Source organism: Carex rostrata, chromosome 22 (genome assembly GCF_964058835.1).
Source record: "Carex rostrata chromosome 22, lpCarRost1.2, whole genome shotgun sequence".
Taxonomy (NCBI): Eukaryota; Viridiplantae; Streptophyta; class Magnoliopsida; order Poales; family Cyperaceae; genus Carex; species Carex rostrata.
This window is the reverse complement of record NC_135939.1, coordinates 7,101,083-7,173,171: the sequence shown is the minus strand read 5'-3', so window position 1 is coordinate 7,173,171 and position 72,089 is coordinate 7,101,083. Positions and strand designations below refer to the sequence as shown.

Here is a 72,089-nt window from a genome sequence, read left to right as displayed (position 1 = left end):
CAATTTTGAAGGTTCAATTGTATAAAATGTGGCGAGAATTTATTAAAACAATCAAGACACGCATCCAATGCTTTACATGCGTTCTACTGTATTTGTGTGTGATAAGTGATGTTCAATCCAGTGTTTTAAAATGCGGTTTTGTTCATGCATGCGGATGATCATTGCATACCGTATATGCGGTATGCAGACGCATATGCGGATTTTCATGCGGATTTTAAAATAAAAATTCAAGTATATATATATATATATACATATAGAGATAGGCTAACGTCAAAACGATTGTTCCTGACTCATGGAGCAATCAACTTTTTAGCCATTCGATTTTCTTTAAAACCCGCGCAGATCAGAAGATCAGATCCGAAAAAATTCGCCCAAATTTGTAACACGGTCCATCCAGTAATTGGACCACTCCAAGGGTATACCCTACCCTACCCGCCCGTGCCCGCCGCCCGGGGTACCCGTGCCCGAGCCCGGGTATGGGTCGGGTACTCGGGTACGCAGGTACGCGGGTACGGGCAAAAAAAGGACCGGACCGGTTTTTTTGGACAAATACCTGACCATACCCTACCCGACCATACCCGTACCCGACCTTACCTGTACCCGACCTTACCCGTACCCGACTTTACCCTACCCGGGTACCCGTCTACCCTTACCCGTACCCGTACCGTACCGTACCCGTACCGTACCCGTACCGTACCCGTACCCTTATACCCGACCCAATAATTCAAACCCCAAATTCAAATTCCCCCCCCAAATTCAATTTAATTTCTGTTTTTAAAATTCTGTTTTTTAATTTCTGTTTTTATTTCTTTTTTTTTAATTTCTGTTTTTTAATTTCTGTTTTTAAAATTTTGTTTTTATTTCTGTTTTTTAATTTCTATTTTTTAATTTCTGTGTTTTAATTTCTGTTTTTTAATTTCTGTTTTTAAAATTCTGTTTTTAAAATTCTGTTTTTATTTCTGTTTTTAAAATTTTGTTTTTAATTTCTGTTTTGTAATTTCTGTTTTTAAAATTCTGTTTTAATTTCTGTTTTTTAATTTTTTTTGTTTATTTATATTTATATTTTATTGTTTTAAAGTAAAAAAAAAAAATATAACAAAAAAAAATAATAATAACAGGAAATAAAACGGAAAAAAAAACGAAAACAAAAAAATCAGAAAAAACCAGAAAAAAAAAACCCGTACCCGGACCACCCTACCCGTCAAGGGTACACGGGTACGGGTATAGGACGGGTAGGGTATGATTTTTGAAAAAAATACCCGACACACTCGTACCCGTATACCCAAGTACCTGTCATACCCGTACCCGAGACGTACCCGTACCCGTGCCCGGGTATACCCGGGGTACCCGTACCCGCCCGACCATTAATACACTACCCTCCCAAACCCTCTGAGCTCTCTCCCTCCTCTCTCTCACGAATGCCCTCTCTCAGCCGAACCTAAATCGCGCCCTAGGCGATTTCTCTCCGACCGCTCCTCTTCTCTCTCGGCGCGCACCGCTGCACCACCAGTGAAACCCTAAACCCGCCTTCTCCCGCTCCTCTTCTCTGTCTCACGCGTTTTCTTCCCCAACGGAAGGCCTTACTCCACTCGCTCCTAACCTTAATTCACTACACCAGCCACCTCGCGTCCCATCTCCACTTCTCCAGATCTCCTCCGAATATTTGTAAAGGTACCCTTTTTTTGTAAGATTGTTGTTTTTTTCTAAGTTTCAATTCTTTTGATACCAGAGACTTTCTTATTCGGTATCTTGATTGAATTGCATAATACCTTTGATTATGTCTCCTGATTCATACTGTTGAAAATTGTACATTAATATGTTAATCAATAGACATGAGACAAGCAATTGATGCAATTTGTATTTTTAGAAATGGACAATGCTTGTGCAGGAGACATGATGTAGGTTAATTTTTTCCAATCAAATTTTTAATGATAGGGCTTGCTAGACCGATCCATCCCTTGATGCTGTGCTTTACCTGAGGATTTTTTTTTTTCCTTTTTGCAATAATTTGTTCTTGTATGTGGTTAACTTAATTGTCCAGTTTCAATTAAATTTTGATGCTTTAGACTCCTGATATACCACCAGGTAGGCTGCAGTGTGAATTCATATCTTTCATTTTAGTTCTCAAACCATCTAAACTCACTACCGGTATGAACTGACAAATGGACTGGTTCTATTAATTGTGGTATCATAATCTTTCTCTGAGTTGTTACAATTTGTTGATTTTTTTTATCTTTCTCTCTCTTGTATATCTAAATATAATCCTGGTAGGCTGCAGTGTGAACAGCTATATAATTGGCCTTAATTCATAGTACTCAGTCTTGGAATATCTACTTTAGTTGTGTGCTTTTTATATTCATTTATTCTATGGTAATTTTGCTGTTATTCCCTTTGCTCTTATGGTTTGGTGGTTGTTTGATTTGTAAGGCCACTTTTGTCTCTAGTTGCTCAACCTAATATTAGTGTTGAACTTTAATTTTTCTAATATTTTATACTAAATTGCAGAGATACTTCTCGTTTAGAAAGGAAAAGGAAGAAGAGCCACCGAGTGTGTCAGAGCTATTGCAAGCTGCTTTGAATGCTGCAAGAGGGAAAAAATGAAGCAGAGGGGGAGGCGACGACATCCGCATCATATTCATTTACAGATATAATTACAGATACGATGATTTTAAACTTATGTAAAAGAAGAAAAAATGAATGTGATGTTTTTTAAATAGCATGTAACTTTAGCTATGTAATTGTAATTGCTTATGATGTTAGGTTGTGTGTGGTTATGATTTTAGGCTGTGACTTTAGCTAGGCTATGTGTAACTTGAGAGGCTATGTGTTACTTTAGCTAGGCTGTGTATAATTTACAAAGTTCAATTAAGGCTATTATGTTGTAAATTCGATCTTATTTTTCTTCTTTTCCTGTTCAATTAAGGCTATTATGACACTTTTATTTAAATATGTGCTTATGATTGTTTGTTTGCAACATTAAAATATGCTTGAGTTCTCTAATTTGCACTATGCTTGATCTGCTTATTTTACTATACCACAATTTCCTTGTATTTCCTTTTATTTATTTAAATAATGGCCTGATTTGCACTAAGATGAATTGTAAATTTCTTTGATATATGCTCATTTATTTTTTAAGTTTTATTTTAGTGGTTTTACTAGTTTGAGCATGAATTTTGTAATTTTGTGATTTCACATGTAACAGTGTACCAATGATGTACTGTACCAGTGTTGAACAATGATGTACCAGTGTACCACTGATGTATCAGCCATGTACCAGTGTTGAACAATTAAGAAAAATAAGCAAAACCCCAAACAAGTCATGAATTTCATTTGCAATTCTGAGAGATAAATCAACCACTTCTCATACATTCTGAGAGATAAACCAACCACATCTCATACTTCTCATACAATTCTGAAAGATAAATCAACAAAATCCTACTTTAACTATTACATGAAAGCATAACAACATAAACATGCAAGAACAACACATAACAACTACTACACAAGATCATAATACCAGTCAAAACCAAAATACAGGTATTAGTTCCACAAAAACCACAAAATGCATATAGGTCTCTACATATTTCTTCTTAAGCAGATACTCTAATTCATCTTCAAACCCCTCTTGGCGCTGTCCACTTATTAGAGAAAGGACCTTTGCCTCCAGATCTTCCACCTCTGAATGCCTCTGTATATTCATTAATTTGAATCGGAATAGTTAATACATCATTAGATAAAATTAATGACAATTTTAATTTAAATCAACAAAAAAGTTAGCTAAAAATTATGGTCTAATCAGCAACATGAAAAGAAGGAAAATTCAACATCAGTAAAAATTTAACACTAGTCTAATATTACATTCAGGTAGTCAAGCATCCTAATTAAAGCGACTGTAGTAAACTCTCAGAATTGAACACTAGTATAATATTGCCCATTGTTCAAGTCGTCAAGCATCCCAATTTCGAATTCTTTTAACCCTAGTTTCAGTAAACTATATAATTGCTATAAACTTTAAGAAAATTAGAGAGAACAAGAGAAAGGAGAGAGAGCTTACAAACTTCACAAGAATCTAAAGGAAGTCGTGACCATAGTTTTATCCGAGAGAAGAGGACCAAGATGAGCTTCGCCGAGAGAGAGAGGAGAGAGAAGCGGTTGTCACTGGAGAAGTTGGCACCGAGAGAGAGTAGCATTTGTCGCTGAGAACTTGGCGCCGAGAGAGGAGAGGAGCGGCGGAGACATCGCCTGGTTCCGATCAGAGCCTGTGGCTGCTACACGTGAGAGAGAGAGAGGGAGAGAGAGAGAGAGAGAGAGAGAGAGGGGGTCGCTGGTTTGGGGGTTTAATGAAATGGACCGTCCAGTTACTGGATAGCGCTGAAACCTTTCTCCAGCGACAAATTTTGAATCAGATCAATCTAATCTGCACATTTATTAAAGCAGATCGGACGGTTCAAAACTTGATTGTTCCAAGGTCCAGGAACAATCGTTTTGATATTAGCCTATCTCTATACATATATTCATATTCATATATTTTAATTTATTTCCACATAATGACATAACCAACAATAGTTTTTTTTTATCTTTTTCCAATAAATTCTAATTAAAATACAATCAAATTATTAAATTAATCAAACACAAAAGCACAAACAAATACGTCAACTACAACCAGATTATGCATAAATTCAATTTAACACAAACGTCAAGTAAAATTTAAAGTCCATAACAAATTGACAACACTAATTAAACTTAAGAAATAAAATAAAGCAACAAACTAACAAGCAAACAGTACAAATACAAATAACATAAATGAATCATAAGTTTAAACTAAAGTACTAGATTACTCTTATTCCTCTACTGGTACACGTAAATCAGGTTCTTCTTCATCATTATCATCATTATCACAAACATCATCATCATCATCTATGTCATCAGTTGTAGAGGAAGATGCTAAACTTGAAGTTGAACGAATTTCCTCAGGCAAATCTAAGGATCGACCCCCTGTCCACTCCCTCACATGTTCATCTTGCTCTTCTTCTCTTGCACGTAATGGATCAGATTTTTTCAAAATCTTTCGATCATTTATGCGTGCATTGAATTGAACAAAAACTATCATTAAGACGTTGTACTTCCAATTTGCCCCTCTTCTTTGAATGGGTCTGTACAAGTCAAGGAAAATTAATTAATATGTCTACAAAGAACATAAAGTACCCTCTTCCAATTATGATATTAATGATCTATTCTAACTTTCTAAGTTTCTATAGAGAAAAAAAACAGTACACATTCAAATGTGCTATAGTTTCTTTCGCATCCAGAAGCACTACATGTCAAACTAAGTATTTTGATAGCCATAGCTTGTAAGTAAGGAGTTTCTTAACCATAGAGACTCCACCAATGAGCTGTCAATACAAAAAAAAACAATATGAAACCAATTACAAGAGCATAGTGTTATTCAACCTAGTTGAATATGAATAATCATAACAAAAACAACAAAACAATATAGAAAAAAAGAAAACCAAAATTGACAGAAATCAGGGTCTAAAATGTAAAAATTGTAAAATTGTTCTTGTCAGAGAATAAATATCCACTGGTTTGAGTTGCCGCCATCAGGTTTTATACCCGTTTTCTCCTTTCTTCTGAAAATATGAATGTCAACCATTGTTGCTTCTTTTTTCACGCATCTTGCTTCTCAGTTTTCATACCAGTGACCATATTGTCATACTGGTCTTGGTACCATGAACTGAATTTTTTTACCAGTAACCCTATTCTCGTACTAATGCTTCATAATTTTTTTGCATAATAATCAAATCTGGATTGAAGTGTACCTTATTATATAACTTTAGACAAATATTTATAAAGCCCTAAAAAGGTGAAAGAAAAATACAAACCTGGACTGAAGGCTTCATCATTGGTTTCTCTATGTCTCTTTGCCATCGGTTTTGCAAACTGTCCAATTGAGTTTTGAAAGTTGTGCATTTCAACGGTCATGACAATATCTTGAACCTTTGGATCCGGATAGAACCTTACAACACAATTCAAAATAGCATCCATAATTGAAGGGTCTGTTTTAATCTCTTCAAAATCCCTATAAAAATAATAGGGATTGAGGTAGTACGCAGACTATCGGTGGTTTTTGCAACTTGCCTTTGCAATAGTGGCATACGGTACTCATACACAGTTGGAGGTTTGTATCCTGGTCCATATTGACCCACCGTTTCGCAGAAACGAAGAAATGCCGAGTCAGTAAGTGAATTGAATGAATTCCCACGCTTGTAAACCCAGAAAGCTAGAAAGTCATTGACTTTATCCCGTAGGTCCTTACCATAGGTATCTTTAATGACTTGTTGCTTCCACAACCCTTTGTCTTTCACCAAATTCACTGAATTCACTGGCTTCTTGAGCCGCGATCGCTTACTCTCTGTCTCCAACTCTTCTGACTCAGAACCCTCACCAATTATATTGACATCTGCTGTTAAATCTTCTCTTGCCCTTTTTTTATCTTCTTGTTTCTTTTTTAATGTCTCCAAATACTCTCTTATTTCTCTTTGCACTTCTGGATCGGCTTTAGGGCATTTTCGTATGTTACCTCTGATCCCCGCAAGATGATTTTTCAACCTGTTTATTCCTCCCTTATTAGTTTGATTGCACAACAGACACTTGATTGTATTTGTGTCATTCTTATTCGTCAACCTCCCATACTTCCAACCGGGATCATTTGAGTTTAATGGCCTATACAACTTTGAATTAATAGAATCTGAGTTCGACATTGCATGAGAACCAGAACTGGACATGACCCTATTAAAAAAAAAAACAAGCATCAATCTAAGAAAACTTTAATTTCAATCTAAGAGAATAGTCTGATCCAACTTCAATATAAAAAAAATATAAAAAACAATAGAGAAGCTATTTACAACTTCAATCTAAAAAAACAAATTCGATTTTGTATTTGTTTAATTGAATAGTCAATAGTCTGATACTGAGAACTAGAGAAGCTGTTTACAACTTTAAATTGTAACATTATTAAGTTCCAACTAACTTGTCTAAATAATTTATGAATTTGCAAACACAATCTAAGAGAGGAAGAAAAATGAGACCTGGAGAGTGGAGGTGGTCGGTGGAGAGGCACTGGAGATAGGGCGATCAGTGGAGGAGGTGATCGGTGGAGGTGGTCGATGAAGAGACGGAGATAAGGCGATCAGTGGAGGAGGAGAAATGTGATCAGTGGAGACTGGAGATTTGAGAGGAGCTGCTGGAGAGAAATCCGATTGGTGCAGGCGGAGAGGCACCGGAGGAGAGAAGCGTGAGTGTTTGGAGGAGAGACAGAGATAGGGTTTGGAGGAGAAAAGAGACAGATTCGATCAAATTTGGGCTGGGACTAAGTGTTATCAGTCCGCATATGGGTTGGGACTAAGTGCATAATACATCTGCATTTTTAAACCGCATATGCGGCTGCATGATTAAAACCGCATGGGAGGACTGCATGACCATTCTGAGCACGGCCGCCGACTGCATACGCATATGCGGCCGCATTTTAAAACACTGGTTCAATCATATAAAATGTGGCGAGAATTTATTAAAACAATAAAGCGACGCATCCAATGCCTTACATGCTTCTACTGTATTACCGTGTGTAATAACTGATAAGTGATGTATAATTTGTATTTGTGCAGTAATTTTTTTTTCTTAAAAAGACAAGAGCCCATTTCATATATCGAAACTAGTAACTTATAAGGACTAATTAAGACATATTAATGTTTTATCCATCGTATCAGACATCATCCCTAATACATACTTAAAAGTATTGAAATAGTCTACCATATCATCACAGATGTTCGAACACACATAAGTGCACAGAGGCATAGAATGTGCATATAATAGCATGATATAACAAACTCCATAATACTAAGATGAGCAATGTCTAAATCTCGAAATACTGGTAATAACAAAACGAGTTTGGTAAAGAATTAGGACTTCACTCTTCATCATCAGCTCCAATGACCCAGTCCGGCATCTTGTATTTCTACTTTGATTGTACCTGTCCAGTAAGAAATCAAAGACAAGATCTGTAAGATAATGTTTCTGGCAGTATATATTATGGTATTATTAAAACACAAATCATTTCTATGTTTCCAAATATTCCAAATAACTACACAAATGACAATGAGAAATGCAAGTCTATAAGTTTTTGGTAGAGAGTAAGCAAATTAGATGACATTATCAATAGATGCCCAGGTCTGGTAATAGTTCTGACAAGCCCCCATCCACATCCACACCTATTGAGCATAAAAACATCTAAAGATAGATAATTAGAACTTTCATCACAATCACATAATTGACAAATAAGATCTCCAGACCAACTATTTTTTTGTAAGTTTTTTTGGGTCAGAATTTGATATCTCGCAAACTTATCTATTTTCCGACCCATATTTTGTATCAAAACCTGTGTTTATTACCAGTATGGTACTACTGCAAGTTTGTTCGTATTTTGGAGCTGTCCAGTATGGTACTACTGCAAGATGTGTTTATTACCAGTCCGGCATCTTGTATTTCTACTTTCATTGAATATCTATAGAATATGATACTACTGCAAGTTTGTTCCTATTTTGCAAGAATCGGGCGAAATCGAGGAGAAATCTGAATTTGGGAAATTTCTACACGGGCCCGTACAAGATGTTGTCCGGGCTGTACCAGCCTCGACCCGATCACTAGTCCGACCGCTGACTTGACCTCAAAAGAAACACATGCATACGGTACAGAATCCTGTCCGGGCCGTACTAGACAAATTTGGAAACAGATCCAGAATATGGAAACAAGGTCTAATGAAGGAAGGTCGGCCAAAAAAGCATATAAGTGAGATTTCTTGCACGAGAGAGCTTATTTTGGAGCAGAGAAGCAATTTCTAGGGTTTGAATTGGCGGTTATTGCTTGGAGGCGAAGTGGAGAAGCAAAAGACGCGAGTTTTGTTGTGGATCTTCTTCTTCTTTGGGTTTTATCATTATTTCTCATACTCTTATGTCTTATCTGTTTTAGAACTATGCTTGAGTAGATTTCTAGTTTCTAGGATTAAGATGTAATCAAATGTTTTGTTTTGCATATCAGTTATTGGATTTTTGTGTTGAAATTTGTGTTTGCTTGATTGTGTAGTATTTCAATTGCTTAGTGGAAGTTGTTTGATTTTTTTTGGTTTGCCACTAGATGAATGATCACATCTAAAGCGCATTTCAACTCTTACTATCTCTCAACTAAGCTAAGTACATGAGGTAGGATTAGTGATCCGAAAGGTGAAACCAAGTAGTAGCCGAAAGGTGAACATTTTCTCTTATCGATGGATAGGAGGTTACCTTTAGTATACCAAACAAGCAACTAGGTAATTCATACCAATATACGACAGTTGAGGTTTAGATCCCGACGAGGTCAGATATTGCAACTCCATACCAAGTTAACAAACCAAAATACGACGGTTGCGGTTTAGAAACATTAGGTCTGGTCAGTAAAACCCTACACAAAGGAGCAACACAGAAAAATAGTATTTGGTGCATTAACTCGAAGTCAACACGGACCGGACATGAAGATGTACGACCCATGTAACTTGACACGACCTGTGTAGGAAGCTACACAACCCGTGTCAAGGACTGAGAGGCTGAACTGAGATGAGCCTAAAATCCTAGAAACACCTTTTTTATCTGATTAAAACCAAACTTTACTTTCTGTCATTTAATTATTGCAATTGAACTTAGGAAACATAATTACCAAAACCAACTTTTCAAACTTCTAATTTTTAGCTACTTTAGGTAGAATCTGGTAAATACCTGAACCGTCCCTTGGATCGATACCTGAACCGTCATTTAATTATTGCAATTGTGCACTTGCAGTCTAAATCAAGAGTTAGTCAAGGTTAAAAGGTACAGCTTGCTGTACTGAAACTTTGTAGCATACTTTTGTGTGAACAAAATTCTATTTTTATTAACCAACCGCATAAAAGCTTTAAGTTATGGGGGAACTGGTAATTCCCACCAGATCAAAGGATGTTGAAGATGGATTCCTCTAAAGTTCAAAAAGAGAGTATGTAGACTTGGCAGTGAATAATCCACTAGCTTCCCAGCAACAAGAGATGTAGTCAAGTTCTTGTGTAAAAAAAAACAATGCTTAATATGTGTAGTAATTGTGTTCTTTCTAATAACATAATGCCTCATAGTGTTCTCCTAAACTTGATGTGTGTCTCTCAGGATATAATTGCCTCTTGTACTGTAACAGAGATACTACTAGAGTGCTTCAAACACCTTCAATTGGAGTGTTGTATTAGGATTGTCAAAGCCCTATTATCTTGCCATACAGAGACATTACTAGAGTGATCCAAACACCTTCATTTGGAGTGTTGTATTACGGTTGCAAATGCCTTATTATCTTGCTCTATAGAGTCACTACTAAAGTGCTCCAAACACCATCAATAGAAGTGTTGTATTAGGGTTGTAAATGCCCTATTATCTTGCTATATAGAGACACTACAAGAGTACACCAAACACTTTTAATTGGAGTGTTGTACTAGGGTTGTAAATGTCATATTATCTTGTAATCTGGAGAAAGTACTGGAGTGCTCCATATTATCTTGTATTAGAGTTGTAAATGCCCTATTATGTTGTCATATGGAGACACAACTAGAGTGCTCCAAACACTTTCAATTGGAGTGTTCTATTAGGGTTGTAAATGTCATATTATCTTGCAATATAGAGACACAACTAGAGTGCTCCAAACAACAATAACGCATTTACAACCCCAATACAACACTCCAATTGAAGGTGTTTGGAGCACTCGAGTAATGTCTCCATATGACAAGATAATAGGGCATTTACAACCATAATACAACACTCCAATTGAAGGTGTTTGGATCACTCTAGTAGTGTCTCTAGATGGAAAGATAATATGTCATTTACAACCCGAAGACAACACTCCAATTGAAAGTGTTTGGAGCACTATAATAGTGTCTCCATATGACAAGATAATAGGGCATTTACAAACCTAATACAACACTCCAATTGAAGGTGTTTGCAGCACTCTAGTAATGTCTTTAGATGTCACGAGAAGAGGGCACTTACAACACTAATACAACACTTTAATTAAAGGTTTTAGAGCACTCGAGTAGTGTGTCCAGATGGCAAGATGAAAGGACATTTACAACCCTCATAAAACACTCTAATTGAAGGTATATGGAGCACTCTTTAAAGCACTCCAATTAAAGTTGTTTTGAGCACTACAATAGTGTCTCCAGATGGGAACATAATATGTCATTTACAACCCTAATACAACAATCCAATTGAAGGTGTTTGGAGTACTCTAGTAGTGACTCTATATAGCAAGATAATAGGGCATTTGCAACCGTAATACAACACTCCAATTGAAGGTGTTTGGAGCACTCCGGTAGTGTCTCCAAATGGAAAGATAATATGGCATTTGCAACCCTAATACAACACTTCAATTGAAGGTGCTTGGAGGACTCTAGTAGTGTATCTAAATGACAAGATAATAGGGCATATACAACCCTACTCCAATTGAAGGTGTGTGGAGCACTCGAGTAGTGACTTCAGATATAAAGCTAATAGAGCATTTACAACCCTAATACAACACTCCAATTGAAGGTGTTCGGAGCACTCTAGTAGAGACTCTATATAGCAAGATAATAAGGCATTTGCAACCGTAATACAACACTCAAATTGAAGGTGTTTGGAGCACTCTAGTAGTGATTCTATATAGCAAGATAATTGGGCATTTACAACCCCAATACAAAACTCCAATTGAAGGTGTTTGGAGTACTCGAGTACTGTCTCCAGATGGCAAGATAATAGGAAATTTACAACCCTAATACAACACTCCAATTGAAGGTGTATGGAGTACTCGAGTAGTGTCTCAAGATGACAAGATAATAGGGCATTTACAACTCTAATACAACACTCCAATTGAAGGTGTTCAGAACACTCTAGTAGTGACACTATATAGGAAGATAATAGGGCATTTACAACCTTATTATAACACTCCAATTGAAGGTGTTCAGAGCACTCTAGTAGTGTCTCCAGATGGCAACATAATAAGGCATTTACAACCCTAATACAACACTCCAATTGAAGGATTTTAGAGGACTCTAGTACTGTGTTTGGAGCACTCAAGTAGTGAGTCTCTAAAGCAAGATAATAAGGCATTTGCAACCGTAATACAACACTCCAATTGAATGTGTTTTGATCATTCTAGTAATATCTCTATATGGAAAGATAATAGGGTATTTAGAAGCCTAATACAACACTCCAATTGAAGGTGTTTGAAGCACTCGAGTAGTGTGTCCAAATGGCAAGTTAATAGGGCAATTACATCCGTAATACAACACTCCAATTGAAGGTTTTTTGAGTACTGTAGTAATGTCTCTATAACCCTAATACAACACTCCAATTAATGGTGTTTAGGGCACTCGAGTAGTGTCTCTAAATAGCAAGATAATAGGGGATTTACAACCCTAATACAACACCCCAGTTGAAGGTGTTCAGAGCACTCGAGTAGTGTCTCCAAATGACAAGATAATTGGGCATTTATAACCCCAATACAAGACTCCAATTGAAGGTGTTCAGAGCTCTAGTAGTGTCTCCATATGGCAAGATAATAGGGCAATTGCAACCCCAATACAACACTCCAATTGAAGGTCTTTGGTGGACTCTAGTAGTGTCTCTATATGGCAAGATAGTGGGGCATTTACAACCCTAATACAACACTCCAATTAATGGTGTTTGGGGCACTCGAGTAGTGTATCGAAATAGTAAGATCATAGGGCATTTACAACCCTAATACAACACCTCAATTGAAGGTGTTCAGAGCACTCGAATAATGACTCCAAATGGTAAGATAGTAGGGCATTTACAACCCAAATACAACACTCCAATTGAAGGTGTTCGGAGCACTCGAGTAGTGTCTCCATATGACAAGATAATAGGGCATTTACAACCGTAATACAACACTCCAATTGAAGGTGTTTGGAGCACTCTAGTAATGTCTCTATATGGCAAGATAATAGGGCATTTACAACCCTAATACAACACTTCAATTGAAGGTGTTATAAGCACTCTAGTAGTGCATCTATATGACAAGATAATAGGGCATTTACACCCTAATACAACACTACAATTGATGGTGTTTGGAGCACTCGAGTAGTGTCTCCAAATGGCAAGATAATGAGACATTTACAACCCTAATACAACACTCCAATTCAAGGTGTTTGCAGAACTCTTGTAGTGACTCTATATTACAAGATAATAAGGCTTTTGCAACCGTAATACAACACTCCAATTGATGGTGTTTTGAGCACTCTAGTAATGTCTCTATATGGAAAGATAATAGGGCCTCTACAACCCAAATATAAGACTCCAATTGGTGTTCGGAGCACTTTAGTAGTGACTCATATACCAAGATAATAAAGCATCTACAACCGTAATACAACACTCCAATTGAAGGTGTTTGGAGCACTCTAGTGATGTCTCTATATGGCAAGATAATAGGGCATTTACAACCCTTATAAAACACTCCAGTTGAAGGTGTTATGAGCACTCTAGTAGTGTGTCTAATTGCCAAGATATTAGAGCATTTACACCCTCATACAACACTCCAAGTGATGGTGTTGGGAGCACTCGAGTAGTGTCTCCAAATGACAAGATAATTAGGCATTTATAACCCCAATACAACACTCCAATTGAAGGTGTTCAGAGCACTCGAGTTGTGTCTCCAAATGGAAAGATAATAGGGCAATTGAAACCCCAATACAATACTCCAATTGAAGGTGTTCGGATGACTCTAGTAGTGTCTCTATATTGCCAGAAAATGGGATATTTACAACCCTAATACAACACTCCAATTCAAGGTGTTTGCAGAACTCTGGTAGTGACTCTATGTTGCAAGATAATAAGGCATTTGCAACCGTTATACAACACTCCAATTGTTGGTTTTGAGCACTCTAGCAAATGTCTATATATGGAAAGATAATAGGGCATTTACAACCCAAATACAACACTCGAAGTTAAGGTGTTCGGAGCACTCTAGTAGTGTCTCTAGATGGCAAAATAATAGATCATTTACAACCCTAATACAACATTCCAATTGAAGCTATTTGGAACACTGTAGTAATGTCTCTATATATCAAGATAATGGGGAATTTACAACCCTAATACAACACTCCAATTGAAGGTGTTATGAGCACTCTAGTAGTGTAGAGATATGGCAACATAATAGGGCATTTACACCCTAATACAACAATCCAATTGATGGTGTTTGAAGCACTCGAGTAGTGTCTCCAAATGGCAAGATAATAGGGAATTTACAACCCTAATACAACACCCCAATTGAAGGTGCTTGGAGCACTCTAGTTGTGATTCTATTTAGCTAGATAATAAGGCATTTGGAATCATAATACAAAACTCCAATTGAAGGTGTTTGGAGCACTCTAGTAGTGATTCTATATAGCATGATAATTGGGCATTTACAATTGCAATACAACACTCCAATTGAAGGTGTTTGGAAGATTCTAGTAGTGTCTCAATATGGCAAGATAATGGGACATTTACAACCCTAATACAACACTCCAATTGAAGGTGTTTGTAGAACTCTCGTATTGACTCTATATTGCAAGATAAGAAGGCATTTTCAACCGTAATACAACAGTTCAATTGATGGTGTTTTGAGCACTCTAGTAATGGAAAGATATTTGGGCATTTACAACCCAAATACAGCACTCCAATTGAAGGATGTTTGGAGCACTCTAGTAGTGTCTCTATATGGCATGATAATAGGGCATTTACAAGCCTAATACAACACTCCAATTGAAGGTCTTCGGAGCACTCTAGTAGTGTCTCTATATGGCATGATAATAGGGCATTTACAACCCTAATACAACACTCCAATTGATGGTGTTTGGAGCACTCTTCTAGTGTGTTTATATGGCAAGCTAATAGGGCATTTATAACCCTAATACAACACTCCAATTGAAGGTGTTTAGAGCACTCTAGTATTGTCTCTATAGGGTAAGATAATAGGGCATTTGTAACCCTAATACAACACTCCAATTGAAGGTGTTTGGAGCACTCTAGTAGTGTCTCTATGTGGCATGATAATTGGGCATTTATAACACTAATACAACACTCCAATTGAAGGTGTTTGGAGCTCTATAGTAGTGTCTCCAAATGGCAAGATAATAGGGCATTTGCAACCCTAATACAACACTCCAATTGAAGGTGTATGGAGGACTCTAGTAGTGTTTCTATATAGCCAGATAATATGATATTTACAACCGTAATACAAAACTCCAATTTATGGTGTTTGGAGCACTCTATTAGTGACTCTGTATAGCAAGATAATAAGGAATTTGCAACCGTAATACAACACTCCAATTGAAGGTGTTCAGAGCACTCGAGTAGTATCTCTAAATGGCAAGATAATAGGGCATTTATAACCCTAATACAACACTCCAATTGAAGGTGTTATGAGCACTCTAGTAGTGTCTCTATATGGCAAGATAATTCGAAATTTACACCCTAATACAAACACTCCAATTGATGGTGTTTGGAGCACTCGAGTAGTGTCTCCAAATGGCAAGATAATAGGGCATTTACACCCCTAATGCAACAACCTAATTGAAGGTGTTTGGAGCACTCTAGTAGTGATTCTATATAGCAAGATAATAGGGCATTTACAACCCTAATACAACACCCCAATTGAAGGTGTTCAGAGCACTCGAGTAGTGTCTCCAAATGGCAAGATAATAGGGCATTTATGACACTAATACAACACTCCAATTCAAGATGTTATGAGCACTCTAGTTGTGACTAAATATAGCAAGGTAATAAGGCATTTGGTACTGTAATACAACACTCCAATTGAAGGTGTTTGGAGCACTCTAGTAGTGACTCTATATAGCAAGATAATAGGGCAATTACAACCCTAATACAACACTCCAATTGAAGATGTTATGGGCACTCTCGTAGTGTCTCTTTATGGCAAGATAATAGGGTATTTACACCCTAACACAACACTCCAATTGATGATGTTTGGAGCACTCGAGTAGCGTCTTCAAATGGAATAATAGGGCATTTACCAACCATAGTATAACAACCCAATTGAAGGTGTTTGGAGCAGTTTAGTTGTGACTCTATATAGCAAGATAATAAGGCATTTGGTATGGTTATACAACACTCCAATTGAAGGTGTTGGGAGCACTCTAGTAGTTACTCTATATAGCAAGGTAATAGGGCATTCGCAAACCTAACATAACACTCCAATTGAAGGTGTTTGGAGCACTCGAGTAATATCTCTATATGACAACATAGCATTTACAACCCTAATACAATACTCTAATTGATGGTGTTAGGAGCACTCTGGTGGTGTCTCTATATGACAAGATAATAGGGTATTTACAACCCTAATACAACACTCCAATTGAGCACTGTTGTAGAGTGTTTATATGGAACGATAATAGGGCATTTATCACTCTAATACAACACTCCAATTGAAGGTGTTTAGAGCACTCTAGTATTGTCTCTACAGAGTAAGATAATAGGGCATTTGCAACCCTAATAGAACACTCCAATTGAAGGAGTTTGGAGCACTCTAGTAGTCTATATGGCATGATAAGAGGGCATTTGCAACCCTAATACAACACTCCAATTGAAGGTGTTTGGAGGACACTAGTAGTGACTCTATATACCCAGATTATAAGACATCTACAACCACAATACAACACTCCAATTGACGGTGTTTGGAGCACTCTAGTAATGTCTCTACAGGGCAAGATAATAGGGCATTTACTACCCTCATACAACACTCCAATTGAAGGTGTTGTGAGCACTCTAGTAGTGTCTCTATATTGCAAGATAATTGGACATTTACAACCCAAATACAACACTCCCATTGATGGTGTTTGGAGCAGTCGAGTAGTGTCTCCAAATGGCAAGATAATAGGGCATTTACAACAACACCTCAATTGAAGGTGTTCAGAGCACTCGAGTAGTATCTCCAAATGGCATGATAATAGGGCATTTATAACCCTAATACAACACTCCCATTGAATGTGTTATGAGCACTATAGTAGTGTGGCAAGATAATTGGGCATTTACACCCTAATACAACACTCCAATTGATGGTGTTTGGAGAACTCCAGTAGTGTCTCCAAATGGCAAGATAATAGGGCATTTACATCCTTAATGCAACAACCCAATTGAAGGTGTTTGGAGCACTTTAGTAGTGATTCTATATAGCAAGATAATTGGGAATTTACAACCGCAATACAACAACCCAATTGAAGGTGTTTGGAGCACTCTAGTAATGTCTCTACATGGCAAGATAATAGGGCATTTACAACCCTAATACAACACCCCAATTGAAGGTGTTCAGGGCACTCGACTAGTGTCTCCAATTGCAAGATAATAAGGCGTTTATAACACTAATACAACACTCCAATTGAAGGTGTTATGAGCACTCTAGTTGTGACTCTATATAGCAAGATAATAAGGCAATTACAACCCTAATACAACACTCCAATTGAAGGTGTTATGAGCACTCTCGTAGTGTCTCTATATGGAGAGATAATAGGGCATTTACACCCTAACACAGCACTCCAATTGATGGTGTTTGGAGCACTCGAGTAGTGTCTCCAAATGGCAAGATAATAGGGCAATTACCAAACCTAATACAACAACCCAATTGAAGGTGTTTAGAGCACCCTAGTAGTGATTCTATATAGCAAGATAATTGGGCATTTACAACCGCAATACAACAACCCAATTGAAGGTGTTTGGAGCACTCTAGTAATGTCTCTACATGGCAAGATAATAGGGCATTTACAACCCTAATACAACACCCCAATTGAAGGTGTTCAGAGCACTCGACTAGTGTCTCCAAATGGCAAGATAATAGGGCGTTTAAAACACTAATACAACACTCCAATTGAAGGTGTTATGAGCACTCTAGTTGTGACTCTATATAGCAAGATAATAAGGCAATTACAACCCTAATACAACACTCCAATTGAAGGTGTTATGAGCACTCTCGTAGTGTCTCTATATGGCGAGATAATAGGGCATTTACACCCTAACACAGCACTCCAATTGATGGTGTTTGGAGCACTCGAGTAGTGTCTCCAAATGGCAAGATAATAGGGCATTTACCAACCCTAATACAACAACCCAATTGAAGGTGTTTGGAGCACTCTAGTTGTGACTCTATATAGCAAGATAATAAGGCATTTGGTACGGTAATACAACACTCCAATTGAAGGTGTATGGAGCACTCGAGTAATATCTCTATATGGCAACATAATAGGGCATTTACAACCCTAATACAATACTGTAATTGAAGGTGTTAGGAGCACTCTGGTGGTGTTTCTATATGACAAGATAATAGGGCGTTTACAACCCTAATACAACACTCCAATTGAGCACTGTTGTAGAGTGTTTATATGGAACGATAATAGGGCATTTACCACCCTAATACAGTACTCCAATTGAAGGTGTTTAGAGCACTCTAGTATTGTCTCTATAGAGTAAGATAATAGGGCATTTGCAACCCTTATAGAACACTCCAATTGAAGGAGTTTGGAGCACTCTAGTAGTGTCTCTATATGGCATGATAATTGGGCATTTACAACCCTAATACAACACTTCAATTGAAGGTGTTTGGAGGACTCTAGTAGTGACTCTCTATACCCAGATTATAAGACATCTACAACGTCAATACAACACTCCAATTGAAGGTGTATGGAGCATTCTAGTAATGTCTACATGGCAAGATAATTGGGCATTTACAACCCTCATTCAACACTCCAATTGAAGGTGTTTTGAGCACTCTAGTAGTGTCTCTATATGGCAAGATAATAGGGCATTTACAACCCTAATACAACACTCCCATTGATAGTGTTTGGAGCAGTCGAGTAGTGTCTGAAATGGCAAGATAATAGGGCATTTACAACCCTAATACAACTCCCCAATTGAAGGTGTTTGGAGCACTCTCGTAGTGACTCTATTTACCAAGATTATAATGCATTTGGAACCGTAATACAACACTCCAATTGAAGGTGTTTGGAGCACTCTAGTAGTGATTCTATACAGCAAGATAATTCGGCATTTATAACCCCAATACAACAACCCAATTGAACGTGTTGGGAGCACTCTAGTAAAGTCTCTACGTGGCAAGATAATAGGGCATTTACAACCCTAATACAAGACCCCAATTGAAGGTGTTCAGAGCACTCGAGTAGTATCTGCAAATGGCATGATAATAGGGCATTTATAACCATAATACAACACTCCAATTGAAGGTGTTATGAGCACTATAGTAGTGTCTCCAAATGGCAAGATAGTAGGGCATTTACACCCTTAATGCAACAACCCAATTGAAGGTGTTTGGAGCACCCTAGTAGTGATTCTATATAGCATGATAATTGGGCATTTACAACCGCAATACAACAACCCAATTGAAGGTGTTTGGAGCACTCAAGTAGTTACTTTATATAGGAGGATAATAGGGCATTTACAAACCTAACACAACACTGCAATTGAAGGTGTTTGGAGCACTCGAGTAATATCTCTATATGGCAACATAATCGGGCATTGACAACCCTAATACAATACTCTAATTGAAGGTGTTAGGAGCACTCTGGTGGTGTCTCTATATGACAAGATAATAGGGCATTTACAACCCTAATACAACACTCCAATTGAGCACTGTTGTAGAGTGTTTATATGGAACAATAATAGGACATTTACCACCCTAATACAACACTCCAATTGAAGGTGTTTAGAGCACTCTAGTATTGTCTCTGTTGAGTAATATAATAGGTCATTTGCAACCCTAATAGAACACTCAAATTGAAGGAGTTTGGAGCACTCTAGTAGTGCCTCTATATGGCATGATAATTGGGCATTTACAACCCTAATACAACACTCAACTTGAAGGTGTTTGGAGGACTCTAGTAGTGACTCTATATACCCAGATTATAAGACATCTACAACCACAATACAACACTCCAATTGATGGTGTTTGGAGCACTCTAGTAATGTCTCTAAATGGCAAGATAATTGGGCATTTACAACCCTCATACAACACTCCAATTGAAGGTGTTGTGAGCACTCTAGTAGTGTCTCTATATGGCAAGATAATTGGGCATTTACAACCCAAATACAACACTCCCATTGATGGTGTTTGGTGCAGTCAAGTAGTGTCTCCAAATGGAAAGATAATAGGGCATTTACAACCCTAATACAACGCCCCAATTGAAGGTGTTTGGAGCACTCTAGTAGTGACTATATATACCAAGATTATAATGCATTTGGAATCGTAATACAACAATCCAATTGAAGGTGTTTGGAGCACTCTAATAGTGATTCTATATAGCAAGATAATTCGGCATTTACAACCGCAATACAACACCTCAATTGAACGTGCTCGGAGCACTCGAGTAGTATCTCCAAATGGCATGATAATAGGGCATTTATAACCCTAATACAACACTCCAATTGAATGTGTTATGAGCACTATAGTAGTGTGGCAAGATAATTGAGCATTTACACCCTAATACAACACTCCAATTGAAGGTGTTATGAGCACTATAGTAGTGTCTCCAAATGGCAAGATAATAGGGTATTTACACCCTTAATGCAACAACCCAATTGAAGGTGTTTGGAGCACCCTAGTAGTGATTCTATATAGCATGATAATTGGGCATTTACAACCGCAATACAACAACCCAATTGAAGGTGTTTGGAGCACTCTAGTAATGTCTCTACATGGCAAGATAATAGGGCATTTACAACCCTAATACAACACCCCAATTGAAGGTGTTCAGAGCACTCGAGTAGTGTCTCCAAATGGCAAGATAATAGGGTATTTATAACACTAATACAACACTCCAATTGAAGGTGTTATGAGCACTATAGTAGTGTCTCTATATGGCAATATAATTGGGCATTTACACCCTAATACAACACTCCAATTGATGGTGTTTGGAACACTCGAGTAGTGTCTCCAAATGACAAGATAATAGGGCATTTACACCCTTAATGCAACAACCCAATTGAAGGTTTTTGGAGCACTCTAGTAGTGATTGTATATAGCAAGATAATTGGGAATTTACAACCGCAATACAACAACCCAATTGAAGGTGTTTGGAGCACTCTAGTAATGTCTCTACATGGCAAGATAATAGGGCATTTACAACTCTAATGCAACACCCAATTGAAGGTGTTCAGAGCACTCGAGTAGTGTCTCCAAATGGCAAGATAATAGGGCATTTATAACACTAATACAACACTCCAATTGAAGTTGTTATGAGCACTCTAGTTGTGACTCCATAGAGCAAGATAATAGGGCAATTGGTACCGTAATACAACACTCCAATTGAAGGTGTTTGGAGCACTCGAGTAGTGTCTCCAAATGGCAAGATAATTGGGTATTTATAACACTAATACAACACTCCAATTGAAGGTGTTATGAGCAATATAGTAGTGTCTCTATATGGCAATATAATTGAGCATTTACACCCTAATACAACACTCCAATTGATGGTGTTTGGAGCACTCGAGTAGTGTCTCCAAATGACAAGATAATAGGGCATTTACACCCTTAATGCAACAACCCAATTGAAGATTTTTGGAGCACTCTAGTAGTGATTGTATATAGCAAGATAATTGGGAATTTACAACCGCAATACAACAACCCAATTGAAGGTGTTTGGAGCACTCTAGTAATGTCTCTACATGGCAAGATAATAGGGCATTTACAACTCTAATGCAACACCCAATTGAAGGTGTTCAGAGCACTCGAGTAGTGTCTCCAAATGGCAAGATAATAGGGCATTTATAACACTAATACAACACTCCAATTGAAGTTGTTATGAGCACTCTAGTTGTGACTCCATAGAGCAAGATAATAGGGCATTTGGTACCGTAATACAACACTCCAATTGAAGGTGTTTGGAGCACTCGAGTAGTGTCTCCAAATGGCAAGATAATTGGGTATTTATAACACTAATACAACACTCCAATTGAAGGTGTTATGAGCAATATAGTAGTGTCTCTATATGGCAATATAATTGAGCATTTACACCCTAATACAACACTCCAATTGATGGTGTTTGGAGCACTCGAGTAGTGTCTCCAAATGGCAAGATAATAGGGCATTTACACCCTTAATGCAACAACCCAATTGAAGGTGTTTGGAGCACCCTAGTAGTGATTGTATATAGCAAGATAATTGGGAATTTACAACCGCAATACAACAACCCAATTGAAGGTGTTTGGAGCACTCTAGTAATGTCTCTACATGGCAAGATAATAGGGCATTTACAACCCTAATACAACACCCAATTGAAGGTGTTTAGAGCACTTGAGTAGTGTCTCCAAATGGCAAGATAATAGGGCATTTATAACACTAATACAACACTCCAATTGAAGTTGTTATGGGCACTCTAGTTGTGACTCTATAGAGCAAGATAATAGGACATTTAGTACCGTAATACAACACTCCAATTGAAGGTGTTTGGAGCACTCTAGTAGTGACTCTATATAGCAAGATCATAGGGCAATTACAACCCTAATACAACACTTCAATTGAAGGTGTTATGAGCACTCTCGTAGTGTCTCTATATGGTGAGATAATAAGGCATTTACACCCTAACACAACACTCCAATTGACGGTGTTTGGAGCACTCGAGTAGTGTCTCCAAATGGCAAGATAATAGGGTATTTACAAACCCTAATACAACAACCTAATTGAAGGTGTTTGGAGCACTCTAGTTGTGACTCTATATAGCAAGATAATAAGGCATTGGTACCGTAATACAACAATCCTATTGAAGGTGTTTGGAGCACTCTAGTAGTGACACTATATAGCAAGATAATAGGGCATTTACAAACCTAACACAACACTTCAATTGAAGGTGTTTGGAGCACTCGAGTAATATCTCTAGATGGCAAGATAATAGGGCATTTACAACCCTAATACAGCACTCTAATTGATGGTGTTAGGAGCACTCTGGTGGTGTCTCTATATGACAAGATAATAGGGCATTTACAACCCACAACACTCCAATTGAGCACTCTTGTAGTGTGTTTATATGGAAAGATAATAGAGCATTTACCACCTTAATACAGCACTCTAATTGAAGGTGTTTAGTGCACTCTAGTATTATCTCTATAGAGTAAGATAATAGGGCATTTGCAACCCTAATAGAACACTCCAATTGAAGGAGTTTCGAGCACTCTAGTAGTGCTTGCATGATAATTTGGTATTTACAACCCTAATACAACACTTCAATTGAAGGTGTTTGGAGAACTCTAGTAATGACTATATATACCCAGATTATAAGACATCTACAACCACAATACAACACTCCAATTGAAGGTGTTTGGACCACTCTAGTAATGTCTCTACATGGCAAGATAATAGGGCATTTACAACCCTAATACAACACTCCCATTGATGGTGTTTGGAGTAGTCGAGTTGTGTCTCCAAATAGCAAGATAATAGGGCATTTACAACCCTAATACAACTCCCCGATTGAAGGTGTTTGGAGCACTCTAGTAGTGACTCTGTATACCAAGATAATAATGCATCTGCAACCGTAATACAACACTTCAGTTGAAGGTGTTTGGAGCACTCTAGTAATATCTTTATATGGAAAGATAATTGGGCATTTACAACCCAAATACAACACTCCAATTGAAGGATGTTCGGAGCACTCTTGTAGTCTGTCTATATGACATGATAATAGGGCATTTACAACCCTAATACAACACTCCAATTGAAGGTGTTTGGAGCACTCTAGTAGTGTCTCTATATGGCATGATAATAGGACATTTACAACCCTAATACAACACTCCAATTGATTGTGTTTGGAGCACTCTTCTAGTTTGTTTATATGGCAAGATAATAGGGCATTTACAATCCTAAACACTCCAATTGAAGGTGTTTAGAGCACTAGTATTGTCTCTATAGGGTAAGATAATAGGGCATTTGTAACCCTAATACAACACTCAAATTGAAAGTGTTTGGAGCACTCTAGTAGTGTCTCTATGTGGCATGATAATTGGGCATTTATAACACTAATACAACACTCCAATTGAAGGTGTTTGGAGCTCTATAGTAGTGTCTCCAAATGGCAAGATAAGAGGGCATTTGCAACCCTAATACAACACTCCAATTGAAGGTGTATGGAGCACTCTAGTTGTGACTCTATATAGCAAGATAATAGGGCATTTACAACCCAACTACAACTCTCCAATTGAAGGTGTTTCGAGCACTAGAGTAGTGTCTCCAGATGACAAGATAACAGGGCATCTGCAACCGTAATACAACACTTCAGTTGAAGGTGTTTGGAGCACTTTATTAATATCTCTATATGGAAAGATAATAGGGCATTTTTAACCATAATATAACACTCCAACTAAAGGTGTTTGGTGCACTCTAGTAGTGTCTCTATATGGCATGGTAATAGGGCATTTACAACCCTAATACAACACTCCAATTGAAGGTGTTTGGAGCACTCTAGTAGTGACTATATATACCCAGATTGTAAGACATCTACAACCGCAATACTACACTCCAATTGAAGGTGTTTGGAGTACTCTTGTAATATCTCTACATGGGAAGATAATAGGGCATTTACAACCCTCATACAACACTGCAATTGAAGGTATTATAAGCACTCCGGTAGTGTCTCTATATGGCAAGATAATTGGGCATTTACACCCTAATACAACACTCCCATTGATAGTGTTTGGAGCAGTCGAGTAGTGTCTCCAAATGGCAAGATAATAGGGTATTTACAACCCTAATACAACTCCCCAATTGAAGGTGTATGGAGCACTCTAGTTGTGACTCTATTTAGCAAGATAATAATGCATTTGGAACCGTAATACAACACTCAAATTGAAGGTGTTTGGAGCACTCTAGTAGTGATTCTATATAGCAAGATAATTGGGCATTTACAACCGCAATACAACAACCCAATTGAAGGTGTTTGGAGCACTCTAGTAATGTCTCTACATGGCAAGATAATAGAGCATTTACAACCCTAATACAACACCCCAATTGAAGGTGTTCAGAGCACTCGAGTAGTATCTCCAAATGTCAAGATAATATGGCATTTATAACCCTAATACAACACTCCAATTGAAGGTGTTATGAGCACTCTATTAGTGTCTCTATATGTCAAGATAATTGGGCATTTACACCTTAATACAACACTCCAATCGATGGTGTTTGGAGCACTCGAGTAGTGTCTCCAAATGGCAAGATAGTAGGGCATTTACACCCCTAATTCAACAACCCAATTGAAGGTGTTTGGAGCACTCTAGTTGTGACTCTATATAGCAAGATAATAAGGCATTTGGTACCGTAATACAACACTCCAATTGAAGGTGTTTGGAGTACTCTAGTAGTGACTATATATAGCAAGATAATAGGGCATTTTCAACTCCAATACAACATTACAGTTGAAGGTGTTTGGAGACTCTAGTAGTGTGTCCAGATGGCAAGATGATAGGGTATTTAGAACCCTAATATAATCTTGCTATCTGGAGAAACTACAAGAGTTCTCCAAACACCTTCAATTGGAGTGTTGTATTGGGGTTGTTTTATCTTGCCATATGGAGACACTAGAGTGCTCCGAACACCTTCAATTGGAGTGTTGTATTAGGGTTGTAAATGCCCTATTATCTTGTCATATAGAGATACTACTAGAGTACTCCAAACACCTATTACCTTGTCAATAGGATCTGTGTTGTGTTGGTAAATAGAATCAAAACTGTTCTAACTTCTATAATCATAGGAGGCATCTGACATCTGTATTATAACCATCCAATTACACAAATGATGATGTTCTAACTTCTTTGTCTCATAGTTATTAGATCAGTTTCAAGGTAGGCGTGTGTCATCCTTGCAAACTTAATCTTTTCTTGATCTTGAACAGATTACCAAATATAAAATTACTCTTGTAATTATACCGCATGCAGATAATCTTATTCTATCAAGGGGTCCAGTGATACTATAACTCGTATAGAGATACGAGGGACAATAGTACTTTTGATAAACCATCACTTCCTCAGCTAAGCTATGTATACCAAAGAGCTACCGTTATAGCTACTTTTTACAGATAGAGTTAGGTAACAATCACACATACACATATCTTAGTAGGAATGATGAATACCTCATACTGTAGAACTTTGACACTGAATGAAAACATTAATGACACGAACACAATTCCATTTAATGTTTCATTCAGGGTCTCTCAAATGCCATGTTCCTGGAACATGTATCTATGTGATTAAAATGACATCTCTTGTCAATGATCTGTAAAACTTGACCATCTTTTAATCCACATACTAACCTTATAGCGGTCAATTAGTGTTCCTGCTAATTACCTCGGTCAGTGACATTTTAAGAGTATATATCATCTATATTATGAAGTTTCACAATTTTAGTCATGAACTCGAAATGATTCATAAATGCAATAATACTCAAGGCAACAAAATGATTAATCATTCAATTCATGAACAAAACTTTATATGATAAATTATCATATTATTGACTTATAGATTACAAACTAACATTGGAGAGATCCATTACAAAAATTGGCAAAAATAAGAAGAAATAGAATAAAGAAATGATTACACCCTTTATCAAAATTAAAAACGTCAATCTTGCCGAAATCTTAGAAAGATCTTCTCCTTTTCCTTCCTCGTAAAGCTTCTGGAACTCCGAGAATTGTTGTAGATTTATCGTTGTATTTTATGGAAATAGACATGCACCAAGGGTGAGAGAGAGGGATGAGAGTTGATGTGTCTTGAATGGGAATGAACCCCCCCCCCCCCCCCCCATTTATAGCAAAAGACTATGCCCCATCAAGAGGCATAGTTGTGGGGTGAGTGGGGTGAGTGGGTATTATTTTTGGATTGTTTTCCAGGCTACATTGTCCAAGTTTAGCTGTAAAAAATGCGTCCCTAGTGCGCTAGAAATAGAAAAACTGTCAAAACGTGTAATTCTGGCTGTCTGAGGGTCCAGTGTGGATGCTCTGGGCCGCACTGGAGGTGAGTGCGTCCACATTAGGCTCGGACTTTTTTCTGTGAAGTGCTGAGATGTTGAAAATTCATCTAAGTACTGAGTGCGTCCGCACTGGATCTCAAATTTCTTTTTTTAGTTTCTCGGGTTGTAGATCTTTTCGCTAGCTTTCCGAAAAGTGGTCATATGCCCAAAATGGAGTTACGAGTCAAAAGTTATGATCGTTTTAAGTTCAGGCTCCATTTTTTACTAGCTGTACAGTGCGTCCGGACTGGATTCTTTTTCTTCATTTTTCTTCATTTCCTACAAATTAAAACCAAGCAAACATAGTAACTTGATCCTAGGTGTATTATATTCACTTTAAATTCAAAATACAAGATATTTGGTGTTATTTCGTAATAAAAATCAGATTTAATATGTTTATAATTTAGGCCTATCATCGATGAGCCAGTAAAGAACATCACCATGAATAAGTAGAAACAAATTTCACACTTATTGAATTTTTCTACAATTTTTGAGAGCCTTCTAAAGTTCATGTTCTAAAATTTACAAAGACTGGTACCAAAGCCAAAGCTGGTATAGAACTGTTCATCACTAAACTGAAATCCTGACATAACTAGAAGTATTAGACATTTCTGAAATTCATTGAGCTTGAAATAAACAATCTCCTGGAAGTTTATATACCAAGAATATCAAATCTGACCATGTGAGCTGTCCTGTACAATTTTTACAAAAGACTGTTCAATAAACCCCCAATTTCAGCATGTATGTAGAACCAGTGGAATTAATTAGTAAATATGTTATAAAAATTATAAGTGTATGTAAGACATAGAAAAAGGTATTTACATGACTTATATACACCCTCTTTGGATAATAATATGAATTGAATATGAAATGACACAAATCAAAGTTTGTAGCACCACTGCACCTGGGCTATGCATTTCCAGTAAGAACCACTTGATCCAATGAGCAAATCCACAGTCAAAATCCCTTTGAACAGATGCTTATATTTTGGGCTATTCTATAAATAATCACATTCATGTAGTAAATAGGCCAAGTTTTTTTGCATCATGCATTTAGTGTTGTGTTGCAGGAATTAACAAATAGCATAATGCATTTTGTACCAAAAATAATAATTTCCATTTTTGTTCTTTTTTGTGCAAACAGACTATTGGGAGAATTTTTACTGATTTTTCGGCTAGCAGTATCCCGATGGAGCGAGGTGATAGAAGAAATTAAGGCTATGATAAATGCCTGGTCTCTCGAGGTTACTAAGTTATACACGACATTATTTTTAAAATATCAATTAATTTATCAAAAAATATATTAAATAATTGAACCAATACCAGAAGTAATATTATTTATAGATGGGTTTGGCCACATGTGAATATTAATTTAACCTTTCTAATTTTATTATATGTGTTTAATTTGAACATTTATAATCTATTTTTTTATATTTTATTTGTTTATTTTTATAAATATTGGACTACATTGAAGAGGATCAATGACAATGACGCATTAAGAATTTTTTCATGTTATATTTGATTTTTTTTATTTATTGTTGTTTTTTTTATTGTTATTTATTATTTGTCTTATTTTTTGTTTTTTGTTTTAATTATGTATGAATATCAATAACAAAATCTTTTCATCTTTTATTCAATTTTATAATATGTCCCCGTCGCAACGCACGGGCACGATAATAGTTAAAACAATACATGTTAAGTCTTGGCCAATTTATCACGTATTGTGTTGGAAATGCATTCTATAAGATTTGTGCGCATCATATTTGATGTATTTTTTTTTCTTTTGTGTAAGAAGTTTTATGAGCAATTGAATAGCGCACACAATTTAGAGAATATGTGTCAATTTTGATGATTTATTAAGTAAAAAAGTGTCTTGAATTGTCGAAAAGAATTGAATAGCGCACACAATTGGCTGGAAATAGCTTTTTGTGCATAATATTTAATAATATTTAATGTGTTTTTATTGTTTTAGCAAAATTAAATTCAAGAGCATGTACCTGATCATATTAACAGCATATGCATTAGTTTTAGCGAATTGATCACTTTAAATGTGACTTGAACTGATTGAAATAACGAATATATAAACTCCGACAAGCCACCAAATTAAAATACATTCCTCAAGGTTTTTGTGCGTAATAATATATTTATCGTTTTTTTTTTGCATCAAAATTCAGGATAATAAATCTGATTATATTTAGAATATATTAAATTTGAAGAATTAGTCACCTAAATTATGGATGGAATTGACGAAAACAATCGAACGAGCACAACGATATAAAAAGCATTCTATAAGTTTTTTTCATCTAAAGAGTTTGATCCATCCAAATATAATAATTTTCTACCTATTTAATAAAAGAGTAAAACTAAATAAAATATAAATTTTAGTCTCTAAATATATTTTCATATAAATATTACATTGAGTGGTTCAAATTAACTATTTAAATTTTAAAAATAGAGATATGGTTTCACAATGCATACTGATTTACATATTGCAAAATACCATAGCCTCACTCAAAAAAACTAACTAGATGTGGAATAATATTTTTCTATATTGTAAGCCGTTCAATATTTTTTTAAACGTCCAATCACAAGGTCATATTTTCATATTTTTTGTTAAAAATAACAAATTTTATGTTAAAGGTCATATTCTCCACTATGCCTTTATTTTTAAAAACGTTAATAAATCAAAATTTAAATTATAAACGTCAAAATAAAACCATTACATGTGATCTATGTTATTTTCTTTATGTGTTTATAAAAAAAATCACATTTCAAATTTGTTTTAATGTGAATCAATTATTTGAAAAATCAATGTCCACATTAGTGCGTTTTTACAAATTCTTGATGACAATCAAAATAAAGTTAAAATGTCTCAATTTTATACACATGCATAGATAAAATAATGTAGATCATATCCAATGGTTTTATTTTGATTGTAAGTTTTAAATTTTGAATTCTTAAAATTCTTAAAAATAAAATAATAATAGAGACACAAATATAGAGACATTTGAACTCTCCTCTAAAAATACTGGATACGAATCTGCTGCTATTCTTTTAGAAATAGCAGCTTCCTGCTCTTCATTTGTGTGTCTATCTCTCTCTTCAAAAGAGAAGGAGGGAGAGGGAGGAGAGAAAAGATAGAGAGAATAGCAGGGAGAGCAGCAAATTTGAATAACAGCGGATTTCATTTCAAAAAATACTTAAGTACAATATTTATTAAAATAAACTAAAGATAAAAGATAAATACAATTAAAAGGTGATATCTCTTTGTAACTTATCTGTACTTGTAATTAACCACGTGGAGAAAGAATCTCAGTAACTGAGATTTGGTTGCCTGTGCCTTTGAGTGACAACGCATTAGTTAGTTGTTAAGAGGAGGCACATCTGCATTATTAGATCTAGTTGACGTCACTGTGTGCATTATTAGTGACCGGGTATGACCGGTCACTTTTGGACCTAACACGGTAATCCTCTCATCTGTTTTTGAAAAGTATTCTGAAAAATAAAAGAGGAGGGTTCAAATGCCTCCATGTTTTTGTGCCTCCATTAGAGGTTTGCTAAACCCCTAACGGGTTGAGCCCGTTTTGCCCGACCCGTACCCGTTACCCGTGGTACCCGTACCCGTTGCCCGGGTACAGACGGGTAGACGGGTACGGGTAATAAACGGACCGGACACCCCTATTTTGAAAAAAACCCATTGTACCCGTACCCGTCTACCCGCCAACCCGTACCCGCCTACCCGTACCCCTATACCCGCCTACCCGTACCCGTCTACCCGTACCCGTTACAAAATTTGAATTTCAAAATTTTTTTGGCGGCACCCCTATAGAATTCAGATCCAGTGCAATACCTGACTTAGTAGAATGAGATCTGAGGCATCAATTTTAATTTGGCATGAATCTCAAAACGGACCCCTATATCTAAACTCCATCCATCCATGTCCTTTAACTTGGCACGAATCTCAAAGCATAAAAATTCAGAAAAAAACAGAAAAGAAAAAAAAAAAAAAAAAAAACCCGCCCGTACCCGGGGTACCCGTACCCGTCAACCCGCAACGGGTACGGGTAATAAACGGGTAGGGTAGAGGTTTTGGGAAAACTACCCGTCTACCCGTTGCGGGTTGTACCCGTACCCGTCCTACCCGTCTACCCGCCCTACCCGTTACCCCTAACGGGTTACCCGGAACGGGTCACGGGTAACCCGTTAGCAAACCACTAGCCTCCATCTCCTTCCATTATTTTCAAAGTTCAAATAGTCGATCCGAACCGCTCAATCTAAACTCCATACTAAAATATGTTTGGAGACCAAATTTTATATTTTTAGAAATTTGTTTACTATTTTTTTAGATAGGTAGAAAAATACTGTTTTTAGATGGTTCAGATTTACTGATTTTGTATCTATCTAAAAAAATAGTAAAAAAAATTTCTAAAAATATAAAATTTGGTCTCCAAACATATTTTAGTATGAAGGTTAGGTTGAGCAGTTCGGATCGACTGTTTGAACTTTGAAAATAATAGAGAGAGATAGAGGCACAAAAACATGGAGGCATTTGAACCACCCTCAGAATAAAATGAATTGAAAAGGTGTTCAATTGAAGTCTCCCCTTCCTCTCGTCAACATACCTATTCCACACGGAATACTAGACCCAGTCAAATAAAAAAGGGAAAGAAAGAAAATTGGAATCCTTCTCCCAATAAATATGATCTAATTTATCATATAAATTGAAAAGTCGCAAGTTACAATATCAGGACTTTATTAAAGAATAAAATTTTCTCACAATTCTTATTGCTTATATATATAACTGAAGAACATATCATTTGTTCCCTAAATCAAAGAATCCGTATTAATACTTGAACAATTACAAAGAATGAAACAATCCCCTGTACACAGCTACGTACTAAATTAAAGTAATTCAGGAAAAACATCAAAATAATTCTCTCTACAGTTACTAATGGAATTAATTGAACCAAAGCAGAGAAATTCAATCTATGCCGCAACGAGAAATTTGGGTTTCTTCAAGGCAAGCGGGCTCTGCACCTCCTCCTCTTCCCATCTCCGGCCGAACTCTGGTACGGCCGGTATGTTCAAGTCAAACCCCCTTTGACTGGTACTGGTAACCTCAGATCCTGCGGCACCACCGTCATAATGCCGCCTCTTATGCCCTCCCAAAGCTTGACCAGAAGGGAATTCTTTGAAACATATCATACACTTGTGCACCCGGCCTGTACCACCGGTACCAGTTGCACTGACACCAGCACCAGTTGACCCAGAACCCGATAGTGCCGGTTCGTTGTCTCCCTGAGAGGGTTTGCGGTGACTAGCTTTGTGGCCACCGAGGGCTTGTGGCGAAGTAAAAGTCTTGCCACACACCGAGCACTTATACTCTGAGTGTGATTTCTGTACAACAGGTAATTGTGTTGGTGCTGGTGACAATTGTGTTGGTGCTGAATTGGTGTCACGAGAAAGCATGAGGAGACAGAGTGCAAGATACTCCTCTTCGGTGGTCGCACGGCTGCGCTTGGATCTCTTGCGCTTTGTCCAGCCTTCGATGTGGGGAAGATGGTTGTCGACTGAATCTTCAGTGTTGCTCGTCGTCTCTTTGGTTGGGGAAAGAAGGGGGATTATTGCAGTGGCAAGTGTGTCTACTGCCATTATATTGGAGGAGAGGTGAAAAGAAAGAAAGAGGTTCTTAATTTGAGATAAAAGTGTGAGTTGGGGATGTGGGAAGAGAAGTGAGGGGAGAAGGGTTATAGTTGAAGGATATATAAAGGAGAGAGGAATAGGATGGAAGTTGCGTGGGAATAGGAGGAGATGGAATTAGAAGGGTCAACAGTGGAATAGAATGGTAAAAGGGGGGGAATAGATTGGTTGGTGCGAGGATACAGCGTGGAAGGGAATGAGTGAACACTGTGGGAAGCCTGGGAAGGGGAGTGTGTAGTGGGGGTTGGAGACTTGAAGGTGGTTTTTGGATTAGAATCGAAGACTACTTCTCTTTGCGTCAATATTTGGAAAAGCAGATGTTTGGGATTGGTTTACGTTAAGGTGTTCCTTCCTTTTAAGGGGGGGCGGTGGGATCTTATGTAGATAATTCATTTTTGTATAAATATGTTTGCTTGGTAATTTTCTATACTAATTTCAACATTTTTTTTATTATACATATTCGTAGGAATTTGCTTAGAAATACATATATTTTTTTTAAATAAAATTTTCTACAACTTTTTTTTTATTATTAAAATGTAGGAGTCTAGCTCCTATATTTCATTCAAAAAGATACAAGAAGTGTCAAAGTGAAATTACAAAATTTTCTACAACTAATTTCACAGTACAAATGAACACTCATATCAGCATATTTTCATATTAATTACGTGTGTACTCATGAGTATGGGTTCCCGCAAATTATATAGTGAGTTTTCGAACCCGTAAAATTACATCACGCACAATTTCGTGACAAACAAACATGTCCTTATAATTTTTATTAATAAGAATTATAAACTAGCTTTAAAATAATTGTTTATTAGATGTTCAATATCATTTGAATTATTTTCTTATAAAATGCAATGTACATGAGTGATCAAAATTATAAATAAGTAATAGATTCTCAAAGCCAATTAAGTCTCGGTACAGAGATTTTGTGATGGTGTAAGCCTAGCAGCAATATTGCATTGGACTTTGTATTTTTCACAAATTGAGGGGTTTGAGCCATAGTGACAAATGAATTATTTGGATTCGGTTCGACGAGGTCAAAAATTTATCATTGGAGAATAATTCAGGAATGATTCAAAATTATCCATATTAGAAATCTCAATCCTGCAAGAGAGCAAAAAAAGCCCAAAAAAAAATGTTATGGGAAAAATTTGTAAAATTCGCGAATTATTCGGGTTTAATTTGATCAAAGTTCAATCAATCAAATAATTCAGCGTTCGGTTCTACATCACAAAAAAAAAAAGATTATTCGGATTTAATTCGCGAATAATTCGCAAATCTTGTGACTATGGTTTGAGCAACCAACACAATTCAACCCAACTTTGCACATATCCTGTAGTGGGTTGGAGGGTACAGTTTATCACGGGCAACTAGCTCAGAGTGGTGTGGTTGCGTAGTTGCGTGACGTCAAAGGGAGGAGATCAGGTTAGGATTAGGTGATCTGGCAGGGTAACACACCCCAGCAACTAGTAGGAGCTGGCTCAGTCTCAAGAAGTGGCTGTTCTTTCCTCGTTGACTTTCCATAATGGCTGCTTCACTGGCGTCTCCTCAAGAACATATCCAAGAGATCAATTACTGTGCACCTGGACCACCCTACCGTCAGGTCTGAACTTACAATACCTAACTATTATGAAATGAGAAGTTTAGAAAATGGGAACACCGGGTGCAGGTTGATATTTCTTGCATAAATGGCGGAGAAAAACACGTGTTTATTGCTTTCAGTGATGGGCTGATGGCCTAATGATATACTAATTAATTATTTCCGTGTTGGTTATAAAGTACCAGCAGTCATCCCAGCTATTGCATTGCTTGCGCTTTTAACATCTCCGGTCTTTGCCTAAACCGGAAATGACAACCATAATAATTATGGCTTTGTTTCATGCAATTGATCATTATCCAGTGTGATATAACTGGAGAGCATTAGCACCCCAAGTTGTTGGTGTGTTGGACTGAGGTGGTTGCCTGTTAGGAGAGCATCGGCTGCTTTTTCCACCAAATTTTACAAGTAGGATGTAGGACGGAATCAATATTCACACCTTTTTTTTTTTGTTGAATATATTCAGACCTCTGACCTCACAAACTTCATTTTTTTGCATTTGTGGATCCCCTACTTTAAATAACACTACTACTGAAACTCAGGAAGTTTCCAATTGACGGGACTGCACAGCTCCGCCTCACTGCCCAGGTTATGGGTAATGATTTTAACAGATCAGTTTTGGCTTCATGCAGCGCACGGACTATAGAATTAAAACATCACTGCATATGGTTAGTGCGCTGCATGAAGTCAAAACTGATATGTTATAATAATTACCTCAGGTTATAGTTAAGACTTTTATCTCTAATTAAGAACCTCTTAAAATTCGATTTCACATTAATGAAATTTTAAGTTTTACAACTTCTTAATCATATCACGTACATCATTTGTATTCTCATCCAGCAGATTTTCAAGTTATGGATATCAAATGTGAGTAAGAATTAATCATATAAGATTTTTATATTGCATATGAAAGTCAGTTTTACAATACCTATAATATTTTGTTCTAAACACATATGCGGACCAACTGCCAACCCTTTTTATGAAGGTTCTGAATTGTTAGAATTTTATTCTCGGCCATCAGCCGCCCAAAAGGAACAATTCTATATATAAGGTGCCTTGATGCTCCAAATCTTATGAATAATATCTAAATATCTAAAGGTGAGGAGCCTTTAAGGTGTACATTGACTTTCAGTAGAAACTTTCAGTAAAATTCTTATCAACAGATCTATTCCCTGAATAAAGAACAAGGATGAACCACAACTGCATCATGAAAATGTACCAACAATGTATCTGGATCCAGTGCATAGGAGTAAAGATTGGTAAATCTATCTATGGTAGAAGAAGATATCATGCCAAACGAAATAATTCCCTCTCCATAACCATATACTTCACATGCAAAATTGAAAGATGTCAGCTCAATATATAATTCCTAATCCTCTCTGTTTTTTAACATCTGGAGACATTATTAGTGTGTTGACCTTCAATTGAAGTGTTGCATTAGGGTTGTAACCACCCTCTTCCATTGCCACCTGGAGACACTACTTGAGTGCTGCAAAGGCCTTCAATTGGAGTGTTATTTTAGGGTTGTTACTACTCTCTTATCTTGCCATATGGAGACACCACTAGAGTGCTGCGAAGACCTTCCATTGGAGTGTTGTATAAGTTGCAACTGCCCTCTTCTCTATCATTCTGATGACACTAGAGTGCTGCCAAACCTTCAATTGGAGCGTTGTATTAGGATTGTTACGACTCTTTTTTTTTGCCACATGGAGACACCACCAGAGTGTTGAGGAGACCTTCCGTTGGAGTTTTGTATTAGGGTTCAACCTACAAAGACCTTCATTTGGAGTGTTGTATTAGGTTTGTTACTATCATCTTCTCTTGCTATATGGAGGCACCACTAGAGTGTTGCAAAGACCTTCAATTGGAGTATTGTATTAGGGTTGCAACCACCATCTTCTTTATCCATCTGACGACACTATTAGAGTGCTACAATGACCTTCAATTAGAGTGTTGTAATTGGTTGGAAATACCCTCTTCTCTATTAATATGACAACACTATTAGAATGTTGCAAGGACCTTCAATTGGAGTGTTGTATTAGGGTTGCAACCACCCTCTTTAATTGTCATCTGAAGACACTACTTGAATATTGCAAAGGCATTTAATTGGAGTGTTGTATTAAGGTTGTTACTACCTTCTCCTCTTGTCATTTGGAGACACAACTAAAGTGCTGCGAATACCTTCAATTGGAGTGTTGTATAGGGTTGCAACCACACTCTTCCATTGCCATCTGAAGATTTACTGGAGTGTTGCAAAGACCTTCAATTGGAGTATTATAATAGGTTGCAACTACCATTTTTTCTCTCACTCTGATGACACAATTAGAGTGCTGTCAGGACCTTCAATTGGAGTGTTGTATTAGGGTTGCAACCACCATATTCCTTTGCTATCTGGAGACACTACTTTATTGTTGCAAAGTCCTTCAATTGGAGTGTTGTATTAGGTTTGTTACTACCCTCTTCTTACTATTTGGAGACACCACTAGAGTGCTGCGAAGACTTTCAATTGGAGTGTTGTACAAGGGTTGCAACCACCCTCTTCCATTGCCATTTGGAAATCTACTAGAGTGTTGCAAAGACCTTCAATTGGAGTGTTGTAATAGGTTGCAACTACCATCTTCTCTATCCATCTAACAACACTATTAGAGTGCTGCAAAGACCTTTAATCGTAGTATTGCATTAGGGTTGCAAGTACCATCTTCATTAGCCATCTGGAGACACTACTAAAGTGCTGCAAAAACCTTCATTTGAAGTGTTGTATTAGGGTTGTAACTACTCTTATCTCTTATCATCTAGAGAGACTACTAGTGTGCTGGAAAGACCTTCAATTGAAGTGTTGTATTAGGATTGCAACTACATTCTTCTATTACTATTTGGAGAAACTACTAGAGTCCTTAAAATTATTCAATTGGAGTGTTGTAATTGGTTGCAACTACCCTCTTCTTTATCCATCTCATGACACTAATAGAGTGCTGCAAGGACCTTCAATTGGAATGTTGTATTAGGGTTGCAACCACCTTCTTCTATTGCCATCTGGAGACACTACTTGAGTGGTGCAAAGACCTTCAATTGGAGTATTTTATTAGGATTGTAACTATCATCTTCTTTTTCCATCTGGAGACACTACTAGTGTGCTGCAAAGACCTTCAATTTGAGTGTTGTATTTGGATTTGCAACCACCTTCTTCTGTTGTCATCTACAAACACTAATAGAATACTATAAAGACCTTTAATTGGAGTGTTGTATTAGGGTTGTTACTACCATCTTCTCTTTTCATATGTAGACACCACAAGACTGCTGCGAAGACCTTTAATTGGATTATTATATAGGGTTGTACCCACCCTCTTCCATTGCTATTTGAAGATCTACTAGAGTGCTGCAAAGACTTTCAATTGGAGTGTTGTAATAGGTTGCAACTACCCTCTTCTTTATCATTCTGATGACACCACTAGAGTGCTGCGGGGACCTTTAATTGGAGTGTTGTATTAGGGTTTCAACCACCCTCTTCCATTGTCATCTAGAGATCTACTAGTGTGCTGTATAGACCTTCAATTGGGGTTTTGTAATAGGTTGTAACTACCCTCTTCAATATTCATCTAATGACACTATTAGAGTGATGCAAAGACCTTCAATTGGAATATTGCATTAGGGTTGCAACGACCCTCTTCCATTGCCATCTGAAGACACTACTTGAGTATTGCAAAAATCTTCATTTGGATTGTTGTATTATGGATGCAACTATCCTCTTTTTTTGTCATCTGGGGACACTACTAGTGTGCTACAAAGACCTTCAATTGGAGTGTTGTATTAGGATTTCAACTACCATCTTCTATTGCTATTTGGAGACACCACTACAGTGTTGCAAAAACCTTTAATTGGAGTGTTGTAATAGGTTGCAACTATCATCTTCTTTATCCATATGACAACACTATTAGAGTGTTGCAAAGATATTCAATTGGAGTGTTCTTCTCTATCAATCTGACAACACTATTAGAGTGCTGCAAGGGCCTTCAATTGGAGTGTTGTATTAGGGTTGAAACCATCCTCTTTCATTGTCATCTGGAGACACTACTTGAGTGCTGCAAAGACCTTCAATTGGAGTGTTATATTACAGTTGTTACTACCCTCTTATCTTGCCATATGGAGACACACTAAAGTGTTGCAAAGACCTTCAATTGGAGTGTTATATTAGGGTTGCAATGATGAGTGCTGCAAATACCTTCAATTTTAGTGTTGTAATTGATTACAACTACCATCTTCTATATCCATCTAAAGACACTATCATAGTGCTGCAAAGACCTTCGATTGAAATATTGCATTAGGATTGCAACGACCATCTTCCATTGTCATCTGGAGACACTACTTGAGTGCTGCAAAGACTTTCAAGTGAAGTATTGTATTAGGGTTATAACTACTCTCTTTTCTTTACATCTAGAGACACTGCTAGTGTGCTTCAAAGACCTTCAATTTGAGTGTTGTATTGGTTGCAACTACTATCTTTTCTTTTCATCTGAAGACACTACTAGTGTGCTACAAAAACCTTCAATTGGAGCGTTGTATTAGGGTTTCAACTACCCTCTTCTCTTGTCATCTGGTGACACTCCTAGAGTGCTATAAAGACCTTCAATTGGAGTTTTGTATTAGGGTTGCAACTATCATCTTCGCTTGTCTTCTATAGACACTACTAGTGTGTGCAAAGACCTTGAATTGAAGTATTTGTATTTGGGTCGCAACTACCATCTTCTCTTGTCATTAGGAGACACTATTAGTGTGTTGCAAATACCTCAATTGAAGTGTTGAATTAGAGTTGCAACCACCCTTTTTCCATTGTCATCTGGAGAAATTACTAGAGTCCTGCAAAGACCTTCAATCGGAGTATTTTATTATGGTTGCAATTACACTCTTCTTTTGACATATAAAGAACTACCAATGTGCTTCAAAAACTTTCAATTGGAATGATGTATTATGGTTGCAACTACCCTCTTTTCTTGCCATCTAGCAACACTCCTAGAGTACTACAAATACCTTCAATTAGAGCGTTGTATTAGGGTTTCAACTACCATCATCTCTTGTCATCTAGCGACACTCTTAGAGTGCTACAAAAATCTTCAATTGGAGTATTGTATTAGAATTGCAAATACCCTCCTCTTGTCTTCTATAAACCCCGCTTCTGGAGTGTGGCCAGATCTTTTGTTATTGGCCGGTAGGATCAAAGTTCATTGCGTTTCTTTTCAAGAGCACCAAGATGCTCAGTATTGCTTCTTGACCCTTGTTTTTCTTGTTGGATTTCCTACATAAGTTGATAAATATGTGAGAAATTATTTTGTTGATCATACATAGCTTTTACCGCTTCCCACAATTCGTGTGCTGTTTTCGCCATCATAAGAGGTCGGATACAGTCGGCTCCATTGAGTTTATGTGTGAGGTGATGATTCTATCGTTTGAGTGTATGACCGTGTAAGGATAGCTCTGCTAAGAGGAGACCAAACAAAGAGGGAGTTATTTGTATTGTATCTTTTGAGCTCGCGGCTGGAGTTTCTTTCTAAGGGGATGAGTTTCCTAAGAAATTATTCAACATAAATTTTCAAGTGGGTCATGGAAACATTCAGGCGCTAGAGATTCTTTCTGAAAGGGATGAGTTTCCTAAGGAATTATTCAACATAAATTCTCAAGTGGGTCAGGGCAACATTCTGGTGCCTCTCTGTGGTGTTGAGATAGGAATATATGGTCTTGCCAGAGAATTGACTCAATGGAATTGGGTCTGTTGGATCTGGAGAGGTGAAGTTAGCTGATCCTGAGTTACATGGTCTATAACTTCTTTGCAATTTATGAGGTGTTCTTTGTTGTACAAGTCTTGCTAGCTAAGCACTAGTCCTTGTTTGGTTTAACGGCCTATTTGATATGGCTTTGATGTTTAGTTTCAACTATTAAAATGTTGTTTCGGTTTTGTTGTCATGCATGTAATCTTTTTTTAGATTTGTGTTCGATCCCTGACTATTTAATGCTCCCTTTTAGAATGCAAATTGAACTTTGTGTTGAGATTTGGTTATGTTTGGCTTCTGGTTGGATCGTAGTAACTCCGATTGTTAGTTTGTTACACTGGAAAAAAAAAAAAAACTGTGCAGGTAATTTGCCGTTACACAGTTTTAATGATTATTAGATAGCTTTTAATGATATTAGATCAAAGTCGTAGTTAATGCAAATGAACGTAGTACCCTTTAGATAAAGTTCAAGCTTATTTTTTATAAGATTCAAATATGTTTTATTTTTCTCATATAAACATTTGAAATTAAACGGACAGAGAATTGCACAAAACCTTTTTTTTTCAAAGATTAGCTGCTAAGTTTTTCTGGGTCAAATTGAAAAACAAATCCAGCCTCGAATAGATCTACAAAATTTGTGTTACACAAAATGCACAGAGAAAATAAAATCTGCTAGGATAAACGCAACCATGCTTTGTTTTTTAAATATAACCTAAGATAATTAACTGGGTAAATACCGAGATAGAACTAGCATCTCTTAAGATATTGGCAACTAGCTCATTCAAAATATATATTACTTCATATCCTCAGCTCTAGAAAGACCCAAAAAAAGGCAAACAAAAATAAAAATAAAAATAACACTAGGCAGAGATTCAAAGGAGAAATATCATACATCAAGGCAAAACTTGAAGCATTTTCTCATGTTTGTCCTACACTGAAGCAGTAACAGCATATCAGCTGCCATTTATCTCTTTCTCTTCCCAGCTGAACCACGAGCAGGCTTCTCCGCAGAGCCGGTGGCTTTTGATTTGCTTGCCGAAGTGGCCTTTTTCCCTTTTGGACCCCCTGAGTTTTTCAAATCGAGCTGCACCTGGATACCTAACAGAGGAAAGAAAAAAACTTTGAATTATAGGAAAGAGCCTACTATTTTCCTCTGCAGATATTTTCACCTATGTAATATACTTTCTGACCTGAGGTGCTTTGTTTCACTGTGTTTTGACTATGAAAATATAATAAAGAAATAAATCTTGATGTAAAAAATAAAAATAAAAACCTTTTGCTTTGTCACTCTGGAGGTCCAGCTTTGGTTTTGATTCGCCAGAAATTAATTCATCTGGCAGAGATAAAAGATTTTAATTATAAGCTTTCTACAAGAAAAATAAAATAAAATTTTCATTGGAGCATGAGTTCGAATTTGGTTTTCCTATATAGCATCCTCATCAGCAGCATATACCAAAACCCTCATGCTTGCGCTGACTTTGGACCCCACTTGACAGTACTAATTTGTATTATACAGAAAATCCAATGAGTCTTCTCATGCACAGAAAAGGTCTTATTTAACAATTGAAGGGAGATCAAAGAAAAACCAGTCGTTGTTGTAAATAGTAGTTGGAATCAAGAGCAAAAATAAAAACATATTAAGAAAAGATAATTGTTGAACTAATCTGATAAAGGGACCAAAGAAATAAAATACCATCATTCTCAGCATCTGATGAATTCTCTTCTTCTTCACCTTCCGCCAATGAAGTTCCATTTTCTTCAGGAGTCTCTGTCTCAACTGGAGGCTCCAGTATGGCCGCGATGCGTTTTTTTGGGGCTTTCTTTACACCAGGTAGGGTGATCATATCTGCAGACCTTACCACTCGGGAGGTACTACCTTGTTTATATGCCTTGGTTAGTGCCGCCTTAACTGCTGGCTGTATACCTTCCATTGGATTGGGATGTCCCTAAGACGAAGATAAATATACATCATAAGGAAACTCAGTCACGAATACTACTATGTCCTGTTTCTGTTTGGTAATGACAACTCTTGTCTTTTTCATTAATTAATTAATTACTTAATTTTTTTTTTTCCTTTTTTCAATGGCAAGGGGGTGGAGTGGGATGAGGGGTACTCTTTTCTGCCAAGATGACAAAAGTTTTCAACAGCATATTACTGGCAGGAACAGTCCTGGTTGGATTTTCTTTCTTGGATAAAATAAATGCAGGCTAGAAAAGGCAGCATATTATACATGATGTAAAACATTAAAACATTCAAGTGAAGAGAAAATGAACAGACCTTAAGCTTGGATAGCTCGACAAAGGTGTCAAAGTCCTCCTGGCTTAAAGAGTAAGTATCCATCAATTCGACTACCTTCTGTACAGCTTCGTCCTTTTGCTCAGAGAGAGGGGGGGAGGTGGGAGGTGAAAGTGTTAGCACAAGTAAATGCTCCGTAACATCAGACCATTAAACATTAGCCGAAATAGAAGCCAAATTAATTACAGCACATATTATCTAATCTAAAAGTTTCAATTGAGCTAAATCAGGAGAAACCTTGGGCAATGTACGTAGAGGATAGGTCAATTGTTTCAACAGAAGAGTAAGGTAATCCAATCGCAAAGTTTCCCTGCATTTTAAGGTCTTCTAGTTAGGGTCTTATATGAAGAATTTATTTAGATTGCCAAATAGAAAAAAGAGAGAGTGTATTGTTCGTCATGGCAAAATGTAAAAACAAGTGTAGCATTCTTACCTGTCCAGATTAGTTTGCTGAGAAGCAAGAATATGGACATGTACATCTTCCAAAAGTCGCATGTTCTTACCCATAGTTGAGTTTTTTCCAAGCCACCCTCCAAATCTATTGAAATTACGTTCTCCCTGTTCAATCAAATAAACTGTTTCACAGTGTTTCAGAGAAGCACCAAAGGAAAAAAAAAATCAGAACAAATGTAGTACCGGCTCAAGTGTTTCCCTATGACCGTGCATCAGTGCAGCTCTGGTTAGAAAGAAAAAAAGGTGCAAAGAAGAGGCATAAAATTTAGTATAGAAAATATTGGGAAAAAAAAATATTTACACAAAAATTCTGACAGATGGAGCTCCATGCGCCAGACAGGTCAACAAATTATTGAGTTGAATTTGGTAAGTAAAGAACTCGCAAAGATGTACAAAAACAAAAGCAGCAACATGAAAAGACAAGTTTTAATACTGTTGTCCTGTAGGCTGCTATTGCTGGTATAGTATAATAATATCTGTATCGAAAAAAGTTATTGTTGATGCCAATACACAATCTACTTACGGCACAATGCTAGAAGCAAATGAAGAGGCTTGGGACAGCTGCCACTGACGGTATCGTCTGATTTGTACATTCACGATATCACCATCTGATATTGACTCTGCAGCTTGTGCAAGTGTCTTCATTCTTTTCACCCCACTTTCATCCTTTCCAATGCTAACTGGCTTGTAGTTTATGTAGTTTTCCTGCCATTCAACACCTTATAAAGGTTTGTACAAGTTACCTTATATTTCTGTCATTCTACAGGTTTACCTACTGCAGAGGAATGACACTGAGTAAAACAAACCTGAATAATAAGAGGAACTAAATCAGGATTGCTCATGCTATAATCAAGCCTCTCATCCATCCGCAGCTTGCCACCATTAAACCCAAACAACCTGAGAAATTAACAGACTAGTAAGTAGGAATAAAGGTAATAGCTTGCACACATGATGTATGGATAGAAAAGAGAGGTTGAAGTACTTGTCAACAGCAGTGAATGGCGAAATATCTTCATCCTTGGCACTACTTTTGAGGCGCTCTCTTACATCATCATATTTAATTACTGACATCTGGAGGCTCATGTACTGCAACTGATTTATCGCCATTCGCATATCCCCATTCACTCTGTCGGCAAGCTCCTCCAGTGCGACCTATTATTTACTCAAAATAACAATAATTGCAGTCCAGTAGAAACACACAACTAATAAATTTGTAATATATTCTATTAATTTGGTTTCCTTAAAATTTTTGTATATTTTCGTTCTCGTTTTAAATACATTTTCTTGCGAAAAATCAAGAGCTTGATCGTTGAAAATATAGTGTCTGTGCATAAGTTTCTCATTATAAATGAATTAACTATCCAGACTGATAAGTTTGCTCTTTATTGTACCTCATTAACTTGCAGACCTTCAGAATTTGCAATTTGCATCAGCCTTTTAGCCATCTGCCAGTAGGAGGGCACAAATCAGTAAAGATAAAATAACAGTTTCCTAAATATTTCAGGTTATATAATATGTTAATTGCTGATCCATTTAGTTTCCAATATCACGGCATTCAAAACAGTTTTACAGGTCATGTCAATGAATGTAAGACAGTTAATATTATCAAGAGGGATCCAATTACACCTTTTTTTGGTGACACTGAATTACACTCTATATTTTCAAAGTCCAAACAGTCGATCCAAACAGTTCAACATGATGGATATGTTAAAATGTGCTTGCAGATCAAATTTTACATTTTTTTTGAATTTTTGTACTATTTATTAAGATGGGTACAAAAATTCAATGGTCTGAATATAACAATTTTGTTAAATACTTAATAAATAGTAAAAAAATTCCAAAAAATGTAAAATTTGATATGCAAGCACATTTTAATATATCCATTATGCTGAACGGTTTGGATCGACTATTTAAACTTTGAAAATCGATAGTGTAATTCGGTGTCACCAAAAAAGGTGTAATTGGATCCCTCCTCTATTATCAAATGCATTTGCACTAAATGTTGATTTGCCAACTTCTTATTTGCTAGTAGACCCTATATGATATTTATCCTTAGTAACGTCGAAAAGAGCTAAAGGGTTAAGAGGAACATATCCTTCCATCTATCTTGGCATTCGTCTTTTTCTTTTTGTTGTGATATCTATGCAATGCCATAAAGGACAGCTTTTAAGAAGTATACAAAAACACCTTAGAAATAAAGACAGAAATATATGAAGAAAAAAAAAACCTGTTGTTTTGTGGGCTTCCTAAAGTTAAGTAGCATGCAATAGTTAACGAGGCTCTTCAGCTTCTGGCTATACCGGTCATTACAAATGCATATAATTGGGATTCTTGACATTTTAATGCTAGCAATTAGATCAGCAACACCGCCTCTGTCACCAGCTGACATGCCATCTACTTCGTCCATTATAAGTACTGACTTTGGATGCTTCGAACTGTTATATCAATTTAAAATCATTTTAGGAACAATCAAAGAGAGCAATACCAGCTTCTATATATCAGTACTGCAGTACACCATCATGACAAGGTTAAGCTTTCATTTTGGATTATGTTATTTGGCCACAACTTGATGTTTGAACCTGACAACAACAACCAAGCCCTTAGTCCCTAACAAGTTGGGGTAGGCTAGAAATGAAACACAATCGTAGTCACTAAGTCATTTATGGGTTTCACTTCATAAGAAAATGGCTGTTTTCAACCATTGGCTCGCCACGCCTATCACGGCCCTCCTCCCTCCTCCCTCCTCCTTTATCCTGGCTTGGGACAAGCTGTGCAGATACTACACAGGCGGCTGAGCTCACTCCACTATAGCATAAATCAAAGACTAACTAAGCAACCAACAATTAGACATTAAAAAGAAAAAATAAAGAAAAATCAAACTGGTATCAACAAGTATAAACAATTTTCTCATCATAATGCACCAAACTGATCATCCTAGAGCACTCAATACAGAAATAAACCTGTTAGTGCCATAGTTCAGTGTGGAATTGCTGACAAGCTCTTTGATGGAATTTGAAGTGTTTCCACAAATACCTTTCACAATCTTTGAATCTGCCTTGCCACGACTATCACTTGCATTAACCTACAATCAAATAATTACCAACCAAACAGTGTTCAAAATTGGTAGCTAAATATTGGTTTTCTATATTTTATTTTAAAAAATTGAGTAGGTGATTCTGATATCCCCCAAAATCTCCAATATTGCTTTTCACATATGGCATAATCCATTTGTACAAAACAAGTTAAAAATGTCACACCAATTTTAATTACTATACAGTTATAATACCGACGTATAATAAAACTGTCTTGCAAAGAATGTGCAATTTTGCATAATTATATAATCTTTTGAAATAATAAAATTTGCATTAGTTATATTTCCGCTTCACCATTTCTGTAACAGTGATTAATATTTTATCTCATTAGCAGTATATGATGGTATTTTTAAAAATACCTCAATAACTTGGAACCCAAGCATCTCACTAACGAGTTTAGCACTGGTGCTTTTCCCGATACCAGGTGACCCGCTCATAAGTATAGCCTTTTTAGATCCACTATCTACTTGTTTTTTCCCTTTTCCTTTTTGGCCAGCATGCAGGAATTGATTGTCCCAACTCTTTAACCAATCCTGTAGTTGCTTGACCTATAAAATAGACATATTACTTTATATAATATCTCAGGTAAAATAATAGAATTTGTTACCAGTGCAAAAGTCCATAACTTGTCAAAGATTGAAAGAATCTCCGGTAAAATATTATATCTATGCATGCCTAGCATCACCTTATATACAATTACTATAACCAAAGAAATCAATCTCGGTTGTGATGGTGCTAAAGTTTGTGAGAATGATAGTCGAGGCAAATGATGAGACCTACCACTTATCCATATTATATAGACTACGTCAAACTAGCAAAATCACAAATGTTGTTAAAAAGATGAAAATAACATACAATAGACTGGTTCCCAATAATATCATTTGAGGTCTTTGGCTTATATTTGTCTGTCCATGTAAGCGAACTGGACACTCCAGTTTTGGCCTTCTTCTTATAAGGAGAGATGCTAGGTTTGGTGCTTTTTGGAGCTTCTTTTCCTTGCGTGGAGCTAATGGAATTATCTGATAAAGAAGACATCATTGTTAGACAAAGTATGCTATAGCAACTCCTTCCTGGATAACAATCTGACAAAATCAAATAACCTCACAAATTGTTTCAACTCTAAATTTCATTACCGTCTGTTTCTTATTTCATTTCATATACATTTATTTTGCTTTTCTAGTTGAACTAGGTTGTAACAAATGCTTCAATTTCTATTAACTCCACTAATCCTAGAAAACTTGAAAATTAAATGAAGCAATGCACTTCAAACAAATAGCTTTTAGGGGGATTCATTTATATATTTTAAAAGTAAGCATGCATACCTTTCTTCACTACTTTTACAGGGCTGCTCTTGGTTTGCACTTTTGCTACCTTTTCCGGCGACTTGCCCTTCTCATCTTTCTTTGTAGGTGCTTTGGAACCAGAAGGCTTTGATTTCAGGATCAAATCAAACAAACCATCTTCAGTCAAAAATGGGAGCCTAAGTAGAAAGAAAAAAAAAAGAGAAAGCAAGGGTCAGCAATCCGTAATGTAATCTTCTGCACATTATTCAAAGTGTAATTATATTTGAAAATTGTACCCTAGCTCTTTGGCCTTTTGAGACTTTCTTCCCCCAATGTCCTCATCACATAATAAGTAGCTCTGAAAAACAAAAGCCAGATTTAAACATTGAAGTTGCGAGCACAGCAAAAAATAAATTAATTCTTATGTAGATAACAACGATAGCAATAATTATTCAGGAAATAGCCAGAAGTTTCTATTAAAAGAGGCTCTAAATGTAATATTTAGAAAATATAATTAAAAATCAAGATTGTACAGAATCTTTCTCTGGTGATTCAAGGTACTTTACAGGTTAAAAAAAGGAATGCAGGAGATGGACAACATGTTTGGTTGTTTCCAAGAAATTGAAGGGTTGTATGTAAATTACCATTTCTACAAGAGAATACCAATTTCCCATTGTTTTATCTGGACGGGTAATAATAAAGATTATCACGGTCATGATTTACCGTCTTTTTGCTCACAGATCCAGTAACACGACCACCATGACGCTTAATCAGGTCCTCGGCTTCTTCTCGTTCCAAGCTAACAAGTAACAAATATAAATAGCAATACAGCTTTAAAGGAAATTTGAAAACAAATAATTAACTAGTAAATATTTAGTTCAATGTCGAAACCATAATATACACCTATCAAGAGTCCCAGAAATGACAAATGTCAGACCAGATAAGCACTCAGGGGTCCCTTCAGGTACTTCCTAAGATAAAAAAGAAAAAAAAATTGCAAATTCAGATATAGACAATGCCATATAAATAAAAATAAAAAATAAAATCAGTTTGCTTCCTATACAGTATATACAGATCTGATAAACACCCATAGACTTTTCTGTGCTCCATTACACATTTTTTAGACTGCATACAACAAGCTCATAAAATCCTTCCTTAATTTAAAATACCTGATACAATTTTCTTAGTTAATATACCTCTAAATGTGGTGAGCATTTTGGTAATAGGGACATGGTCAATATGAACAGACCAAGCCACAAAAATAGTATGTAATGTTGACATCCACACAAACATATACCACACTGGTACCATGTTAATGTAAAACCAGTATCAGGCCTGCAGCAACGAAATACTAAGCATAATCTTCGAATAAGAAATTAAGTCTAAAGTAAATATCAAAGCAAACAAATAATCAATAGATAAACAATACCGTACCTTCTCTCCTTTATGAGGCGGATCCTGCCTTTCACCAAAATTCATAAAACCCCCCCTCCCACCACCTCGCCCTCTCCCTCCAGATGCAGAGCCTGTACCCCTTCCCCCACTTCCTCTGCCCCTACCAGCTCCTTTTGCGAGCAAATCCTCTTCCTCCAACTCATCTTTCACAGGAAATGACTTGCGGGCAAGTGCAGTCCCGGACGAGCCCTTTGACTTCTTCGCTGCAACTGGCTTCACAAAGTCATCATCCTCTTCTGTTTCTTCTTTAGGCTTTTTCTCTACACGGGGCTTCTTGGCTGGTGTAGGCTTGGGTTCTCCTTTTGTTTCAATTTGGGTTTTGCGCTTGGCAGGAGGTTTTTCATCTTTTGGCACCTCTTTAGAAGCTGCTTCTTTTGAACTGGATGAGGCAAAGTACTTGCTAGTCTTTTTCCTGGCAGGAGTATCTTGAACCATAGGCACCTGTATAAAAATAGTTTTCAATTAGCTTTATCCTGCCTACGCATGCTTATAAATTAAGCAGTGAATGAAAAACTGATGCACGACAATAAATGCATAATACCAAGCATAAATTGGTGAGTTATAAATTAAGCAGGTATTATAGTTAACTTGGTGAGTTGCGATGCTCTATAAAACGCATAACACCAAGCATAAATTTTGGACTTGAAGATAACAATTGAAGTCCAGGTAGTATTTCGATTGAAATCGCTGACATAAACCAAAGAATATCCGTATATTCTTTGAAACAGGGATGATTAGGCTAAGATACACCTAATTCCTTTGATGTTGATAGAAATAAATATATAAAGGAAAAGTATATACAAATAACAACAGTTTCTATTTCCTTACCCACATACAAGAAAGTTGACAGACAGAAACTCAAACTAAACCATAAAGAAAATAATGTTAATGAAAAACCAAATATAGCCTACAAACGAACAAACAAACAAACTTGTACCGGTTTCTCCGGGAGAGTTAAAGTGGGTTTCTCTGAACTTGGGTTTGCCTCGGGCTTAGAAGCAGCACCATTACCTTTATCATGCTGCTTAATGAACCACTTCCTTATATCAGATGTCTTCATTTCCATTCCATCAAAGAAAAAAGCAATGAGACACATTAGCTCAAGAAATAAGTAAAAATAAAATAAAGGATATTTTGTACATGCACCCTGAGCAGCTAATTTTTCAAGAATAACCTCAAGATGAAAGGAATAGCCTTTTTTATTATCTAACACACACAAGAGATCACTTATAGTTGAAAACAATCACTGTTCTTGTAAAATGAAAAAAATTACAAAGAAAAAGGGTTTTGTTAGGGTATAAGGGCTGCAAACGAACCGAACCAAATCGAATCTGCCTTAGTTCGAATTCGAAATAATTTCGAACCAAACCCAGTTCGAAATTGAAATAGATTTCAAACTTAAAAGGTCAGTTCGAATTTGGTTCGTTATAATTCAAACTAGTTCGATTTGATTCGAAATTAGTTCGAAATTTTTGACCGCTGACCGCTGCTCAATCAAATCTGCAATCCTTCTGGCCTCGAAACTACCACGAGACCACATCCACCAAGAGAGGAATCAAAACTCGTCCTTCTAGGCCGTGCAAAATCATCACCAATGGAGCAAGTTGTTCGTGATTTGGATTATTTGGCTGAAATATTGCAATCAGAGAGAAGGAGAAGGAGAAGAGGGGTTTGGAAAGGAAGAGATATTGTGCTTCGACTAGAGAAAGAGCTCCAAACCTTCGCTGTATGCGCCATCGGAGAGATAAAAAAGTCGATGGGAAAGAGCAAAAGTCGACGTTTAGGTTGAGAGAGAGGGAGAAGGAATACGGGAAGGTATTTTAACAGTGTGTTTTTGGCCTAATGCAGCGAACGAACTATATGAATTTCTGGTTTGATTCTAGTCTTTGCGCTGCAAGCCAAAACTACTATGTGAAAATATTAACCCAAGAATAATAGCGACGTAAATTAATTTCGAACCTTTACAAATTCACGAAACTATCAAATCGAATCTCTTCAAGTTTGAATTCGAAATTGAATTAATTTCAAACCGAATTACTTTCAAATTGAATTTTTTTCAAACTTTTTCGAATCAAACTCGAATCGAATCACGAATCTCGAATTTTTTGTGCACCCCTGCCTAACACCTAAGGAAAACATCATAAACCTTCTACTAACATATTGTAGAAAAATTCAATGGCCACCAAATAAATCAAGCACAAACTACATGACACAAGGGTCATTTACATATAAAGAACACAATTTTTCATTTAGCCAATTGGTCACAATAAAATTCACAAGGCAGAGGGGTCAAAAAATGACCTATGCTGGGACAAAAGTTGTAAAATAAATTGTTCCAGCATGTAAAGGACTTTAAGACAATCAAGATAGACTTAAATTTCGTATTATTTGGAGTTCAATTCAATTTTATATTAAAATTCAAAGATAAATAAAGAATTTTGACAGCATATGGACAATTTTACCCCTAAACACATTTGACAGCTTAAAAAATAGAAATAAAACTCAAAAAATTATGAAAAACATAATTAAAACACTTCTCTATGAATCCATAATGACAAGGTTCATGTTTGTTAAGAAATTTAATAAGAAATCATAAGATCAAGGTTTCAAATTTGAAGAACTATATGAATTTCATATTGCAACTTTTTTTTGATAAAAAGGCAGCACTGCCTATTTCGTTACTCATGAAACTATTTTTTTTTGAAAACTTGGTAGTAGCTACCAAGGTGTTACTCATGAAACTATTGTAAGTTACAATCAAGTCTAATATCTAATCAATATATAGTTTTGTCACTGCTTATCGACATCAGTAATAATTCAATTGAAAGAAAACACAAAGAAGGAAGAAAGAATCGGATCGAAACCCAAATGAGCTCTGCCCTATATCCCTTTCCGATGACCGACAATTGTCGACAGTGAGTGTATTAAGCTCAGGAGACTAAGGCGATTCTGACAGTACTCTCCTTTGATATCGCCGTGGCCGGGACCTTGCCGGAGCCCCGAAACCCTAAACTTCAGTGAAACCCTCATTCATATCGGGCTTAGCATGAATATTTTAGCGGGCAGGAAGCGTATCCTCTGAGGGCAGGGCAAAGTTTGAGAATTTTTTTTTTCAATTCGGGCAAGATCTGCTCTGGTCCGTCCGATCAAAACGAACGAACCAGATTAAAAGCTCCGCAGCTTACGACTCCGCAGAGGATACGCTTCCGTGGTGTGACCTGGATCAAATTCAAGTCCGTGTGTCCCCGGGCACTTGAGGTACAATTTTAAAAAATGGACGGTCGAGATTAATTCTAGCTGGGCCAAACTCAATCCGGAGCAAGTTGGGAATCTTGAAACTGGAGGGGGTCTGCTTTGAGATTCGTGCCACATGAAAATAATGGTCCAGATTTATAGCTTGCATCTCAAGTACATAGGGTGATACGGATTCATCAAATTCATATTATCGAAGAATTATATACTTTAAAAATTAAGCACGAATCTTAATGCTAAAGCTTTAATTTTTTACTATTTATAAAATAACTAATATCATACCCGTGCATTGCAACGGGTACATGTTATAAGAAAAAAATATATCAATGAAAATAATAATTATCCAAATATTAAGACACATGTTAATAGAAAATTTATATGATTCTGTATTTTTAATTAACTTTAATCGTGATCTCTGACAGCAATTTGATGATGTGATGATTCTTTATTTTTAAGTTACAATGATATCAAATAATAGCTCGATTCGAATCTAATATCAAATATCGTACAACAATTCAATATCGACATATAATATGATATCAAAAAAACATAAATAAAAAATGTTATCGTGTGTATGTATATGATATATATATATACACACACATATTATGAGAGAAATATATATTCACACACACGTTCCAATTTATATTCTTCTTTGTTTATAATTTATATTCTTCTTCTTCTTTAATTTGTTTCCAATTTAGAATACACACACATTGATATATTATATATTGAAAAATATTCTAAATTGCCCACAACAATATGTATAGAAACAAAGAAAGAGAAAAAATAAAATAAAAAAAATTCTATTGTGATCCGTATAGAAACGAAGAAGAAGTAAGAAAACAAAGAAATAAGAAAATGGAAGGTGGAGTCTTCTCAATTGAAGAGAAGAAATATAGAAACAAAGAAATAAGGAAACGGATAAATATATCGCTAAATTTCAGAATTTTTTCAATTTTAATTGTAACGTATCGTGTTGCAACACATGTGATGAGTATGTTTTTAACTAAATTTAGACTTTTATACATAAAACATATGCACTTAATTAAAAAGAAGACAAATTACGTAATTGGAGGGTTGAGATCAAATCCGAAATTTCATCTTTCAATCGTAGCCGTTGACGGATCGGACACCCAACGTACTTAATAATAAAATGGAGATATATAAAAGCATGATGAAGATAGAATCAGAGAAGAGACATTTAAACCGTCCTTAGAAATTTATCTAAGTTGCATGATTTAATTCAATTTCAACTAGAATTTGATACAAAGGGATAAAAAACAGAGGAGGGTGAATGGATAATTTACTTTGATGCAGTCATTATCGCTCTTTTAAGCTTTCTTTACAATCTTTTTTTTTTTTCAGTGACGAAAACAGATCGCATTACTTTCTTCTCCCTTTCCATCAATGAAGTTAAAATTTGCACGAATCCGTATCACCCCAGGTACTTGAGGTGCAAGCTGAAAATCAGGATCGTTTTTTTTAGCATAGCACAAATCTTAAAGCAATCCCCTACAGTCACAACACTTACCGAGTTAACTTTGATTTGAATAAAATTAATCTAGATCGTTCGTTCTTTTAAAATGTACCTCAGGTACCTGAGCGGATACGCACTCAATTTGCACGGGGCCATGCACACGTCGAGCCAATTACAGCATGCTTGACTCGCTTGCAGACTCACTGACACAACCTGATTTATGGCACTTGACCAATTGATGCTTAACTGTATCAGATTTCCTAATTAGAGACATTACAAGTATAGGCTGTGTTGACGTGCTAATGGTGCCGTGCATTTGGTTGTGCGTTAGTTCGGTAATAAAAGTAAGATTAAATCTTAATCTACATTAAGGAGTTCGTGTTTGATTGTTTTAATATGTATTATGGATGCTGATGAAGTTTAATTTAGGATAGATGTGTCTTAAGATCCGAACAGGAATTAATATCTCGAGCAAAAGAAGCTTAAAGAAGGAGATTTCTATTCTTGTCAAGGAATCGATGTTCGAAAGATCAAACGACTAAGGAATCTAAAAGAGATTCGTGGAACCTTAATCCTCCATTACCGAACAATACCATAAATATTAGAAATATCTTAAAAAAAAGAATTAGATATTGTACAGATATATGTTTTGAGAAGTACAGTTCATGTTTTATTTTAAAAGTTTAATTAGTTAATTTGAAATGTTCCACATGATTTTGAAATTAAATGTGCTTGTTGATTAAATTTTATATTTTTTAAAATCTTTTACTAGCTATCAATTTACACTTCATATTATTCCCATTCTCCCAATTTTCTACCCGTTTTTTTTAAGTACCACCCCAATAAATTGGAATTAAATAAATACCACCGGATTTCATAAATTTAAGATTCCGCCACGTTCGCGAAATGAATTTGCGCACCGACCCGTTCCCGACTGACCCGTTTCCTGACCCGTTCACAAAATCATTCTGCGAACCGACCCGTTCCCAACTGACCCGCTTCAGAGACCCGTTCACAAAACCATTCTGCGAACCGACTCGTGGACCCGTTTCCAACCTGACCCGTCCGCCTGACCCACTCCCGATGTTTATATATGCTAAAGCTATGAGTGCGCATATCCATCGTGCGAACGGGTCGGTGCGCATAACCATTTTGTGAACGGATCCGTCCGCAAATTCATTTTGAGAACGGGTCTCTCAAGCGGGTCAGTCGGGAACGGGTCGGTTCGCAGAATAGTTTTGTGAACGGGTCAAGGAACGGGTCAGTCGAAAATGGGTCGGTGCGCAAATTCATTACGCGAACGTGGCGGAATCTTAATTTTACTTAATCTAGTGGTATTTATTTAATTCCAATTTATTGGGGTGGTACTTAAAAAAACGAATTTTCTACCACTCTTTGTTTCAAAAAAGAAAGGAAAATGAATATTTCCATCGCCACCTTTTCTCTCTTTCTCCCGAGATTTTTATTTTTACCCCAAAAATAATTGTTTTTAATAATTATAACCACCTTTGCGGTGGATTTATAAAAATACCCAGCCCGTGGAATTTTTCCACGGACCGAATTAATCCCCTCGCCCCGTGGAAATTTTCCACGGTCTGGATTCTTATTCCCCCCCGTGGAATTTATTCACGGTCCGAGCCTTTTAATTCAAACCGACACGCCGCGCCCCTCTTCTCCCTCTGTCTCCATGATCTCTTCTCGTTCTGTCTCCGTGAAGCCCACACAACACCGCCCGTCCCCACCGACGCCCCCCTTTTCTGACTCCGCACCCCCGCGCGCCTCACTGCAGCAGCGCCGCCCGCCTCCCTGCGCCACCTCCCTGCCCTACTCCCTGCACTACTCTGGCCGTACTCCGAGCAGCAAGGTGTAGAGACTTGGTACCGGTCGTTCTATCAAAGCCGCCTCTTGGATTCCGTTGTTAATCGGGTAAGTAAGCACCTTAGAAATTCATTGATTCATTTGATTAGTTGTATCGCGTTGACCGCATCTTGGATTCCATTGTTATCGGGTTTTATGGGCTGATTTGGGCATTTATAATTTGTCTAGCGTGGGTTGTTGATTTTCCCGGCTGGACCTGTGTTGACTACGTTGCTTGTCTAAATTTATCGCTATTTTTTACAATTGGTCGGGGGCTTTGATATCGAAGTGATAAATTTTGTTGTTGATGATCTTTCGTGTGGGTCGGCATATCGAAATGAAAATCTTCACTTGGGAATTTACTATAAATCATTGATTTGACGAATCAATTTCGGTTGTTAATACCAACCTTGTACCGGTGAGATTAAATCAGTACCAGACCTAGAACCAGCATAAATATATGCTGTTGCATTCAGTTTCAGCCTAGCACCAGTTTAATAAAGATCAGTACCAATATAAATATACGATGTTGCATTGGTACTCTTATAATAAAATATAGTAAAAGATCAATTGACATGTATTAATCAATATCAATTTATATCACTTGTTTTGATACAATACAAGAAAAGAAATTCAATATTGTTGTTGTGTTATATAAATATGAGACATACCAAGCCGACATTTTTATTTTAACCCCATTAAAAATTATTTTAATACTAATAACCAAAGTTTAGTAATAATTTTAAAAATACCCCACCCGTGGAATTTTAATTCCAATTTTTTTTGTTTTATAATTTAGAAATTTATTTATATTTTTTATTTTTTGTATTGAAATATTGGAAATGTTGGATATATTTTTCTTTGAAAATAGATGGAATACAATATAATTTGTTACAATCTTTCTAATAAATCAAATTATATTGTATTCCATCTATTTTCAAAGAAATATATCCAATATTTCCAATATTTCAATACAAAAATAAAAAATATAAACAAATTTCTAAATTATAAAACAAAAAAAATTGGAATTAAAATTCCAACCCGTGAAAAAATTCCACGGGTGGGGTATTTTTAAAATTATTACTAAACTTTGGCTATTAGTATTAAAATAATTTTTTAATGGGGTTAAAATAAAAATGTCGGCATACCAAGTTATCCAAATTGAACCGAAAGACTTCACGGACGAGTATCATTTTTTTAGTATCAGTATAGTGATAGCATGTTGCACAAATTTGTTATATATAGCCTATATATTTAGATGATAAATTGATAGTATTCTTTTTAAGTATATTTTTTTCATATTAGCCTCATTTAAGCCAATTGTAGCACATCTAATTTTTTTTTAAACATAGGATGGCCAGGGGACGGGCTAGGAGACCACCACCAGCCGACCCCGTTGATGAGCCCATTCCCGCGAATAGCACAGAACATTTCAGTCCTATGTTATGGATGAGTCACACGGAGCACCAAGTCTGGATGAGAACAATGTCTCTAAGTTCAAGCTACTCAAGAGAAACAATCAATAGATCACTATAACCTAATCTAAATCAAGATTAATAAAGTGAGTTTGAGGTTGTTTGAGGGATTTTGAAGTTTTAAGCTCTCACAACAATGGAGTAACTAAAGCTCTCAGAAAATCGCTTTTTAGAAGTTTAGGGTCGGCTGAGATAAGTGGGGAAGAGACCCCATTGCTCTATTTATAGAGACAGCTCAAAAATGAGCTAAGTGAGCTAAAACGTTACCAACGTTTTATTAAACGTTACAACGTTTTAGTTCAAACTGCGATTTAGGGTTTTAATTTTCTGACAGCTCAGGTAATCGATCAAAACGTTACCAATGATTGTATAACGTTTGTCCAACGTTTTGCACTAGAAAACTTGATGAAAAGATGAAATTCTTTTGAGACTGAATTTATTTAAAACGTTACAACGTTTGTGGAAACCGTTATAACGATTTATGTAATTCCGACATTGGATGAAGTTTCTCTGTGTATTTTCAACCTGAATCGTTATAATGTTTGTAAAACATTACATAATGGTTTGCACTATAAAACTTGGTCAAAAACAGGAATTGTTTGAAAGCTGAATTTAATTAAAACGTTACAACATTTGTCAAACGTTACAACATTTGTCAAACGTTACAACGCTGATTTAAGTTAATCGTTGTAACTATTGACAAACGTTACAACGTTTGTATCTTGAATTTTGAATTTGATACAGCTGTACTTAACGTTCTGACATACCTGAAACGTTACAACGTTTCAAGTTGATTTTGTACAGCTGTGCTTCAGCAATTCTGACAATCCTAAAATGTTACAACGGTTCATAAAAACGTTATAATTTTTGAACTTGTTTCTGAGATTGATCAAACTTTTCCTTCATTGTTTCTGACATGCTCAAAAATGTTACTGTTCGCGTGAAAGCGCAACTCAAGTTTCGGTACGCTTGAGAGCGTACCTTTTAAAACCGCGGTTACACCTTCCGATTAGGGTTGCAAGTGCACAACCCTATCGAGGAGTATAATCGGGTATCGATCCACAGGGACGGATTCTTTTTCTAGAGTCTACTTATCTCGACTAAAGACTAGAAGTGAGAAAGAAGGAGTTTTGGTATTTAATCTTCCTAAAGGATCAATTCAAACAATCAAACAATGCAATAGAATAGTAACTGTGCAAGGAAAAGTATAAACTGTGTTTTGATTTAGGATAAAAGATGTTTCAAGGGTTTCAGACTTCATCTCTGATTTGCCTCTAGTGGTACGGGTCTTACCAAGTTGGTACGGCTAGGCCGCACCAACCTGGTCCGACCAAGCCGTGTGGGGCTTGGTACGGGTAGGCCGCACCACTCTTGTAAGACCCGTACTGATGTACCAGAACAAAGCTTACAAGTTCGAGTTGATGCATTTCTTGCTGGTACCTCGTATAAAACTCTTGAGAAAGGTTCAATTGACCATACCTAAGGTTCCTAAACCTCAACTCTCGTTTGTTGGTTCAAGATCTAGGTTTCGGAGTCAATTCTTCACCTTCTAGGGTTTCTAAACCTCAACTCTCGTGTTTTGGTCCAGATCCTCTAGTTGATTGATTGGAGATCTAAGGTATCCTCTAATCTGTCAATTAGAGGAGAATTCAACCTTTCGGCTTCAATTCGAACAAGTCTACCTAAAGGGATTGGTTTGGTTGAGAGAAAGCAATGGTCACATGACCTTGTTAGGGTTGATCTACCACTATAGGCACACCATATGCAATCACAGAAAGACAAATCAATCAAGATAAGCAAATACACAATCAATTCAATCAAAAGAGTTCATACAAGATCCAAATCAAGAAAAGCAAAACAAATCAAGAAAATCCATCATCAAACCCTAGAAACAATGATCAACTACTCACAAGTCATAGATCTGTCCAGAAATACAAATAAAGAGATAAAGAGAGGCATAATAGAACTAGATCGAAGATCGGGAGTTGAGAAGAGGTTGATCCTTCGATTCTCGCCTCTTCCTCTTCCTTCTTCTTCTCTCCTTGCTCCTTTGCTCTCTTTCTCTCTTTCTCTGAGCTCTCAATCTGGAATGGAATGGAATCCCCGAAAATGGAGAGATCCCTCGCTTTAAATAGCCTCTGCCAAGATTTGAATTCTGTCAGGCGGCATCTATGTACGGCCCGTACAAGATGGGAAAGAGGCTGGATCGGCTAAGTCTGGTAAGGGCCGTACCAAGTCTGGTAAGGGCCGTACCAAGCCTGGTACGGGTCGTACCAGGGAGTCCAAAAACGTCGTTTCTTCGTGTATTTTGCTCCAATCCTGCAGAAAACAAACAAACTCTCAGCAGTACCAAATTCTAAGGATATATCAATGAAATGCACATGATTTTGACAATTTAGAACGTGAATTTGGTACGAAATCAAGTCAAATATAGGCTAAATATGCGAGGTATCAGTTACAACGTTTTGTCCCTGTTTAAACAGCCTCAAACTTACTTTACCAAGCTTCTGATTTTACAATTTAAATTCTTGATAAGTGTCTTCATGATTTCTTCAGTCCAAGTATTCCATAATGCAATTTCATTTGACTTACATATCTTTTAAAAATAGAAGAAATCATAAAATTCAATAATTGTATGTTTTTGCAAATTAGTCAAATAGACGAAGAAGATTATTGCTCGAACAACAGACTGTCTCTCTCTTAAAACACACGACAACAAGGATATAACCGTCGCGTTGTTGTCTTCGTCCTTCTCCCTTCTCCGAAATGGTGAGTTTTGATATTTTCTTTCTTGTTTTTAACTTGTACCTACCCCTCACAATAGTTGGATTTTGCGAAGAGTCGAGCTGGTGCTTTCATTAAGAACAAATTGTTTTTAGTATAATGGTAATAACATGGAAATTTCTTTCAAACATGTTTGGTTTCTCATTTAGTGCAATTTTGTTAGAACCTGCCAAATTAATGGAACTATTAATCAAATGTAGTTGAAAAAGTTGAAGAAGAAACCATCTTTAGTGATACTAATCGTGTTTCTGTACCTATGGCTGCTGCCTTAAATGAAGTTTCAGTTCATGGTTGATAAGCTGTTTGCAATTGGGTATTTTTTTGTGATTTGCACACTTCTATGTGAATAGCAGTTGGTGGGAAGTTGAGACATTTTGTGCCATAATTTGTTCCTTGCTAGTTGTTTTTATTTTTTGATTTCAAATTCTAAGATTGTGGTTGTGTATGTATATTCACTTGACCATTGGTCTTTGTTTTCTTTTGTTGTGAATATTTCTTTGCTACATGTTTCATTGTAGTTTATCATTATCTTTATTCTTTCATTTGAGTTGCTAAATGCTAAATTTATTCTGGTGTTTTTTTTTCCTTTCAAAACGTTAGTGTTGCTCAATTGATAGAAAGAAAGATCCATTTGGATTTATTACTCGCAACTTTAATTTTCATCTTTGCTTAGTCGCTTAGATATTGTTTAGACTTTACACTATGCCTGCTAATTGGACCGGTTTGGCCATGGACAACCGGGCTGAACAAAGTAGGGCCGTAGTCTGGACAGGCTGTAATATAAATGGTCCTAAAATCCATTTCAAATTTAATTGAAAAGAAGAGGTCCGGACCGGTCACGAATCGGACAAGACAATAATCAAACAACTGATCGATCTCTCTCAGTTTGAGCAATCCAATTAAAAGCCCAAGTAAGAGCCCGTTTGAGCAACAATGGATCAATCGACAAGCATATCACGAAAAAGATCACAAGTGTGGTTACATTTTGTTGAAAAACACGATGAAAGAGTTAAATGGGCCAAGTGTAAGCTCTGTTCTATGAAGTTTGTTACTGGTAACAATAAAGGAACAAATCACTTGCGTCGAAATATCAAAAAAAGATGCAAAGAAATTGATGAAAAAGAAAAGGAGAGGTTGGCAAAGACGGTGATTTATTTGGACCCAGTTATAGTTTTAATCCCAAATTGACCCGAAATTTGATGACTTTGCTTTTCATCAATACAGAGATCCCATTTAATGCTATTGAAAGTCAGTTTTGGAAACCGGCTATGAGGTCTTTGAGACCGGAATATATATCGATTGGGCGACAAACATTGAGAAATGATTGCGTGAGAGTATTTCAAACGGGAAGGGAGTTAGCATTGCAAGAGTTTGAAGGATTGAATTCCCGTGTGTATTTCACGAGTGACATATGGACGTCGAGCGTGCATCTGGGTTATAAGTGCCTAACGGCACATTACATAGATAAAGATTTTAATTTTCAAAAGAATATTATCTCCTTCAAACTCTTGCAATGCTTCCCTTCCCGTCTGAAATACTCTCACGCAATCATTTCTCAACATTTGTCGCCCAATCGATATATATTCCGGTCTCAAAGACCTCATAGCCGGTTTTCAAAACTGAATTTCAACAGCATTAAATGAGATCTCTGTATCGATGAAAAGCAAAGTCATCAAATTTCGAGTCAATTTGAGAACTATAACTGGGTCCAAATAAATCACCGTCTTTGCCCAATTTAAACCTCTCCTTTTCTTTTTCATCAATTTATTTGCATCCTTTTTTGATATGTCGACGCAAGTGATTTGTTCTTTTATTGTTACCAGTAACAAACTTCATAGAACAGAGCTTACACTTGGCCCATTTAACTCTTTCATCGTGTTTTTCAACAAAATGTAACCACACTTGTGATCTTTTTCGTGATATGCTTGTCGATCGATCCATTGTTGCTCAAACGGGCTCTTACTTGGGCTTTTAATTGGATTGCTCAAACTGAGAGAGATCGATCAGTTGTTTGATTACTGTCTTGTCCGATTCGTGATCGGTCCGGACCTCTTCTTTTCAATTAAATTCGAACTGTATTTTAGGACCATTTATATTACAGCCTGTCCAGACTACGACCCTACTTTGTTCAGCCTGGTTGCCCATGGCCAAACCGGTCCAATTAGCAGGCATAGTGTAAAGTCTAAACAATATCTAAGCGACTAAGCAAAGATGGAAATTAAAGTTGCGAGTAATAAATCCAAATGGATCTTTCTTTCTATCAATTGAGCAACACTAACGTTTTGAAAGGAAAAAAAACACCAGAATAAATTTAGCATTTAGCAACTCAAATGAAAGAATAAAGATAATGATAAACTATAATGAAACATGTAGCAAAGAAATATTCACAACAAAAGAAAACAAAGACCAATGGTCAAGTGAATATACATACACAACCACAATCTTAGAATTTGAAATCAAAAAATAAAAACAACTAGCAAGCAACAAATTATGGCACAAAATGTATCAACTTCCCACCAACTGCTATTCACATAGAAGTGTGCAAATCACAAAAAAATACTCAATTGCAAACAGCTTATCAACCATGAATTGAAACTTCATTTAAGGCAGCAGCCATAGGTACAGAAACAGGATTAGTATCACTAAAGATGGTTTCTTCATCAACTTTTTCAACTACATTTGATTAATAGTTCCATCAATTTAGCAGGTTCTAACAAAATTGCACTAAATGAGAAACCAAAAATGCTTGAAAGAGATTTCCATGTTATTACCATTATACTAAAAATAATTTGTTCTTAATGAAAGCACCAGCTCGACTCTTCGCAAAATCCAACTATTGTGAGGGGTAGGTACAAGTTAAAAACAAGAAAGAAAATGTCAAAACTCACCATTTCGGAGAAGGGAGAAAGACGGAGACAACAATGCGATGGTCAGATCCTTGTTGTCGTGTGTTTTAAGAGAGAGACAATCGACCTGTTACGCCTCGTGGCGAGAGAGAGAGAGAGAGAGATAGGAGAGAAGGAATCATTGGGAATTAAACGGAGACATCTAGGCTACAGGCTTAGGGTCTGATCGGAACGACCAGTACCTCCAATAAACGAGAATGAGAATTCTCTTTCTCGTCGATTTTGATGATTGGAACACTGAGAGGAACGAGAAACGAGATGATTCGACGGGATTTCAAGAGCCTTAAATCCCAATGAGAAATCGCAGGCTAGATGATGAGATTTGGCGAGAATCTGAGAGTTTCTGCTTAGTCACTCGATTTTTCTGCCGAAAGATTCTCACCACACAACTAAAGATGGAGCCTTCTCGAATTAATGAAAGCACCATACCAGGTCGACTCTTCAAAAAATCCAACTACTATGAGGGGTAGTTACAAGTTAAAAACAAGAAAGGAAATATCAAAACTCACCATTTCGGAGTTCAAAGAAGGGAGATGGACGGAGACAACAACGCGACGATCAGATCATTGTTGTCGTGTGTTTTATGAGAGAGATAGATAGTCGACTTGTTGCGTCTCATGGCGAGAGAGAAACAGAGGAGAGAAGGAAAGATTGAGCAGCGCGAGAGAAGAAATCATTGGGAATTAAACGGAGACATCCAGGCTATAGGCTTAGGGTCTGATCGGAACGGCCTGTACGTCCAATAAATGAGAATGAGAATTCTCTTTCTCATCGATTTTGATGATTGGAACGCAGAGTGGAATGAGAAATGAGATGATTCGACGGGATTTCAAGATCCTCAAACCCCGTTGAGAAATCGCAGGCTAGATGATGAGGTATGGCGAGAATTTGAGAGTTTTTGCTTAGTCGCTCGATTTTTCTGCCGATAAATTCTCACCACACAACCAAAGACGGAGCCTTCTCGATTTAATGAAAGCACCATATCTGGTCGACTCTTTGCAAAATCCAACTATTGTGAGGGGTAGGTTCAAGTTAAAAACAAGAAAGAAAATATGAAAGCTCACTATTTTGGAGTTCGGAGAAGGGAGAAGCACGGAGACAACAACACGACGGTCAGATCCTTGTTGTCGTGTGTTTTATGAGGGAGACAGACAGTCAACTTGTTGCGTCTCATGGCAAGAGAGAAAGATGAGAGAGAAGGAAAGATTGAGCAGCACGAGAGAAGAAATCATTGGAAATTGAACGGAGACATCCAGGCTACAGGCTTAGGGTCTGATCGGAACAGCCTGTACCTCCAATAAATGAGAATGAGAATTGTTTTTCTCATCGATTTTGATGATTGGAACGCTAAGAGGAACGAGAAACGAGATGATTCGATGAGATTTCAAGATCCTCAAATATTGTTGAGAAATCACAAGCTATATGATGAGGTATGGCAAGAATCTGAGAGTTTTTGCTTAATCGCTCGATTTTTTTGCCGATAGATTCTCACCACACAACCAAAGACGAAGCCTTCTCGATTTAATGAGAGCACCAGATCAGGTCAACTCTTCGCAAAATCCAACCATTGTGAGGGGTAGGTTTAAGTTAAAAATAAAAAAGAAAAAAATGAAAGGTCACCATTTTGGAGTTCGGAGAAGGGATAAGGACGGAGACAACAATGCGACGGTCAGATCCTTGTTGTCGTGAGTTTTATGAGAGAGATAGGCAGTCGACTTGTTGCGCCTCATAGCGAGAGAGAGAGAGAGGGGAGAGAAGGAAAGATTGCGCAGCACGAGAGAAGAAATCATTGGGAATAAAACAGAGACATCCAGGCTACAGGCTTAGGGTCTGATCGGAACGGCATGTACCTCCAACAAACGAGAATGAGAATTCTCTTTCTCGTCGATTTTGATGATTGGAACGCTGAGAGGAACGGGAAGATTCGACGAGATTTCAAGAGCCTCAAATCCCTTTGAGAAATCGCAGGCCAGATGATGAGATTTGAAGAGAATTTGAGAGTTTCTGCTTAGTCGTTCGATTTTTCTGCCGAAAGATTCTCACCACACAATCAAAGACGGAGCCATCTCGATTTAATGAAAGCACCAGATCAGGTCGATTCTTTGCAAAATCTAACAATTGTGAGGGGTAGGTACAAGTTAAAAATAAGAAATAAAATATCAAAACTCACAATTTTGGAGTTCGAAGAAGGACGGAGACAACAACGCGACGGTCAGATCCTTATTGTCGTGTGTTTTATGAGAGAGACAGACAGTCAACTTGTTGCGCTTTGTGGCGAGGGAGAGAGAGAGAGGCGAGAAGGAAAGATTGAGCAGCGCGAGATAAGAAATCATTGGGAATTAAACGGAGACATCCATGCTACAGGCTTAAGGTATGATCAGAACGACATATACCTCGAACAAACGAGAATGAGAATTCTCTTTCTCATTGATTTTGATGATTGGAACATTGAGTGGAACGAGAAGATTCGACGAGATTTCAAGAGCCTCAAATCACGTTGAGAAATCGCAGGCTAGATGATGAGATTTGGCAATAATTTGAGAGTTTCTGCTTAGTCGCTCGATTTTTCTCTCGAAAGATTCTCACCACACAATCAAAGACGGAGCCTTCTCGATTTAATGAAAGCACCATATCAGGTCGACTCTTCGCAAAATCCAACAATTATGAGGGGTAGGTACAAGTTAAAAACAAGAAAGAAAATATCAAAACTCACCATTTCGGAGTTCGGAGAAGGGAGAAGGACGGAGACAACAACGCGACGGTCAGATCCTTATTGTCTTGTGTTTTATGAGAGAGACAAACAGTCGACTTGTTGCGCCTTGTGGCGAGAGAGAGAGAGAGAGAGGCGAGAAGGAAAGATTGAGCAACGCGAGATAAGAAATTATTGGGAATTAAACGAAGACATCCAGGCTACAGGCTTAGGGTCTGATCGGAACGGCATGTACCTCCAACAAACGAGAATGAGAAATCTCTTTCTCGTCGATTTTGATGATTGGAACACTGAGAGGAACGAGAAACGAGATGATTCGACGGGATTTCAAGAGCCTCAAATCCCATTGAGAAATTGCAGGCTAGATGATGAGATTTGGCGAGAATCTGAGAGTTTCTGCTTAGTCGCTCAATTTTTCTGCCGAAAGATTCTCACCACACAACCAAAGACGGAGCCTTCTCGATTTAATGAAAGCACCATATCAGGTCGACTCTTCAAAAAATCGAACTGTTGTGAGGGGTAGGTACAAGTTAAAAACAAGAAAGAAAATATCAAAACTCACCATTTCGAAGTTCGGAGAAAGGAGATGGACGGAGACAACAATGCGACGATCAGATCCTTGTTGTCATGTGTTTTATGAGAGAGACAGACAGTCGACTTGTTGCGTCTCGTGGCGAGAAAGAAAGAGAGGAGAGAAGGAAAGATTGAGCAGCGCGAGAGAAGAAATCATTGGGAATTAAACGGAGACATCCAGGCTACAGGCTTAGAGTCTGATCGGAACGACCTGTACCTCCAACAAACGAGAATGATAATTCTCTTTCTCATCGATTTTGATGATTGGAACGCTGAGAGGAACGAGAAACGACACATGGTAAGATGTTCAATTACTGGTATGTTTGTTTATTTTCTTTTATTTTTTGAGGAAGGATTAATTGGTATTCATTATTCAAAATGAAAATCACACTAACAAGAAACCTTTGTCCAGCTAATACAGTTACATAGTTTCAGATCAAGTGATAAATAAGCAAAAGAACATTAATTCCTTGCCAAAATTTTGCAGAAAAATAAGCCGACAAATTCTAAAATAAATGGCGGTGGCATGTGGCAGCAATTGAGTTGCTAGGTAGATGTCTACTTCAGTGTTGACTTTCTAGTGTTCATTTCTACAGGCATAAATGAACCTAATTAAATTAACCAAAAGATAGATGATTAATGATTCATTACACTTCGCAATTATGTAAACGTGTAGTTTGTAGTATGTATGGTTCATGGTTGGTCACTAACAGCACCGCCCATCTTTTATTTTGTTAGTATGCATTCCTTTGTGAATGAGCAGATTTAGAATTTCCGTCAAGAAGGAGCAAAAAATTATCGAATCGGATTTAAATAGCTAATCAGTTTAAACCCATTAACTAATTAAGTACTCGATAAAAAACGATGTTTTAATTTATATATGCTTGTCAATACTCTTAACTTGTAATTTCTAATTCTCTAATCTATAATTTAAATTACTAATTATAATTCAAGAAATTTATTTTAATTTTAACTCTAAATTTAACCCGAATTACAAATCAAATATTTTGAGGTTCGGGAGGAAGGATGGGCAAAGTCAATCGGAACGTTCCAATCTCTACTAAAATTCAAAATCCAGAAGAATACAGCTACTCTCAGAACCATGTGGGTCCGCCCCTACATTTATGCATCCCGTGTTGACAATTGGCCCGGACCCGACCCAAGTTGTCAGCTGGTCACTTCTTACAGATGTCGAACCTAATTTTGTGTCTTCTTTTTTTTTCTAAAAAAAATATTGTGGCTTTTTTCGGTCCGTGTCACAGAGGATCTATAAACTTGACAAGTTTCAGATGAAATGTTGCTAGGCAGCTGGTAGCAGCTATAACTCCTTTTTTTTATAGCTTGTGGGGATCTGCTAATTTGGGCTGTTACAATGAAGAAAGAGCAAGATTTGTTGGGCCATAGGAAGTAATGGGCCGTATTTAATGGATTATGTTTAGGTTTTTAGTTGATCCTCGCTTCAAACTTTTAAGTGTCTGTCCATTTCTCAACTTATATTTTGTGCCAACAGATTGGTATTTTGTTTTCTACCAATTCGATCCGATTTCATTTGAGCCGAATTCTTTTTTATTCGGATCTGATCCAAACGGATAACAGGTCGACCCAACTCCAATGGGCCATGAATCGATCCGACCCGACCCCAGCAACTTGAATACATATTTATTTATGCAACCTAGTTTTAATTAATACTTAATTAATTATAATTATTAAGCAATAAACCTTAATTAGTCTAAATGGATCAAGTCGGATCAGAAATTGACACTCCTAATCCAAGCACACGCTTCTGTGCTCGATTAGATATAATGACGATGACGATGATGATGAGGATGATGATAATGGATGCTCGCCATATTGTTTTTTTTTTCCTCTTGTTTCTTATAATTTGTTTGATTTCGAACGGAACTAATAATGCAGCCTCTCATCCGTATTCCAAAAAAAATTAAGGAGGAATTAGGATCAACTAAAATCTCCAACTCCAATTTCAAGATTCTAAAATTCCTCCTCTCTGTATCTCTCCTCTCTTTTCTTTCTCTCTCCTCAAAGATCCTCAGAGAGAGAAAGAAAAGAGAGGAGAGAGATAGGAAGAGAAAAATGGATTATTAGAAAGATAAATGAATTAATTTATAACACATTGTACTAAGTTACAACTTAATTGATGTTTAAATCCTTTATTTTAGTCAAAACGACGGTTGTTCTACAGAAACCAATTTCTTTATAAATGCAGTTGTTTTCTTTAACCTTTATTTATTTTTCCATTGTTTCTAGTTGAAATTTAGGTTTTTCTGTTGACATTATTTCCTTATTTATAAATAATGTTCTTATAAGGACGGCTTGACTTGCATTTTCCTATTGGTTAATTGGTATCTTATTGACTTCTTTTTTCAGTTGTGTATGTCATTTTCTTGCAAGTGGTACTATTCATAAAAAAAAAAATCATCATCTTTTAAGGGCTAAATTACCATTGATTAGTGTATTTAAAAACATTGTAGGAACACTATAAGCTAATATATGGTAAGATAAATTGGCAAAGCTAATGAAATGACAATTACATTTTGCTATATGTCTATGATATCTGCTACGGTATTATAGCTAGTGCTACGGTTTTCAAATTTGCTTTTAGATATTTAAATGGGAATTCAAATCCGCTGTTTTTCTAAAAGAAAATCAAGACTCTTCTTTTCTCTTTCTCCACTTTTTCTCTCCTTTCTCTCTTTTTTCTCTCTCTAAACACTTCATCAATTAGACGAGTGGCATGTACAAAAATGAGCGGTCAGATCAAGATAAATGAGAAAAAAAAAGTATGATTAGACAAAGAATATAATTGAGTGATATGATATAGTTAAAAAAATATGGAAAATCAATCATTTTATGTAATATTTTTTTTAAAAATTGTCCTTTCCAAAAAGGTACGAAAAAAAATGTAAAACATATATAAATTGATTTGCTATAAGATTCTAAGGTCCAAACACGGTTTCAAACGGTGGAAAACAAGCTTTAATTCAAGTTGTCTCGGTTGGTATGAGGTTACTATCATCATAATTCATACAATAAAAAAAATTAAAATGATTTGTGATTCATGAGGAATAGGATAGAAGTTAGATTTCTAGTTATTTGGTGACAATAATAAAGGTAGATTATAGATAGACCTTCTAAAACACCAACTATTATACAGTGAATGGGGACCTCCCTATATCTCCTACCCTTCAATATTTTTTTTTATCATTTTTGTGAGAATGTACTACCCTTAAAATATGAATTTTTAATTCATTGTGGTACTACCAAATGATATACTTGTGTTAAAACTTAAAAGTAGTGAGAAAATAATTATATATTTTATTTATTGAGTTCTCTCCATATTATGTTGAGGAGGGTTCTAATGCCTCATTTTTTTTATACCTCATCATACCTCATATTTTATATCTTCATTTTCTTCATATTCAAAATCTAAATTGTCGATCCGAACCGTTCAACATGATATCCATACTAAAATATGGTTAGGGATGAAATTTTATATTTTTTGGAAATGTTTTGCTATTTTTTAAGATGGGTAGAAAATCACTGTTTTTTGAACGGTTCAAAAACAGTGATTTTGTACCTATCTTAAAAAATAGCAAAAAAATTCCAAAAAATATAAAATTTCATCTCCATGCATATTTTAGTATAAATAGTTTGTTGAACGGTTCGGATCGACAATTTGGACTTAAAAAATGAAAATATAAAATATGAGGTATGATGGGGTATGAAAAAAATGAGGCATTGGAACCCTCCTCTATTATGTTTTATGTTTCTTTTTAGTTGTTAAGAATTATAATTTGGAGATTTATAGTATTAAGTATGGGGCTTAAAGCAGCTAGGTAGTATTGGCGAAAGAGGCGTGATAATAACAGGGGTCCCTGTTTATAGTGATAGGAATTTAAGGGCAACTTGTTGCAAGGGTGAAATGGTCTTTCTCAAGCATTTGGAGAATTGGAGGAGGGCTTAGTAGGCCCAAACAATGCTACCAGAGCCCAAATTTATCCTCTGTGATTACTGATTATAACTCAGGACTTGTTTCGGAATTATTATTCAACAAAATGTCAATATGTACCCTCTACGGAGGGGTAGAAGATTTAAAAGAAAGAAAGGGAAAAAGCTAAAAAACGATGGATTGTCTAGGTCGTTCACTTGCTCCATAAGACAAGAAATGGAAAGGAGAATTTACTGTTCGGAGGAAGGAGAGAGGAGCCCAACGTGTATTTTTAACGAAATCTGTCATCTTTGATTCGGAGTGTAGGATTTACTATTCGGAGGAAAAAAAAATCCTTGTTTCTATTCTTCTCCGTCCCTTCCCCTTCCTTTACGGACGCCGGTTATGGAGCACAACCTAAATGTTGAGTTTATTGCTCTTTATTTTGCATGATATTTGTACAAAATAAATTACAGGATCCTTGTTGAATATTAGAGATTATTTTAATATATAAAAGATTACAAGAATTAGAGTGTTCTTAAGCTCACTTGGATGTTTTTAAGTTTACCAATCTTTTGTTGAATTTAACGAGCATAACTAAGGCGTTTTTAAGCTAGATATCAAGTTTCTTTTGGTAAGTTTAAATTCAAAATTTATTGGATGGGTTTCAAATGACGAATTTACGGATCTACTTTACAAGTGATGAGTTTACATACAATTTTTTTTTTAAATTTCAAACTAATTTAATATATCGTTCAGCGGTAAAAAAATATTTAAAAAATGAATGCATTATAATTAATTTATAAACCATCTAATTTTGATCGCTTGATTTTGTACTAAATTAATACGAAATTTTAAAAACCTTGCTTGTAAAGCATCACTCGTGAAGTAGATTAGTTGCAACGGTTTGAATTTGTAGTTTAAAGCCAATTCAATAGGTTCTGGAGCTAAGCTCACGAAGAGGCTTTGTGAGCTTAAAAACACCCTAATTCTACTCGAACTTAACTTCAAAACTTATTGAAATGATTTTAAATGACGAATTAAAATTATTGAAACCTATCTACTTGTAATTACATGTCAAATTTATAAATTTTTGAATTATTTTAGTATAAAGTCAAGCGGTAAAAAAAAAGGTTTATAAGTTCATTTTAATATGTGTTTTGACTTTGTACTAAATTAATTCAAAACTTTATAAATTTCATATGTAAACATATTACTCATGAAATAGATTGATTTCGATAACTTGTTTTTGTCATTTGAAATCAATCCGATAAATTTTGAAGTTAAACTTATCAAAAGATTCAATGAGCTTAAGAATACAAGTGAGAATTATCATCCATACATCTTAGATAGAGTGAATATCTTATAAGGTACCTGATCAGGTAGAACACTCACAGTTGAATCAAAATCAATTTGGTGTATATTTGAAATATACATAGATTCATTTTGAAATTTGTGCCAGATTAAAATAGACGCCTCAAATCTCATGCTACATAGTCTAGCTAGTATAACATCAGTGTTATTTCAGCCTATATAACACCAATTCTAAAATCTATCGAATCAACTTCAAACGGTGAAATCAAACTGATCTACTTCATTAGTTGTGCGCTTACATACAAAATTTATAATTTTTCAAATTTATTCAGTATCAAGTCAAGCGGTTAAATGTGTGAGTTTTTAAGTTAATTTTAATACATTCATTTTTTAACATTTTTACCGCTTGATTTGATACTAAAATAACACGAGAATATAAAATTATTACATGTAAACGTATCACTCATAAAGTAAATCAGTTTGAACGGTTTGAATTAGTCATATAAAATATATTCAATCAATTTTGAAGTTAGTGTCATATAACACCGATATCATACTAGTCGGACTCCATTATGCATGGTCAGCTATTGCACTGAATATGAATTCTCTTCATTAATGAAGCTAATACCTTCTCCTTCTCCTTCAACCACACATTTTAATTCATAGCAGCAAAAAATTTGTTTTTACATTTCTGAGGTTATTGTAACTGAGTAATTAAGAAGATATATTGTGAAGTCAATGAAATCAATAAAACATTATTTTTGCAAGCTATAACAAAACACATACGTGCGGGCAACAGCTTTGCACTTATTTGACAAGTGTAAATATGCGAATTTAAAAAAAGGTAAAATAATAAAATAAAATATGGGGAATGAGGCATTAATAAATTATTTATCTAATTTAATAATTTAATTAGACCCAGTGATCTCCTTCGATGTCAAAGGCAGTTCGCTATCATATAAAGTCAAGATTTTTTTTTGTTTGTGGAAAAAACCGATGCAGTATAATTTAACATTATAATATAAGATCCCTTGGTTCTTTCATTAGTCTTATTTCTTCTCT

At 36.4% G+C, this 72,089-nt stretch overlaps 2 protein-coding genes across 7 annotated transcripts; both read right to left on the bottom strand.

The window, feature by feature from the left end:
* Nucleotides 1-31,905: 31,905 nt before the first annotated feature.
* On the bottom strand, nucleotides 31,906-32,903 carry LOC144574159 (zinc finger protein 1-like). Its single transcript, XM_078324029.1, has one exon. It carries the CDS (start codon nucleotides 32,739-32,741, stop codon nucleotides 32,076-32,078), a length of 666 nt encoding a protein of 221 aa, XP_078180155.1. The 5' UTR covers nucleotides 32,742-32,903; the 3' UTR covers nucleotides 31,906-32,075.
* A 7,961-nt stretch (nucleotides 32,904-40,864) lies between these two features.
* On the bottom strand, nucleotides 40,865-65,316 carry LOC144573955 (replication factor C subunit 1-like). Of its 6 annotated transcripts, none has more exons than XM_078323741.1 (22): nucleotides 65,198-65,316; nucleotides 49,668-49,784; nucleotides 48,710-49,171; nucleotides 48,179-48,246; nucleotides 47,999-48,074; nucleotides 47,572-47,633; nucleotides 47,315-47,472; nucleotides 46,848-47,011; nucleotides 46,352-46,540; nucleotides 45,861-45,982; nucleotides 45,128-45,335; nucleotides 44,292-44,345; nucleotides 43,883-44,052; nucleotides 43,707-43,797; nucleotides 43,424-43,605; nucleotides 43,084-43,123; nucleotides 42,881-43,005; nucleotides 42,685-42,757; nucleotides 42,430-42,522; nucleotides 41,845-42,097; nucleotides 41,425-41,484; nucleotides 40,865-41,249 (listed from the first exon to the last, which is right to left on the bottom strand). In XM_078323741.1, exons 1-22 carry the CDS (start codon nucleotides 65,198-65,200, stop codon nucleotides 41,116-41,118), a joined length of 2,904 nt encoding a protein of 967 aa, XP_078179867.1. In that variant the 5' UTR covers nucleotides 65,201-65,316; the 3' UTR covers nucleotides 40,865-41,115. The 6 variants fall into 6 exon arrangements, with proteins under 6 accessions (XP_078179867.1, XP_078179868.1, XP_078179865.1 ...); XM_078323742.1 differs by lacking the exon at nucleotides 65,198-65,316 and adding an exon at nucleotides 64,655-64,794; XM_078323739.1 differs by lacking the exon at nucleotides 65,198-65,316 and adding an exon at nucleotides 62,467-62,596.
* Between the last annotated feature and the right edge of the window lie 6,773 nt (nucleotides 65,317-72,089).

Excerpts from the sequence above, each read along its gene's own strand:
- LOC144574159 (XM_078324029.1), bottom strand. The coding sequence starts at position 32,741 with ATGGCAGTAGACACACTTGCCACTGCAATAATCCCCCTTCTTTCCCCA.
- LOC144573955 (XM_078323737.1), bottom strand. The coding sequence starts at position 49,826 with ATGTGTCTCATTGCTTTTTTCTTTGATGGAATGGAAATGAAGACATCT. Across the intron at positions 49,172-49,667 it reads TAACTCTCCCGGAGAAACCG|GTGCCTATGGTTCAAGATAC; the intron begins GTACAAGTTTGT and ends ATTTTTATACAG. Across the intron at positions 42,758-42,880 it reads CAGCAAACTAATCTGGACAG|GGAAACTTTGCGATTGGATT; the intron begins GTAAGAATGCTA and ends CTTAAAATGCAG.